This window comes from Triticum urartu, chromosome 4, assembly GCF_003073215.2.
Source record: "Triticum urartu cultivar G1812 chromosome 4, Tu2.1, whole genome shotgun sequence".
Classification (NCBI taxonomy): domain Eukaryota; kingdom Viridiplantae; phylum Streptophyta; class Magnoliopsida; order Poales; family Poaceae; genus Triticum; species Triticum urartu.
Window position 1 is genome coordinate 510,321,349 of NC_053025.1, and position 72,089 is coordinate 510,393,437.

The 72,089-nt window shown below is 47.0% G+C and overlaps 2 protein-coding genes across 2 annotated transcripts; both read left to right on the plus strand.

Annotated features, from left to right (window-relative positions):
• The first annotated feature begins 25,094 nt into the window (after nt 1–25,094).
• Nucleotides 25,095–27,205, plus strand: LOC125554016 (aldehyde oxidase GLOX-like). The gene has a single exon (XM_048717643.1). It carries the CDS (start codon nt 25,340–25,342, stop codon nt 27,077–27,079), a length of 1,740 nt encoding a protein of 579 aa, XP_048573600.1. The 5' UTR covers nt 25,095–25,339; the 3' UTR covers nt 27,080–27,205.
• An 8,771-nt stretch (nt 27,206–35,976) lies between these two features.
• Nucleotides 35,977–37,061, plus strand: LOC125554017 (chemocyanin-like). The gene is made up of 2 exons (XM_048717644.1): nt 35,977–36,254; nt 36,364–37,061. Exons 1-2 carry the CDS (start codon nt 36,080–36,082, stop codon nt 36,561–36,563), a joined length of 375 nt encoding a protein of 124 aa, XP_048573601.1. The 5' UTR covers nt 35,977–36,079; the 3' UTR covers nt 36,564–37,061.
• Nucleotides 37,062–72,089: the final 35,028 nt, after the last annotated feature.

The window sequence follows — 72,089 nt, forward strand, 5'->3', positions numbered from 1 at the left end:
AGCCTCAACGACCTCTTGACCAACCAAAAGGGAGTTGTGTCCAAGGAAGGGATTGGGTACGTATCCAAGTCCAAGAACGAGAAGAAGAATGACAAGGCCAAACGTCCTCCTCCTCTCAAGCAAACCTTTGTGAGGGAGGGTGAGGGTGCTACTAAGGAGAGGGAGAAAAACTCCATGAAGGGTAGTGATGCCAAGAAGGGAAACGCTCCCCTTCCCAACAAGGCCGGCGACTTTAACCCTTCTTATGTGTTGTGCCGCGCTAGAGATGGGCATGTTTATGCCAAATTTGTTGGTTCTCCTTATGAGTACATTGAATGGTCTATTTGGGTTCCTAAGACCCTTGTTACTAACATCAAAGGACCCATTACAAAATGGGTACATAAAACCAAGCACTGATCTCTTGTAGGTGTTTGCTTCCGATGGGGGATCATGGTTGCTCGATAGTGGAGCTACTAATCATATGACCGGAAGCAAGGACTTGGTGGTGGACGTGCAAAAGATTCCATCCATGCCCACCAATGTTGAGTGGGGTGATGCCTCGTCTTCTAAGGTATTGGGACTCGGCAAAGTTGTCATTTCTCATGATCTTACGATCGAGAAGGTCATGCTTGTTGAGTCCCTTGCATACAATTTACTTTCCGTTCGTCAACTAGCACTCATGGGCTTTGCCACTTTCTTTGATATTGATTCCGTGGCCCTCTTGTGGAGCAAGACTCTTAAATTAGCCTTTGTTGGGCATGTCGAGAACGGTCTCTATGTGATTAACTTTTCGAAGCGACCCACTAAGACCGCGACATGCCTAATGGCTAAAGTTGACGTGGGATGGCTTTGGCATCGCCGTTTAGCCCACGTCAATATGAGATCTTTGCAAAGTCTTCTCAAGGGGGACCATGTCCATGGACTAACAAATGTTAGTTTTGCCAAAGATCATGCTTGCAGTGCTTGCATCGAAGGAAAGCTACATGAGAAGGCTCACCCTCCCACGACTATCATCTACTCGAAGAGGCCTTTGGAGCTCCTTCACTTGGATCTCTTTGGACCTCCATCCTTTGATAGTCTTGGGGGTAGGAAGTATTGCTTGGTGATTGTGGATGACTATTCAAGATACACTTGGGTATATTTCTTCAAGAGGAAGGGCAAGACCCAACAAACCGCCATCGACTTTACAAATGAAGCTCAACGACAACACAATGCAAAGATTTTGACAATAAGAAGTGACAACAGCTCCGAGTTCAAGAACTACACCTTGGATGAGTTTTTGAGTGATGAGGGAATCAAGCATCAATATTCCGCACCTTATACCCCTCAACAAAATGGTGTAGCGGAAAGGAAGAACCGGACGTTGATGGACGCAGCAAGGACCATGATGGCGGAGTTCAAGTCTCCCTGCAACTTTTGGGCCGAAGCCATCAACACCGCGTGCCATGCATCTAATCGGCTCTACCTCCGCAAGGGCTTGAACAAGACTCCATATGAGATACTCACCGGTAAGAACCCAACCTCAAGTACTTCCGAGTGTTAGGGTGTAAGTGCTTCATTCTCAAGAAAGGTGTTCGTTTGTCTAAATTTGAGGTTAGAGCGTATGAGGGCATATTTGTTGGTTATGCTACAAACTCTCATGCTTACCGTGTTCTCAATAAGTCCACGGGACTTATTGAGGAAACGTGTAACATGGAGTTTGATGAGAATAATGGCTCCCAAGTGGATCAAAGTAGTACTTGTGATGTAGATGATGAAATTCCTCCCCAAGCCATAAGAAGAATGGGTGTTGGTCATATCCTACCCATTGAGGAACCCCTTGTGGCTGAAGGAGAAGGACAATGTTCTACTCAAGTGGAACCTTCACCAACCCAAGACCCACATGCTTCCGAAGAACAAAGTGAGGGCCCTCAACCTCAAGAACAAGACCAAGGGCAAGATCAATCTCAAGATGGTGTTGTAACATCAAGTGATGCCCAAGGTCAAGCTCCCTCCTCCGAGCAAGTTCAAGATCAAGTCCCATGAGATCAAGAACAAGCTCAAGATGACACTCAAGATGATCAAGTGATCACTCCTCGTCTCACCCCCGAGGAGGAATTGGAGCGTCGTGTGCTACGTCTTGAGCTTGCGTTGGTTTTCCCCGAAGAGGAAGGGATGATGCAGCAGAGTAGGGTAAGTATTTCCCTCAGTTTTTGAGAACCAAGGTATCAATCCAGTAGGAGGCCACGCTCAAGTCCCTCGTACCTACACAAAACGATAGCTACTCGCAACCAACGTGATTAGGGGTTGCCAATCCCTTCACGGTCACTTACGAGAGTGAGATCTGATAGATATAATATTTTTGGTATTTTTGGTATAGAGATGCAAAGTAAAAAGTAAAGGCAAAGTAAAAAAAGCAAAGCAAGATTAAAGTGATGGAGATTGATATGATGAGAATAGACCCGGGGGCCATAGGTTTCACTAGTGGCTTCTCTCAAGAGCATAAGTATTCTACGGTGGGTGAACAAATTACTATTGAGCAATTGACAGAATTGAGCATAGTTATGAGAATATCTAGGCATGATCATGTATATAGGCATCACGTCCGTGACAAGTAGACCGAAACGATTCTGCATCTACTACTATTACTCCACTCATCGACCACTATCCAGCATGCATCTAGAGTATTAAGTTAAAAACAGAGCAACGCCTTAAGCAAGATGACATGATGTAGAGAGATAAATTCATGCAATATGAAATAAACCCCATCTTGTTATCCTCGATGGCAATGATGCAATACGTGCCTTGCTGCCCCTTTTGTCACTGGGAAAGGACACCGCAAGATCGAACCCTAGCTAAGCACTTCTCCCATGGCAAGAACTACCAATCTAGTTGGCCAAACCAAACGGATAATTCGAAGAGACTTGCAAAGATAACCAATCATACATAAAAGAATTCAGAGAAGATTCAAATATTATTCATAGATAGACTTGATCATAAACCCACAATTCATCAGTCTCAACAAACACACCGCAAAAAGAAGATTACATCGAATAGATCTCCACAAGAGAGGGGGAGAACTTTGTATTGAGATCCAAAAAGAGAGAAGAAGCCATCTAGCTACTAACTATGGACCCGAAGGTCTGAGGTAAACTACTCACACTTCCTCGGAGAGGCTATGATGATGTAGAAGCCCTCCGTGATGACGGCCCTCTTCCGGCGGAGCTGCGGAACAGGCCCCAAGATGGGATCTCGTGGATACAGAAAGTTGCGGCGGTGGAATTAGGTTTTTGGCTCCGTATCTGGTCGTTTGGGGGTACGTATGTATATATAGGAGGAAGAAGCACGTCGGTGGAGCATCGAGGGGCCCAGGAGGTAGGGGGCGCGCCCTAGGGGGGCGCCCCCCACCCTCGTGACCGCCTCTCTGATGCCTTGGCGTAGGGTCCAAGTCTCCTGGATCACGTTCGGTGAGAAAATCACGTTCCCGAAGGTTTTATTCCGTTTGGACTCCATTTGATATTCCGTTTCTTCGGAACACTGAAATAGGCAAAAACAACAATTCTGGGTTGGGCCTCCGGTTAATAGGTTAGTCCCAAAAATAATATAAAAGTGGAAAATAAAGCCCAATATAGTCCAAAACAGTAGATAATATAGCATGGAGCAATCAAAAATTATAGATACGTTGGAGACGTATCATCGTGCCGCCAAGGTTGCTTCCAAGCTCTCCACCAAGGATCATCTCATGACGAATGTTCTTGGAAGCTTAAGAAAGGGGGTAAGAACTCATATACAATTAGCAAACTATTGTGAACATCACGCGTTTGTCTCTTGTGTCGAACCCCACAAGGTGTATGAGGCGCTCGAAGATCCGGATTGGCTCAATGCCATGCATGAAGAACTCAACAACTTCGAGCGCAACAAAGTGTGGAGATTGGTGCCAAGACCGACGGTGAACCACAATGTCATTGGAACCAAGTGGATATTTAAGAACAAGCAAGATGCTCATGGGATTATCATTCGCAACAAGGCTCGCTTGGTAGCACAAGGCTACTCCCAAGTCGAGGGTATCGACTACGGTGAAACCTTTGCTCCTGTTGCTCGTCTTGAATCCATTCGCATGTTGATTGCATATGCTTCTCATCATAACTTTAAGTTACAACAAATGGATGTGAAGAGTGCTTTTCTTAATGGTCCTATTAATGAATTAGTTTATGTCACGCAACCCCCGGATTCGAGGATCCCTACTTTCCCGATCATGTGTATCAACTCGATAAGGCACTCTATGGCCTTAAACAAGCCCCACGTGGGTGGTATGACCACCTTACCGAGTTGTTACAAGACCGTGGTTTTGAAGTTGGGCTAATCGACCCCACTCTTTTTACTAAGAAGGTCAAAGGGGAGTTGTTTGTGTGCCAATTATATGTTGATGATATTATCTTTGGTTCCTGTTGGGGATATTACTATTGGGCGTAAACCGGCCAGGACAGGCCGGGTTAACTTCATCAGTAGTTGAGTATGATAAAAGCCCATGAGGGCAGATGAGGGCTAAAGGCCCATAATCGGTTTAAGGCCTATAGCTATAAACCGGCGTCGGTATGTAACTTGTGTTATATGTTAGGAATAGTGGAGACCGAACCAGACGCATCTATGAACCGGTATCGGGACTCTGTAAACCGACGGGCGTCACCCATGTATATAAGGGGACGACCCGGCGGCGGTTCAACGACAGACAATGACTCAAGACATAGGCGAAGCTTATTCGCTCCCCAGTCATCGAAACACCCATCAATTCCATCACAACTAGAAGTAGGCTTTTACCTTCATTGAAGGGGCCGAACTAGTATAAACTCTCTTGCGTCCTTGTGTCCGCTTTAACCCCTTCAAGCTAACCCGTAGCGATGGCTCCACGACTAAGTCCTTTCTCTAGGACATCTGCCATGACAAAACCACGACAGTTGGCGCCCACCGTGGGGCTATCGCACGATGGTTTCCGGTTCTTGGAGGGCCGCTTTGAAGGACTCGAGGGCTATGCGGTAGGCCGGATGACTAAGAGTCGTCGCGGCAGGCTCTACATCGACGATGCAGGCTGGGGCCCCGAAGCCGGCTCAGTTGAGTACGGGTACCGGGTCCCCTTTGGTAGCATTCACGTTTTCATTGGGAAGATCAGTGAACCGGGCCCTGAGCCGGACATCTGCACCGACCTCGTCGAGACGGCTCAGCATGCGCAATCCGCCCGGGTTAAACCGGCCATGAAGCATGCCTTTGTGGGAGTCATCCATGGAGGAAGTCATGAGGACGGATCGGGATTTCGCGAGGCGACTGTCATTTGTTCCGGTGACGAATCTTCGACCGGAGAAACTGAATCTCTTTATCAGCTACAAGATGGCCGGATTGGGAGCTGTTCCGATGGTGACAGTATTCCGGACCCCTCTGATCTGCCCAACCGGGTTGGAGTATTCATGGCCGGAACACAAGCAGCGCTTCATTCTTCGACAGCTGCGGCAACGATTTCCGGTTCAGCAGCAGCAATGGCCGCCGGGGCAGGAGGCCCTGTGCGCCCGCCGGCTCAGGTTCTATCAGAGCTATTTGATGCGTTGGCTGTGCTTATGGCGGAAGTTAATCCGCCAGATCAGGACGTTCACAATACGGAGATTGCAAAGGTAAAGGAACAGATCACCCAGGCCAAGGCGGATCTGGCGGCTGAGGACACCAGGATGGCCACAGAGCGGGCTGCTTTAGACGCACAGGCCTACAGGCTTATGTTAGACCAGAGTGCATCACATGAAGTCATGAGGAGGAAGCACCGGTCCCGCTTACCTCCGGTTTTCGAGGCCAGAGACCTTTTCAACACTCCAGGGCCAAGAGCCGGCAATCCGCTGGAGGGGAACCGGGCAGAAGCCCCTGGGACCGGTGCACCGGTTCAGCCTCGTCAGATCGACCCGCCTCGTCAAAACACCGTTGTACCTCAGGCTGCTTTAACACCCCCGGGTCACTACTCCAGCCCAATGGACAATCTTGTTGCTGCTGCTGCACGGCTGGAGGCCATTCCAATTGAAGGTGACTCGCCACAGGCAGTAGAGACATGGCGGGTCAAGGAACTTCTGAGGACCGCTTTGGCCCAACAGGAAGCATACTCGTACAGCCGCGACCGGATCCACTCGACCCCTCATCCAAGCCGGAGCTATAGCAGACATATGGATGAACCGGCAGTGTCGAGTAATGAACGACATGGGGCACCCCGGGACAACAACCCGACGGGTGGTGCTGATGACGCTCAGGAAGTGGTGAACCGGGCCCGAGCGCGTAGGGAGGCCGAATTAGCCGCACAGCATCAGGCTCGGCAGCTCACGCCGGTTCGTCCAACCATTTCGACCGAACCTGGTGTTGCTTCTAGTTCTTTGGGGGTGCCTTGCCTCGTCCCCGCTTTACGCAACGTGCGCTTGCCCAAGGATTTCAAAGGCCCACGCAAGGTACCAAATTATACGGCGGATCAACCACCAGAGACATGGGTAGAGAGCTATGAGATGGCCATGGAGATGCTTGATGTGGATGACACGGCGTGTGCGAAATACTTCACCATGATGCTTGAAGGAACAGCCCGTACTTGGTTAAAAAGCTTGCCCGCTAATTCTATCAGTTCATGGGCCCAATTACAAGCCCGGTTTATCAATAATTTCAAGGATACCTGTAAACAGCCTATGTCGATAGTGGACTTAGCTGCATGCGTTCAGGAGGAAGGAGAGTCAACGACTCATTGGGTGCGTCGGGTTTCACAAGTGTTGCACTCCTCGGACCGCATCAACGCTGACACCGCAGTATTAACCCTAGAAGGCAACTGCCGGTTTGGGCCCCTGAAGTTGAAATTGGGACGGATGAAGCGTCATTGCGCCGACATGGGGACCCTCATGGCCGCTTTGGTAAAATATGCTGATTCTGATAGTACCAAGGATCCCGAATCTGATGATGACAAGACAGGGAAGGGGAAGAAGAACAACAGCTCCAAAGGTCAGCAGCATCACTGGGTAGGCAATGGCGGAGGAGGCAAGCGTAAAGCGGATGGCAACATGGATTTTGTGGCTAATACCAACGTATAGGACAATGGCCAGCGGCGCAAGGGTAGGCCAAAAACCGTAGTGGAGCACCCACCCCCAACCCAAACCGCTTGAACTATCTGCTAAGCCAGCCCTGTCCAAGACATGGGACGAAGGAGGAGCCAGCAAACCACCTTTGGAAGGATTGCTTTATTATGCAGGAGTTCAAGAATTCTAATAATTTCCGGTATGATCACGGATCTGGCGGTGGCTCAGGGTCTGGGCCGGGTTACGGTGGAGGAAGTTCCGGATCAGGATTTAATGGTAATCCAGGCGGACATAATGGTCAAAATAGTCAGAACAACCAGGGTGGTTACAACCAACAGCAGCAACAGTCAGGTTACCAAAGCAACCCAAAGCAGTTGAGTAATGGGCAGTACCATGTCTTTACCACTAGCCTGGACAAGCGAGACCGGAAGGTTCAGAGGCGGGCAGTCAACTCTGTTGAACCGGCCACACCCCGTTATCTACGTTGGTCTGAACAGCCAATCATATGGAGCAGAGAGGATCACCCACTCCAGGTCGATAATCCGGGTCAGTTGGCTCTGGTGGTGGCACCTCAGGTGGGAGGTTATAAGTTCACCAAGGTGCTCATGGATGGAGGGAGCAGTATTAACATCCTATACTATGAGACCTTCCGTCGTATGGGACTTACAGATAAGAATCTTAAACCGTCCAATACAGTATTCCACGGTGTAGTGCCTGGCAGATCAGCATATCCCGTTGGTAAGATAGCTCTTGAAGTGGCCTTTGGGGATGACCATGATTCCAGGTCGGAGACATTAACGTTTGAAGTGGTGAAAATCCAAAGTCCATATCATGCCCTGTTTGGGCGTCCGGCATACGCCAAGTTTATGGCTTGGCCCTGTTATGTGTATTTGCAGCTCAAGATGCCGGGTCATAAGGGGACAATAATGGTTCACGGAAGCTGCAAAATCGCTTTGGAATGCGAGGAAGGAGATGCGGCTTATGCAGAGTCGGTTTGTGCCACCGAGGAGTTGAAGTACTATAAAGGCAATGTTGATCCGGCGGACATGACTCTGTTGAAGAAGCCAACTACGGAGCATGATCCGGCCCTGAAGTTCAAATCGGCAGCAGAAACTAAGCTTGTTGACTTTGTACTTGGCGATTCGTCCAAGCAGTTCAGCATTAGTGCCAACTTGGATCCGAAATAGGAAAGCGCGCTCATCGAGTTCATCCGTGAGAATCGGGACATTTTTGCATGGAAGCCCTCTGACATGCCAGGTGTACCGAGGCAACTCGCTGAGCACACACTTAATGTGGATCCTAAATACAAACCGGTGAAACAGTTCCTCCGCCGGTTTAACGAAGAAAGACGCAAGGCGATTGGAGAAGAGGTAGCCAGGCTCTTAGCAGCTGGTTTTATTGTTGAAGTTTTTCACCCTGAGTGGCTTGCCAATCCGGTGCTAGTCCTTAAGAAAAACGGCACCTGGCGTATGTGTGTGGACTACACAGATCTTAATAAGGCTTGTCCAGCAGATCCTTTTGCCCTCCCCCGTATTGATCAAATCATTGATGCTACGGCGGGTTGTGAGCGTTTAAGTTTTTTGGATGCATATTCTGGCTATCATCAGATCAAAATGGCAGTTAAGGACCAGGAGAAGACGACATTCATAACTCCCTTTGGAGCCTTCTGCTATGTGTCTATGCCCTTTGGGCTCAAAAGTGCCCAGGCAATTTATCAACGGTGTGTACAAAATTGTCTTCACAAGCAGATTGGCCGTAATGTACATGCTTACGTGGATGATATCGTGGTTAAATCCAGGGAGAAGGAGACTCTGGTTGATGATTTGAAGGAAACCTTTGATAACCTAAGGACGTACAAGATGATGCTTAATCCGGACAAGTGCGTCTTTGGTGTACCGGCGGGCAAGTTATTGGGTTTTCTGGTGTCCAACAGGGGAATTGAGGCTAATCCGGAGAAGATCATAGCCATCACCTCCCTGGCTAAACCGAAGTGTATCAATGATGTTCAATGCCTGGCAGGCCGGATTGCCGCGTTAAGCCGGTTTATCAGCCGCCTTGGTGAGAAGGCGATCCCTTTGTATCAGATGTTGAAGAAGACGGATCAGTTCGTCTGGAGTTCTGCTGCTGATGAAGCGTTTGAGGACTTAAAGCGGCAATTGGCCAATCCTCCTGTGCTCGCCGCTCCCATTGACAAGGAGCCGTTACTGCTATATGTTGCTGCTAATGCTCGTGTGGTCAGCGTGGCTATTGTGGTGGAACGAAATGAGGCAGGTAAGGAGCATCCGGTTCAACGTCCGGTCTATTATATCAGCGAGGTACTCATTGAGTCCAAGCAAAGGTATCCGCACTGGCAGAAACTGGTGTACGGAGTTTTTATGGCAAGCCAGAAGCTTAAGCAATACTTCCAAGGGCACCCCATTATGGTGGTCAGTTCTGCTCCTTTGGGAGATATCATCCAGAATCGGGAAGCAACTGGCCGGATTGCAAAGTCGGCTATAGAGCTGGGGCCGTACGGTTTGAAATATGTGCCTCGGACAGCGATTAAGTCTCAAGCACTTGTTGATTTCATCAATGATTGGACGGAAATGCAAGCACCTGAAGAAAAGCCGGATCACACGTATTGGACCATCCATTTTGATGGATCCAGGCAGTTGGAAGGCTCGGGTGCTGGAGTCGCATTAACTTCCCCACGAGGTGATAAGTTTTGTTATGTTCTCCGTTTAATGTTCCCTTGTACTAACAATGCAGCTGAGTATGAAGCCTTGCTCCATGGTCTTCGGATGGCTAAGGAGATGAATCTAAGTCGAGTTAAGTGCTTCGGTGATTCGGACCTTGTGGCTCAGCAAGTGTCTGGCACTTGGGACTCCAAGGACCCACTCATGGCAGCATATCGTCGTGAGGTGGATATTGTTGCAGGTTATTTCAGAGGCTATCAGGTGGACCACGTGGACCGGCGGAAAAATGAAGCGGCGGACGCTTTAAGCCGGCTGGGCTCTCAGCGCAAACCGGTCCCACCCAATGTTTTTCTGGATGTGCTGCACAACCCGTCGGTGAAGATCCCTGGTGAAGAGGATTTGGCCATTCCTGATCCGGAGGCTCAATTGGTGGCAGTTCTTCATGTTATTCCGGATTGGACGCTTCCTTACCTGGCGTACAAGAACCAGGGCGAGTTGCCAGAAGATGAGATTCTGACCCGGCAGATAATCCGGCGATCCAAGTCCATGGCTGTCATCAACGGTGAGTTGCATCATTGCAGTGTATCAGGAGCTTTTCAATGTTGCGTGTCTCCTGAAGAAGGCCGTGAAATTTTGCGTGATATCCATGAAGGAGATTGTGGTCACCATGCCGGTTCAAAGTCTCTGGTGGCTAAAGCGTTTCGCCATGGTTTCTATTGGTTAACTGCTCATGCTGATGCGAAGGATCTGGTCAGACGATGTGATGGTTGCCAAAGGTTTTCAAGACGTGCTCATGTACCGGCTCAAGAATTGAGGATGATTCCAATTACTTGGCCATTTGCGACTTGGGGACTGGATATGGTTGGGCCTTTCAAAAGGTCCAAAGATAAGAAGACCCACCTCCTGGTGGCGGTGGACAAGTTTACAAAGTGGGTGGAGGCAGAACCTGTTAGCAAGTGTGATGTGGCCACGGCGGTTCAGTTCATCAAAAAGGTGATTTTCCGGTTTGGTTTTCCGCACAGTATTATCACAGATAATGGTACCAATTTGTCCAAAGGTGCTATGAAGGAGTTCTGCGAATGGGAGCACATCTGGCTCGACGTTTCATCAGTAGCACATCCACAGTCCAATGGTCAAGCAGAAAGAGCTAATCAAGAGATCTTGAGAGGCATCAAGCCCCGGCTCATGGTTCCTTTGCAGAGAACGCCGGGTTGTTGGGTAGAAGAATTACCATATGTGTTATGGAGCGTCAATACAACACCCAACAGATCAACATGATACACACCGTTCTTCATGGTTTATGGAGCGGAGGCGGTTCTCCCCAGCGATATCCGTCATGACTCACCTCGTGTCACGGCTTATGTTGAAGCGGACAACGAGACAACACGGCAAGATGCTTTGGACCGGTTGGATGAAGAGCGTGACATCGCAGCCGCCCGGTCGGTGATTTACCAGCAGGATCTTCGTCGTTATCACAGTCGCCGAGTCAGAACCAGAGCCTTCCAGGAAGGAGATTTGGTGCTTCGGCTCATCCAAGATCAGACTGATATGCATAAGCTATCCCCACCTTGGGAGGGGCCTTTCGTGGTCAGTAAGAATCTGCACAACGGGTCGTACTATCTGATCGATATTCGAGAGCATAAGGACTCACGTACATCAAAGGAGGAGACTAACAGGCCGTGGAATATAGCTCATCTTCGGCCTTACTATACCTGAGCCATTGGCTATACTTATGTACATACAATGTATATATTATGATTAAGTATAATAAACCAGAACATCAGCTAAAGCGGGGTATCTGTTCTTTTACATCATGTGAGGTTACACGGAGTTGCTCTAAAGCGGCCTCCGGTTTACCCCTTGAGTTCGCTTTGCTAAAAGCATCGTGTTATATCACTTGGAGGATTGGTCGTGTCCGAACCAATACCATGCCTCTTGATAGGCGAAAGCCACCAGATCACTTGGGGACTTGGTCATGTCTGAACCAGTCATGCCTCTTGATCGGCCTAAGGCCACAGAATCACTTGGGGGCTTGGTCAAACCCGAACCATGACCACGCCATTTGGTTGGCATAAAATGCCACAAGAATCACTTGGGGACCTGGCTAACTAGAACCATAGTTACACCTAACGGGAGCTTGGTCGTGTTTGGCCATGGTTACGCCATTTGATCAGCTTAAATAAGTCTTTTTTGGCAAACGTTTTTTTCATTGCTTTTGCTTCATACTTTTCTTTGAAGGGGGGTTTTTGCTTTTTATTGTGTTTCTTAAACCAACAATTTTTTTTTCAATTGACGGAACACAGTTCACGTCAATCCAGAGGCTATTTGACCGGTTTAATCTGCGTTGTTAACATCCTCTTATGGAGTAACACGGTATTTATCATAACCCGGCATGGTTTACATGGTAAGCCAGCGTCATATATATATATATATATACAGGAGCTGTTATCTCCTCCAACAGTATGGGTTTGCAAAACTACGCTTCAAGATTGGCCAAGCCAACTTCACGTCAATGACGGCAGGTATTATGTATCTCAAAATTTGGTCATACTTAAAATTTTGTTTTGATTTCATATATGCAGACATCATATTCCGCCTGACGGTACAACCGCGGTGGCACTTGACGAATTTTTCATTTCAGAAAGTGTTTTGGAAAGTTCATTGCCACAGGAAGAACAAATTATGCATGAAGGCATATCAACATCAAAGGTATAAGCTAGCCTATTACAAGGCAACATGGTGCCCATAATAATATAATTGTTTTTCGCGAAGAAGAGGCAGTTTTAAACCGGCGTCCGGTTCAAGCTTGGTCACCAGCCTGGCCTGATGGTTGTGGGTCGTCCTGCGCCGCTTCAGCCTCCGTATCCCTACCCAGTGGCTGGAAATCCACAGTTTTCCAGTCGATTCCCATTAATGCTTGAAAAACAGCTTCATCATGGATCAGCAAGGACGGATCAATATCGGGAGCGTAAGTATGCTTACGAATTGGAGGAATCAGATTTTCCGATTCATGGATTGGCGCAGCTATTCGCTTGTTCTGACTGTCATATTGCGCTTGATAACGAGACAAGTCTGCTTCCTCAGCCAACTGACAAGCTAGTGGACGCACCTCCCGGTTTATCGCTCGCAGATCCGCTTCACCGAATTCTGATCCGTCTTCCTTCAAGCTAGGATAGCCCTGAGCCGCTTCAACAGGATCAAAATCCGGCACCCAGGCTTTTGCCCGGATTAAAGCATTGATTGCGCCGGTTCGAGCAGCAGATTTCTTTAGCTCTTCAATCCGGACAGGAAGCACCGACAGTTTCATCAGCGTATCTTGAATCAAAGTAGGCACCGGTTTGTTATGAGAGGCGGTACAGATGATCCGCTGGGCACCAGTATACAATTGTTCAACCAATGTATAGGCGGCTTTTAGCTTCTTCCGTACATCTGACCCCAAGTGACCAATGCGTGTCCCTGAAATACCATAAAGGGTTAATAAGCCGGCGACTTTGTCAGAAGGCAGAGCCAATTCAGTAGGAAAACCGGCTTACCAAAGATAGCAGTAGTCATGGCATGCCCGTGCCGCTTTATGCTGGTCAGTTCATCTGCCACTGGTTTTAGTGCAGCCTCAGCATCCTCTGCTCGTTTGATCAAAGTGGATTTCTCAGTGGCCCAGTCCGCCCGTTTCTTTTTGAAGTTTTCCTTAAGTTGTTCCATGGCGCTTAAAGCACTGGCCAATTCCTCTTTTGCTTTGGAGGTTTCAGCTTGTTGGGTTTTCAGGGCTTCTTGAAGATCGATGACTTGGTTCTCTTTCGTCTTCAGCTCCGCCTGCATGCATACAGATATATGCTTCAGCAAACTGGTAGAAGGATTCAAGTACCAACCACATAACAAGTTATGCGCTTAGTACTTGGGGGCTAATGCATATTTGATCTAAAGCGGCCCCCGATTTACCCTTTCATCTTTTGATTGTTTACAAAGTCCCAAGATCAATACAAGTATTCAACTTGGCACTTGGGGGCTAATGGCTATTTGATCATATATATTCTGATACGGCAGTTTCAATTACTTAAAGTACCGGTTTAACTACGCTAAAGTTAAACCGGCCCTTGGGGGCTACATCAGCAAATTTCAAAGCAACAAGATTTATATTATTTAAGTCCCGGTTTGAAAGAATATTCCAAACCGGCCCTTGGGGGCTAGGAGAGTCAGGAATGGAAGCATACAAGCAAGAAGGAGCATATGGAAATTACCTCATATTTGTCTTTCATCATGTTGACCAGACCGGCTTCATAGTCACGGCCGGTATACAGCCAGTTCAGATAGCCGGAATGGATATCTTGGGCGTTCAGAGCAGCGTAAGTCGTCAGATCAGCGTTCCACTTGCCTTTACCAAAGGCAGCAAGTTCTTCCTTGGCAGAATGTTTGGATAAAGCGACAGGATTGCTTGGCTCAGTATGGACAGTGCCAGTAATGACAACTTCATCATCATTGGTACCGCCGGTTTGCACTGAGCTGTTGGCTTGTCAGTAGGTTTTGCGGGACCGGTGGAGCTTTCAACCCGGAGGGAACCTGTGGGCTGATGGATAGGATCTGAAGTATCAGTAGGTCTTTCCTCAGCAGTAAGATCATCATCTGGCTGCGGTGGATCATTGGGAATATCCTCAGGAATAGCCGCTTCAAGATTGGGTGTGGTGCCTGGTTCAAGAATGACATCTTCTTCGGCCGCTTTATCCAGGCAGGCCTTCTTGCTCGGCCTAGGTTTGGCCCTGAGAAGAATAACAAAATTAAATGCAGCATATGTTCTAAGGCAATATACTGCAAACATCACAATAAATATAGCTTACCCAAGCACCATTTTGAGCGGTGGGAGCTGAGTAGCCGACGACTCGCCAGAAGATGAGTGGGAAATAACCTGATAATCAGAGTCAGACGGATTAAGAGGTTGACGAAAGCAGCCCGCTTTAGGACAAGCACTGACAAGCGAATTAGAGACCTTGGAATGACGTTTCCGAACCGGACTGTTCGGTAAACCGGCGGAGGTAACTACCTGGCCGCTGTGCCGGGTGGTGCGGCGAGCTTCGTGTTGTTGAGTCTTCATAAGAAGTTTAGGATCCAAATAAGCAAGAGGATGAGAAAATTTAACTTTCCGGTTTGCCTGACAGATTTTTTGTGAAGGCAAAGTTTCTGAATCGGAAGAGAGAATAATTACCTCTGCAACATCCGCATGGCTGGCTTCGGCATCATCCTGACAAATATCATCATCAATAAGATGCATGAAAAATAAACCAAGTGAGTCAAGCTCTACCTCAAGGTTCGGATTATCCACCTCGTCATTAGGGGCCGGATTAGAAGATGCAGTGGTTCTTTTCCGGTGGGCAGTCTTCTTCACGGCTTTAGTTTTTTGCCGGTTTGCTCTTTCCGGTTTATCTGCTTTCTCTGGTTTCTCCTGCGGCAGCTTTTTGCTCCAAAACGGATCGTCGCCCTGATTATGCAGACACTGATATTAAAAACAATGACCAGACATATCAATAACAGATTCAGCAAAGAGAAAAATCAAAGTCTTACAGCTGGCGGTTTGTTGGTGGCACAGAAGGGAAGCAGGACGGTTCTAGCGCAGATGTGCTCCAGTTCATTCAGTATCTTACGCACAGCTTTTGTGATCTCTTCACCGGAGAGCTGGAGTCTTGAATGTCGCAGTGGGTCATCCACACTATCAGTATATTCGCACATCAAACCGGAGCGCTGACTAAGGGGCAGTATGCTCCATGATATCCAACAGCGAGCAAGGTCAACCCCTGTTAAACCGTTGGCCATAAAGGCTCTGAGCTTTGACAGCTGAGGAGCATATTTGCTTCTCTCCTGGGCACTCAATCGTTGAGGAAAAGGATGGGTATTGCTGAGCCGCTCTGGACGAAAACCAGGAAAGGGATTCTCGCCAGCAGGGGAGGTGTCTTTGCAGTAGAACCATGTCTGATTCCACTCCTTGGGGTGACTGTGCAGCTTGGCGTGAGGGTATGTGACCTCTTTCCTTTTTTGAATCGCTATGCCACCCAACTCCGTATTAGAGCCATCAGTAAACTCAGTACGGCGGTGTAGATGGAAAAGATCTCTGAATAATTCCACTGTGGGCTCCTCTTGAAAGAACACCTCACAGAGCACTTGGAAGTGGCACATATTTGTAACAGAGTTGGGGCCAGTGTCTTGCGGATGGAGTTGGAAATCAGCTAGAACATCCCGGTAGAATTTAGAACCGGGCGGTTTAAAACCCCGGGCTAAGTGGTCTACGAAAACAACAACCTCTCCTTCTCGAGGTGTGGGGGGGCATTCTTTGCCAGGAGCCCTCCAATGGACGGTGTCTTTGCTGCCCAAGGCGCCAATCAGGACTAAATCATCCAGTTGATCCTCTGTGACGCGAGAAGGGACCCAATTGCACTCATACACTTGCTTGGCGATGATGAAATCTACAAGGTACATTGTTATGTGCAATGTTAAACCGGAAGCAGATCTATCTAAACCGGAGTTTATGAAGCAACAGCATCACGGCGGTTCAACAAGGGGACTAATGATATATGATAAGATTGCTTTTTCAAAGGTGAACCGCCTATGTGGTAAAGAGGATACAGATCTAAGGCAAGAATGACTAAGGAAGGTAAAAACAGATTTCATAAGGTCGCAGTGAAATTTTGGATCTATCGTAAGACAGGAAAATAAAAGGATTTAGACCTAAAAGGTTGATCTCAAAGCACTTCACAAGGGACCAAATCAATGTTTTATGTGCATAAAGGTTTGCTTTGGTAGCAGAAGATAAGCCGTTACGGGGAATACATCAGGTTTGAAGTCTTATTCATGGGCTAAAGAAGAAACAAAGGAAGAACAACGCCAGAGTCTCGATGAACTTCGACGAACGAGGAAACCCTCGAACAGATCTACGGGGGAAAGGAAAAAAGATTTACCGGAGCCGAGGAAGAAGAGGAAGGTCGCGGCGATGCTCTGGTGTGCTCAGGTTGATGCAGCGGCCAAGGTTGATGCAGAGGTCGATGGTGGCGGCGGAGCTCCGAAGCTGGGCAACGCGAAGAAGATGAAGCAGAAGGGGTCGGAGGGAAAGAGAAAGGAAATGACCCTTCGGTCCTATTTATAAAGAAAGGGATATGTCAGGCGCGAGAATCAAGGAGCCGCGAGTTTGGAAACGAAGCTACGGCCTTAATTGCCGCAGGCTTGTTAACAGGATAAGGTTTTTTATAACCAGTGACGTCACACCGGTCTACCGCGAGCAGAGAAGATGACATCACGGCGGTTCAACAAAATACAAGATGTTGAAGATGAAGATTTTTGCTAAGGATTGACATGAACATGTTCAAATCAATTTGGGGCCTAATGTTGGGGATATTACTACTGGGCGTAAACCGGCCAGGACAGGCCGGGTTAACTTCATCAGTAGTTGAGTATGATAAAAGCCCATGAGGGCAGATGAGGGCTAAAGGCCCATAATCGGTTTAAGGCCTATAGCTATAAACCGGCGTCGGTATGTAACTTGTGTTATAAGTTAGGAATAGTGGAGACCGAACCGGACGCATCTATGAACCGGTATCGGGACTCTGTAAACCGATGGGCGTCACCCATGTATATAAGGGGACGACCCGGCGGCGGTTCAACGACAGACAACGACTCGAGACATAGGCGAAGCTTATTCGCTCCCCAGTCATCGAAACACCCATCAATTCCATCACAACTAGAAGTAGGCTTTTACCTTCATTGAAGGGGCCGAACTAGTATAAACTCTCTTGCGTCCTTGTGTCCGCTTTAACCCCTTCAAGCTAACCCGTAGCGATGGCTCCACGACTAAGTCCTTTCTCTAGGACATCTGCCGTGACAAAACCACGACAGTTCCCCTAACAAAGCTTTCAATGAGGAATTTGCCGCTCTCATGACCTCAAAGTTTGAGATGTCTTCCATGGGAGAGTTGAAGTTCTTTCTCGGGTCGAAGTGAAGCAAAGGAGAGAAGGAACTTTCATCAACCAAGCCAAATACACTCAAGACATGCTTAAGAGATTCAAGCTAAGTGATGTCAAGCCGGCGTCCACTCCCATGTCCACCAAGTGCCAACTTGACATTGATCCCAATGGTAAAGCGGTGGATCAAAAGGTATATCGCTCCATGATTGGCTCCTTGCTTTTACCTTTGTGCATCTAGACCGGATATCATGTTGAGTGTGGGAATTTGTGCATGGTTTCAAGCCGCACCTAAGGAAAGTCACTATGTGGCGGTCAAACGAATCTTTCGATATTTGGCTCATACCCCAAACTTTGGCTTATGGTATCCAAGAGGAGCAAATTTCAAGCTTGTAGGTTATTCAGACTCGGATTGGGCGGGAGACAAAGTGGATAGGAAGTCCACTTCCGGAGGGTGCCAGTTTCTTGGTTGCTCTTTGGTAAGTTGGTCTTCCAAGAAGCAAAGTTGTGTGTCTCTCTCGTCCACGGAAGCGGAGTATGTGGCTGCCGGTAGTTGTTGTGCACAACTTTTATGGAAGAGGCAAACTTTAAAGGATTACAGTGTCACTTGTGACAAAGTGCCTCTTTGGTGTGACAATGAAAGTGCCATCAAGATTTCCCTCAACCCGGTGCAACACTTCAAGACAAAGCATATTGAGATTAGGTATCACTTCATCCGGGATCACATTAGGCGAGGGGAGATCGAGCTCAACTATGTCAACACTCATGATAACCTTGCAGATATCTTCACGAAGCCTTTGGATGAAGCAAGATTTCGCGAGTTAAGGCATGAGCTAAATATCATTGATTCGAGCAATGTGACTTGAACCCCTGCACACCTCACCTCACTCAACTTGTTGTCTAGTTTAGGTGTAGGCATGGACATAGGGGGAGTGTTGTTCTCTCAATGAACTTTCCCTCCCCTCATAATGCATAAACTAACCAAACTCTTTCACTTTAGCCATTTCTTTATGGCACTTGTGCTTCAAAGATGAGTGTTGGTCATGGGCCCAAGGTTAAAATCTTCGCGGTGCCATACCTCTAAACTCAAACATAGGTGGCCTCGGCCACCGCCCTCTCTTAAAGAGGTGTGTCTTTCTCGTTCTCTTTGTTGCTTTTGTGTGTGTGTTTTGTTCCCCTTTTTCTTTTCGTTCTTTTTCGAGAGTTAAGCCCCCTTTTGCCTAGTCCTTTTTGCGGCTGAGCGGTACTACCGCTGCGATTGCGGTACTACCGCTTATGAGGGTTAAGCGGTACTACCTCCCTCACCAGCGGTACTGCCGCTGAGGGGCGGGCGATGGGGGTTATATCGGGGCGGGGGAGTTATTTTCTCCCCATACCCATTCGCCCCCACTCGCTCGTCTTCCTCATCGCTCCAGCGATGCCACACCGCGGGAGGGCATTGGCTGGCCGCCGTTTTCCGGCCGCTTCTCTCCATTTCCTCCGGTGGAGTCGTTCTCCATCTCGTCCTCCAGCCATGGATGTCGGTATTGCCTGTGTTCTCGGTTTCTCTTTGCCTAGATCTTGCATCTAGTTCTTAGGGGCAATAGGCATTGTTTTCTAGTTTTTTTGGCTATGAAGAGGCTTGTGGTGGATGGAGATTGCTTCTAGGCTCTTTGGATTGATGTTTGGTAGGATAAATTTTTGAATTTGGCATCCCGGTAGTGCCGAATCTGACCACGGCCGTAGATAACCGCCGTTCCCCATTCTGGGCGGTACTACCGCCCACCTTGAGCGGTACTGCCACTCACCTTGAGCGGTACTGCCGCACGAGCGGTACTGCCGCGGGTAGATTGCGGTACTACCATCGGATGCCTAGTTCCTATATTTTCTACCTCACCTTGATCCTTTTTGTTTCGTTTGGTGGCTTATGCTCTTTCTTTCGTGTTGTTTTTGTTGCGTGTGTGTTTGGTTCCAGGTGATGATCTTCCTGAGCAGAAAGCCCGCCGTATCAACCCCGGTCGTGCATCTTCAAAGCGCTACCGCACTTCTGAGTCAGCAATTGGTTCCTCTGGTGCTCCACCACCGCCTGCGGGTGCTTCCTCCAGTGCGCCTCCTCTGCCTCAACTCCAGAAGAAGCCTGCCAACAGGCCGAAGCCCAAGGGCAAGACTGTGACTGAGATGATTGCCAAGGAGTTCTAGGCAAAGCGTCGCCGTAACCCCTATGAGGAAGTCCAAGAACCCAATTTGGTCAACCGCCCGTTCTGGAACCGCTTTCAGTTTGCCATTTTCTTTGATGTGATCAAGGCCAAGAAGAATCTCTATGTTGATGTTCGCTCCATCAACACGGATGCCATGGAAAAGGATTCGGAGTACTTTGTGAAGCTCTTCAGATGTGTACCCAGCTGAACATTCTCAGGATCATGCAGTTCAACAAGGATTTTGATGCTGATTTGGTGGCTCAATTTTATGCCACCGTCCATCTTGGGACTGATGCAGAGAGGACTCTGACTTGGATGACCAATGGAAAGCTGCTTTCTATCAAGTGGAAGGCCTTCATGGAGTTACTTCATGTGGAAGATCAAGGGCTTAAGACTCTAGTTGGTTTCCGCCCTCACCGCAATGCAACCTCCACTCACAAGCAAGCTCTGTGACCCTACTTCACTGTTAAGGTCAACCCTGTGACTCAGAAGGAAACCTATGAGCTGCCTCCCTATCTCGACATCCTTCATCGTGTCTTTCGAGAGACTCTTTCCCCTCGCATCGGGAATCTGGATATGGCCCACTCCTATCTTGTGGACATGCTACTCTTCTGCCAACATGAGAAGGAAGCAACCACTGGCGAGTCCCTAGACATCTCTCATGTTATGTGGTCTGAGCTTATTTCTGCCATTTCTGAGCGCAAGTGCCCGATCTATGGTCCGTTCATCATGCTTCTCATTGAGAAGGCTTGGGCACATGTCTATCCCAAGGTTGGGTTGGAAACTGGAGATTTGGTGTCTCACGAGATCAAGCGTCTGAGGAAGAAGGACGATTCTGGCGCCCCCGCTCCCAAAGCTGGGGGTCCATCCACTGCAGCTGCCACAGACACCGAGGGCGAGGCTGAGGCTGATGATGACGATGAGGACTATGAGCCATCTGGGACAGAGCCCTCTTGGGCAAAGAAGCTCAAGCACAAGATGAGGAAGCTCTTCTGCATGGAGTCACATGGCCAGTACATGACTCATGTGGCGGAGAAGAAGGCCAGGGGGCGTCACAAGGAGCTCATGCGTCAGTTGGGTGCAACCATTGTCAGTGGTTCGGAGGATCAGATCACTGAGGAAGAAGAGTGGATCCAGCAGCATTGCCCATGGACCGATTCAGACGTCGAGCAGTTCCCGACTGATGAGGGCGGTGCAGACGATTCCGCAGGGATGTGATGCTCGTGATCCTCAGCTTGATATCACCTGGAGCCGTAGCTTCTCTCTTTGCCCTTTTGGTGTCTCGATGCCAAAGGGGGAGAGAGTTTTAGGGATTTGTGTCGCTGCCGTGTTTTGTGTGTCGTGTTTGTGTTCGCCCTCTGCTTTGCTTTGTTTGGTTTTTTGCCTTTGAGACCTAAGTTCTAGACATATGGTGTGAGACATATGCTACTCTATCGCTACCTTATTACTTATGTCTATTCAATACTGTAGTATCTTAAGAGTTGCATGCTTATCCTATTGGACTATAAAATATAGGGGGAGTGTTGATCCGAATGTGTGTGTCTTGCATTCCAAAGGCTTCACTAACTAGGTGCACACATTCAGGGGGAGCCCGTCTATATTTTTTAGTTCTAAGTATCCTTACTTTTATGTCTTTTCCTTGTGCAAATCCCTAGTTGTCATCAATCCACCAAAAAGGGGGAGATTGTTGAGGCATATCTCTCTCGATGTGGTTTTGGTGATTGATGACAATGTGTTTGCGGAATAATAGTGTGCTTTGAGCATTTCAGAGATTCATCCTTGGCACGAGACGATTTCTTCCCCTCGGAGTGTCATTCAAGACGGTGTAGATCTTTCGTTTCTTTTTCGGTGGACTAGTTGCGTAGAGGGCACCGTACTATCAAGAGGGGGTCCGCTTTGGTATTGCTTGGGTGGAATCAACACGTACACATCCGCTTCTCACCCTCCGAGCCCTTCCGCTTCTATGGAGAGATCTTCTCTCTTCTTGTGGGCTTTGTCTGGTACCCAGCGGTAGTACCGCGGTACCCAGTGGTAGTACTGCTTAGGGGTCACAAGCGGCAGTACCACTCCGCAGCGGTAGTACCGCCGGTGACTCCGCAGCAGTACTACCGCTGGCTTGCCAGGTCCCTACCGCGTCGATTCGAGGGGTCTTTTTCTGTGTCGGATTGTGCGGTACCTCGCTGCGGCAGTAGTGCGGCAGTACCGCCCATTAGCGGCAGTACCGCCCTTCCACCGCAGTAGTACCGCACGGTTCCCTCTTTCCCCTTACCCTTCTTTCTGCGCGCCAGTACCGCCGAAGGGAGCGGTAGTACCGCTTAACCAAGCGGTAGTACCGATGTCTCCCGTGGCAGTACCGCCCTCTGCGGGGCTGTTTAGTGGGGCAACGGTTGGATTGTCGCCCCCACTATAAAAGGGGGTCCCCTTCTTCCCCGTTGAACTACCTCTTCCCCCTCAAGCTCCATTAATGCTCCAAGCTCCATTTTCGCCCGATCTATCTCTCTAGCCAATCAAACTTGTTGATTTGCTCGGGAGTGGTTGAGAAGGCCCCGATCTACACTTCCACCAAGAGATTTTTGATTCCCCCACCTATCCCTAGCGGATCTTGTTACTCTTGGGTGTTTGAGCACCCTAGACGGTTGAGGTCACCACGGAGCCATAGTCCATTGTGGTGAAGCTTCGTGGTATTGTTGGGAGCCTCTGATTAAGTTGTGGAGATTGCCCCAACCTTGTTTGTAAAGGTCCGGTTGCCGCCTTCAAGGGCACCAATAGTGGAATCACGGCACCTCGCATTGTGTGAGGGCGTGAGGAATACGGTGGCCCTAGTGGCTTCTTGGGAAGCATTGTGCCTCCACACCGCTCTAACGGAGACGTACTTCCCTTCAAAAGGAAGGAACTTCGGTAACGCATCCTCGTCTTCACCGGATCCACTCTTGGTTATCTCTTACCTTTACTTGTGCAAGCTCATTAGTGTTTCTTCTCTTGCTTGCTTGTTTGTTTGTTGTTGTTGCATCATATAGGTTGCTCACCTAGTTGCATATCTAGACAACCTACTTTGATGCAAAGTTTAATTTGGTAAAGAAAAGTTAAAAATTGTTAGTTGCCTATTCACCCCCCCTCTAGTCAACCATATCGATCCTTTCAAGAAATAGAAAATGAAGCAAAAATACCCTTAAATAGGAAAGAAAATGATATAAAAAACTAAAACAAAATAATGACAAAATTTGCACACAATCTGCACATAAATTGCGCTTTGTTATAATATGCAAGAATAAACACATAACAATGATTTTCCGCAAAAAGAAAACTTTCAAAGAAAGAATGAATTGGTGGCATTGGTATTTGATCCATGGTGTCTGTACCTTTTCGGATCAAAATAATGAATAAGTGGTATCGGTATTATCGTTTAAGAAGAAAGAAAATTGAAAAAAATGAAAAAAAATTACACGCGGTTTGAATAGAAATTGCGTTTTTTATAATATGCAAGAATAAGCACAAATAATGAAATTTCAAAAAAAGAATCATGAGTAGGAATGAATTAGAGGTATTGGTATTACCCTTAAAGAATAAAAAAATGAAATAAAAATGTAAGAAAAATTAAAATAGTGAAGTTTTCTAAGAAACAATGAATTAGTGTCATTGGTTTCCGGTTAAGAAGAAAGAACTGAAAGTAATAATAAAATAATGCAATATTTTGCAAACAATATGCATAGAAGTTGCGCTTTTTATAACATGCGGGAATAAGAATATACTCCCTCTGTAACTAATATAAGAGCGTTTAGATCACTACTTTAGTATTCTAAACGCTCTTATATTAGTTTACGGAGGGAGTAATAGTGTAATTTTCATAAAAAGAAAGTTTCCTGGGAAGAAATGAATTTACGGTATTGGTATTATCATTAAAGAATGATGGAAATAAAGTAATACTAAAAAATAAAATACCAAAGTTTTCAAGAAAAATGAATTAGTGGCTTACGTATTACTCTTTAAGAAAAAATAAAGTAAAAACTAGAACACAATCAAAATACTGAGGTTTTCTAAGGATGAATGAATTATTAAGATTGGTATTACCCTTTCATATAAATAAAATAAAATAGAAACTAAAATCAAAATAATAAGGTTTTCTAAGATAGAATAAATTAGTGTCATTAGTATTACCCTTTAAGAAGGAACAAAAATAAATAAATAAATTACAATAAGGAGAATGAATTGGTAGCATTATTATTACCCATTAAAAAATAACAATGTTTTTCGCAAAACTTGCACACAACTTCGCTCTTAAATTATTTTTAGTACACAAACAATAATCATATAGTAGTGTAATTTTCACACATATTGCAAATTATTTATGTGTGTAAATTACACTCACCCAACATCACATAAATATCCACAAAATAAAAATAAAACCAACTAACTAAGAGAAACATAAAAAACAAAAGCAAAAGCATATAAAAACAAAAAATATTAAAAAACTAAGGGAGAGAGAGGAGGGCTGGATCGCTGCCGATGCGTTTGGTTGCAAGGGTGGCCATGGATGGGTTGGGATTGTTCAGAAAATAGACATGTTTGGTTATAAAGCATTTGAATGGTTCCACTAAAAAAAGAAGATAATATGCTTTGAAGATGCTGAACCATTCCACCCTAAGAAATCGGTCGAATCATATGGCCACCCATTGCATGCATGATCATGTGAGCATGACTGATGATCCCATCCCAAATAATTAGCTCATCTCTTATATACAAACAAACACATAAATCGAATGGTTCCATCCCAAAAAACTGGATGGTCCAAACCCATTCATATGGCACCTCCAACCAAACACATAGGGCTTCGGGCCAGAAGGAAATCTACTGACCCAAATAAAAGGCCAGTCAAAAAAAGAATGCTCACAGAACAAACAACACAGATAAAGGAAAAAAAATGCAGGACAAATCTCAAAGAAAAATCCAATGGCCACAAAATCAATTGACCCAAAAGTGAAATTCCAGCTGACTGAAAACGTAGGTAAATTGTACTTTCTCCGTTTCAAATTACTCGTCGTGGTCGAAGAGTTCGCATGAACCTATGGTTCTTCTATCCAGAGGATTTTGGTACGGGTCATGGGGGGAGAGACTGAGCAACACAATTAGCAGGTGGTAGCTGGTCAAATCATGAAAAGATGGTGATGACTGATTGACTGCACCGTTTATTATGCCCAACGGGCCGCCAAATCAAAACATCATAAAACAGCAAGTTAATACAGGCCCGAGCCCCAAAATCAACGCCAGAATCAAACCATCCTGCTGGCAGAAATAATGGCCGCGCGCGACTCCTCGCTGAACGAAATCCGGAGCCTTAAGACGCCATCACCAACGAAGATCGTCAATACTACTGTACCGTATCGTTGGTCCGTGCATTGCATATAAGGGCGGCCACCGTCACGAGCTCAGATCCATACAGCAGCCTTCGCTGCCCACGAGCCAAACATTCGGATACAGTCAACCACCATACGGACAAGGCCTGATCGTCACGGGCGACCATGAAGCCTCCTCCCGCATTGCTGACCCGCGGCCTCGCTCTTGTCCTGGCCCTCGCATGCGCCGGCATTGCACCGGCGAGCGGCGGCGGCGCCGGCGGCGGGCGGTGGGACGTGCTGCAGCGCAGCATCGGCGTGTCGGCGATGCACATGCAGCTCCTGCACAACGACCGCGTCATCATCTTCGACCGCACCGACTTCGGCCCGTCCAACCTCTCCCTCCCCGACGGCCGCTGCCGCCGCAACCCCAGGGAGCGCGTGCTCCCCGTCGACTGCACCGCGCACTCCGCCGAGTACGACGTCGCGTCCAACACCTTCCGCCCGCTCTCCGTCTTCACCGACACCTGGTGCTCCTCGGGCACCGTCGCGCCCGACGGCACCCTCGTCCAGACCGGCGGCTGGAACGACGGCTACCGCAACGTGCGCGCCATGCGCGCGTGCGACGGCGGAGACGACGACGACGGCGGCAGCTGCGACTGGAACGAGACGCAGGACGCGCTCGCCGCCAACCGGTGGTACGCCACCAACCAGGTCCTCCCCGACGGCCGCGCCTTCATCGTCGGCGGCCGCAGGCAGTTCAACTACGAGTTCTTCCCCAAGGCCGATGCTTCCGACGCCTCGGCCATCGCATTGTCGTTCCTGGTTCAAACCAGGGACCCCGAGGAGAACAATCTGTATCCTTTCGTCCACCTCAACATCGACGGCAACCTTTTCATCTTCGCCAAGAACCGCGCCGTCCTTCTCGACTACAGGAAGAACAAGATCGTCCGGACGTACCCCGAGCTGGCCGGCGGCGACCCCAGGAACTACCCCAGCTCGGGCTCGTCGGTGCTGCTGCCCCTGAAGCCTTCGCCCACCGAGGCCGAGGTGCTGGTCTGCGGCGGCGCGCCCGCGGGCTCCTACAACTCGACCAAGGAGAAGACCTTCTTCCCGGCGCTGGTGACGTGCGGGCGGATCAAGATCACGGACGCTTCGCCGGCGTGGGTGATCGAGAGAATGCCGTCGCCGCGGGTGATGGGGGACATGATCCTGCTGCCCAACGGCGCCGAGGTGGCGATCATCAACGGCGCCATGGACGGCACCGCCGGGTGGGAGGCCGCCAGCACCCCGGCGTACGCGCCCGTCATGTACCGGCCAGACCACGCGCCCGGGGACCGGTTCGAGGAGCAGAGCGCGACCGACATCGCGCGGCTGTACCACTCGTCGGCGATCCTCCTCCGCGACGGCCGGGTGCTGGTCGGCGGGAGCAACCCGCACATCTACTACAACTTCAGCAACGTGCGGTACCCGACAGAGCTCAGCCTGGAGGCCTTCTCCCCGGAGTACCTGGACAGCTCCAACGACGCCCTCCGCCCAAAGATCACCGACCCCTCGCCCGCCGGCCCGGCGGTGAGCGTGAAGTACGGACAGTCAATGACCCTCCAGTTCGAGGTGCCAGCGGTGGCGCCGAGAAGGAGACCGCGCGGCGGGGGCGAGGGCGGCGGCGGCGCTCTCGGCCTGGTGTCGGTGACGATGGTGGCGCCGTCGTTCACGACGCACTCGTTCGCGATGAACCAGAGGCTGCTGCTCCTGGACGTGGCGGGGACGACGGCGCTGCACAGCACCGCGGGCGCGGGCGCGGGCGCGTACGAGGCATCGGTGGCGATGCCGGCGACGGCCGTGCTGGCGCCGCCGGGGTACTACATGGTGTTCGTGGTGAACGGGCACATCCCCAGCGAGGGCGTGTGGGTCCACATAGAGTGACGCGACGCCGGCGACGGCGGCATGCATCGGCATGCATCATGTATAGCACGACCCGATTGTTTTGTTCTCTTGTCTTGTCTCGTGGTTTTTGTCGTCACCACGCACGAATGTGAGGTGATGCCGTGACTTGGTTCGTTGTTCAGTTGTACCGTGCGTGCGTGCGTGCTTGGCGACGCCCGATCGAGTCGGGCAGGACAGAGAGAGCGGAAGGCGAAGAATGTGTGTGAGAGTGAGGCTAGATTCACGTGAACCGGCCGGGTTGAGGGGCACACGTGACGCTCCCTAGACGCATCTGCTCCTGGCCCTGGCTGGCCTAGGTGCATTTGGTGGATACATCGAAGTGTCGCGATCCAGCCGGTTGTTGGCGGCGTTCCTTCCTTCCTTCTCTGGGAGAGACCGGCGGCTTCAGAGCTGAGAACGCGCGCCGTTGGCGTGCGCGCGCGGGGGTGACGGCCGGGATGGTTGCGGTTGCGGCCGGTGGCCTGGGGCGTCACGGGAATGATGTCGCGGCGGTTGGGAAGTGCGGACGTGCAGTCAGCTTGGTACTGCCGAGTAATGGCTGCGGTCTGCGGCGGCGACGCCCGAGGGAAAATCCTGGCGTGGCGAGGTGCCTTCCCGTTGTGTGGCCCGCTGAACGGGAGCCGTTGTTGGTCGGACCGAACCCCCAAAAATCAAGAATGTACTTATCGTACAAAAATGCTTCGTCTACGTAACTCTCTGCCCCCCTGAATTTGAATTTCAGGGGGGGTGGGCTCCTTCCACCCAAATCTCCAATCACCAGTTTCCACGTGGATCATTACGTAGGTGTAGGTATCGTACGGCTAGCAACATTCACTGACTCATTCACGAAACAAAACATGAGCCCAAGTTCACAGCCGGACAATACAAGGGGCTGAGTTCACCCTCTTACAAAGCAAATTTCAGAATAATCAGGCAACACAAATCGCACCAAAAAACACTAGAAACAAAAAAAATAAACAAACGAAATGACTAAGTTGCTGACAGTAAGCACATGACAGCCCGAAGACACCACCAAGACACACCCTAAGACACCTAACTCCAAGACAATACCTACAGGAGGGAACACAACGCTAAGCGTCCCCGCTGCTGCGTTCGAAACGGACAAAGTTTTTCAGCCAAAACCCTGGCACGGGGAGAAGAACCACAACGATGTCCAGTTGTAAATATTCTTCTTGATTTCTTGATTTTTATTCGCAGTGACTAAATTGAACCACAACGATGTCCAGCCAAAACCCTTCGCTACTTGCATTCTCCTCTCACTCCACCCACTCCCTGCTGTTCGCAACACTCTACAGTCCTTGAGAGGACAGGTATGCTGTTATTTTTCTATTCGCTTGCACACATGATCTATTTATTTTATAGAATATTTTCTTTATAAATGCCACTTTTATTAACTCATAAGGTTTATATTTAGATGATACACAATCATAATGATTTTGCATTCGATCTCTGTATAAGTAAGATTTGTTGGGGAACGTAGCAGAATTTTAAAATTTTCTACGCATCACCAAGATCAATCTATGGAATCATCTAACAACGAGGGAGAGAGGAGAGGCCAGGGGCTTGGGTGCGGCTGCCCTCCCTCCCCCCCCCCCCCCTATATATAGGGTGCCTAGGGGGGCGCCGGCCCTAGGAGATCCAATCTCCCAGGGGGGGGGCGGCCAAAGGGGGTGCCTTGCCCCCCAAGGCAAGGGTGGCGCCCCCCACCCCTAAGGGGGGCGCAATAGCCCACTAGGGGCTGGTTCCCCTCCCACTTCAGACCATGGGGACCTTCGGGATAGGTGGCCCCACCCGGTGGACCCCCGAAACCCTTCCGGTGGTCCCGGTACAATACCGATTACCCCGAAACTTTCCCGATGGCCGAAACTTGACTTCCTATATATAAATCTTCACCTCCGGACCATTCCGGAACTCCTCGTGACGTCCGGGATCTCATCCGGGACTCCGAACAACTTTCGGGTTACTGTATGCTAATATCTCTACAACCTTAGCGTCACCGAACCTTAAGTGTGTAGACCCTACAGGTTCGGGAGACATGCAGACATGACCGAGACGCTTCTCCGGTCAATAACCAACAACGGGATCTGGATACCCATGTTGGCTCCCACATGCTCTACGATGATCTCATCGGATGAACCACGATGTCGAGGATTCAATCAATCCGTATACAATTCTCTTTGTCAATCGGTATGTTACTTGCCCGAGACTCGATCGTCGGTATCCCAATACCTAGTTCAATCTCGTTATCGGCAAGTCACTTTACTCGTGACGTAATGCATGATCCCGTGATCAACCACTTGGTCACATTGAGCTCATTATGATGATGCATTACCGAGTGGGTCCAGAGATACCTCTCCGTCATACGGAGTGACAAATCCCAGTCTCGATTCGTGCCAACCCAACAGACACTTTCGGAGATACCTGTAATATACCTTTATAGTCACCCAGTTACGTTGTGACGTTTGGCACACCCAAGGCACTCCTACGGTATCCGAGAGTTGCACAATCTCATGGTCTAAGGAAATGATACTTGACATTCAGAAAAGCTACAGCAAACGAACTACACGATCTTTGAGCTAAGCTTAGGATTGGGTCTTGTCCATCACATCATTCTCCTAATGATGTGATCCCGTTATCAATGACATCCAATGTCCATAGTCAGGAAACCATGACTATCCTTTGATCAATGAGCTAGTCAACTAGAGGCTCACTAGGGACGTGTTGTGGTCTATGTATTCACACATGTATTACGATTTCCGGATAACACAATTATAGCATGAACAATAGACAATTATCATGAATAAAGAAATATAATAATAACCATTTTATTATTGCCTCTAGGGCATATTTCCAACAGTCTCCCACTTGCACTAGAGTCAATAGTCTAGTTACATTGTGATGAATCAAACACCCATGCAGTTCTGGTGTTGATCATGTTTTGCTCTAGGGAGAGGTTTAGTCAACGGATCTGCCATATTCAGGTCCGTATGTACTTTACAAATCTCTATGTCTCCATTTTGAACACTTTCACGAATGGAGTTGAAGCGACGCTTGATATGCCTGGTCTTCCTATGAAACCTGGGCTCCTTGGCAAGGGCAATAGCTCCAGTGTTGTCACAGAAGAGAGTCATCGGGCCCGACGCATTGGGTATGACTCCTAGGTCGGTAATGAACTCCTTCACCAAGACTGCTTCTTGTGCTGCCTCCGAGGCTGCCATGTACTCCGCTTCACATGTAGATCCCGCTACAACGCTTTGCTTGCAACTGCACCAGCTTACTGCCCACCATTCAAAATATACACGTATCCGGTTTGTGACTTAGAGTCATCCAGATCTGTGTCGAAGCTAGCATCGACGTAACCCTTTACGACGAGCTCTTCGTCACCTCCATACACGAGAAACATGTCCTTAGTCCTTTTCAGGTACTTCAGGATATTCTTGACCGTTGTCCAGTGTTCCATGCCGGGATTACTTTGGTACCTTCCTACCAAACTTACGGCAAGGTTTACATCAGGTCTGGTACACAGCATAGCATACATGATAGACCCTATGGCCGAGGCATAGGGGACGACACTCATCTTTTCTCTATCTTCTGCCGTGGTCGGGCATTGAGCCGTGCTCAATCTCGTACCTTGCAATACAGGCAAGAACCCCTTTTTTGACTGATCCATTTTGAAGTTCTTTAATATCTTGTCAAGGTACGTACTCTATGAAAGACCAATGAGGCGTCTCGATCTATCTCTATAGATCTTGATGCCTAATATATAAACAGCTTCTATTCGCTTGCACACATAATCTATTTATTTTATAGAATATTTTCTTTATAAATGCCATTTTTATTAACTCATAAGGTTATATTTAGATGATACACAATCATAATGATTTTGCATCCGATCTCTGTATAAGTAAGATTTCGGATCCCTTTGTTGTTTCCCTTTCCTCCCGAACCTTCTCCTCAAAACGATAAATAATCTGGTAGATGTTTAGCAACAACCGTCAGAAGTCATGTCGATGAAGAATGCGCCACCAATGGAGAAATGTAGAAAATGTAGCGGAGAAGAGTTTATATTATTAAAAACATATATAGCCAAATCGACCGAACTAAAGTTGCCGCTTCATGCCAGGTTGCCGTCCTCATATCTTTTGTCCTCTAACAGTTGGCTGATTTTCATTTAGAATCAGCCATAAATGAGGGGCGATTGCGATAATTTCCCCCTGAATACATGTGATGCTCTTTCAGGGTGATTTATGGTCCTGATAGACTGATATCATTGCTGGAACAAATTGGCTCAAGGCCTTCAATTCCATGCGCAAGCAACAATTGAAGGAGATCTGATCCTGGCAAGGAGTCAGCTAGCTCCTGTACCCATATTATTGCGTTGCTAATAAAAGACACTCATACAAAATCGATGGTTCTATGGTTGTTGGAGTAGGTGCCAAGAGTCATCAAGACAAAGCACATATATTGCGGCGATCTACCATTCTCTGCACGATAGCACTCCGTGGGCCACTTGTGCCTATGCTTCTGGTACTGTACATGTCACACTCTTTTTGTGTACTTTGAAGTAGCTGTACCAACCACCGGTCCAGTAACTGAACGTAGCAAGCAGTTCAAGCTCCGTGGGGCCTCTTCGATCAGTAGAAAATCTGGAGGAAAAACATTGTGAGTGGAAAGATTTCCTTTAGTGCTACTATTTATACATTTGACTCAAAAGAATGAAGCAAATGAAAATCAGTAAAAGAAAATCTGGTGGTGTGACTTCGAATTGACCAACTAAACCTCCAAGTCTAGTTTTTAATGAGTTCAATCGATTGTTTTGCACATGCATTCATTTTTTTTCTAATATACATCTTCATAATCTAATGAATCAAAGAAGCCCTAATACCCCGTATGGTGCAGAAGTTTTGCGCGTTGGTACCTACAACAAGAGTATAAGTACCCTCGCAAAACAAAACAAGAGTAAAGTACGCTGTAAAGGCATCACAATCATCTCCTCAAATGATTTTATTGTCAAATAATTAGAGACAACATTAGATATATAAGCACATTTTAAGAACCATGGTGTACTAAAGTAAGATTAATTTTGTGTTATTAAAGTAAAGATAAACAGAAAATATAATTAGCAAGACTATAAAAATAGGCAAAAGTTAATAAAAAAGATGGCAAGGCAAAAAAAAATCAATGCTACAAAAATTACTGTCTAACAAGTTACATATATGCAATAGAACTATCTTGGTGTTTATCCACTGATGCAGTTGTTGGAAGGCATGACTTTCCTTTTCAGACACACTAAAAAACTCTTGCTGTTTTGGTGAAGGATTTCTCCACTTTCCAAGGTTGTGCCAGTTCTAGCATGTGATTAGAAAGAAAAAACACAAGGAAATTGTGTGATATATGTGCATGTATATTACTCCTTCCATTTCTAAATATAAGACCTTTTAAAGATTCTAATATGGAAAATACACTTTGGTTCCTGGTTATATACACCCTCTATGGGGATTTTTTTAGAAATATTTAAATAAAAAGTCAAAACGGGTAAGAACTATCTTGACAAAAAACTTGACTTACTTTTGCACTAGTATATAAATTTTCATGGAAAAAAAAGTTGACTTCACAACAAAAAAGACAAAATTTATTTGCTATTATAGCCTTATAGGTCACTATTCACACTATTTTGGCTAAAAAATTGTTTTTTAAAAAAGAAGTCAAAGGGAGATTTTATTTTTGTGGATTTTTTTTCTCGCGAGTACAATAAAAGGTCAAGTTTATTTCAAAAATATTTTCAGCAATTTTTGGCTTTTTGATGAATTGTTATTTTTTTTTCATATAGGATGTAGATGTCCCCATAGACCAAAAATCTGCCTCCTTCCAATATGGACTACTTACGAAGCAAAATGAGTGAGCTTACACTTTAAAATATGTCTATATACATTCATATGTAATTCGTATTGAAATCTCTAAAAGGGCTTATATTTAAAAACAGAGGGAGCAGTATATGGTTGTCTGCCTGTAATAAAAAGTTCTTATAGCTATGTGTGTTGCTCAGCATCTCTCCCTGTAACTGCACTCTATCAAGGAATCAAGGAAGAATTTCTTGATCTATCAGGTTCGTCAGTATACCATCCTAGCACTGTCCAGTGTAGAATTTTTTTTCACGTGCGTGTAGTCATATACCCTCTCTACATTTTTTTTGAACACAATACATAAGCAAGTGCTCGTATACATGCGCATACACTCACCCCTATGAACGTATACGCACACTCTATCCCTATAAGCACCTTCGAAAGACCATCATATTATTGTCACGAATAGCGAAAAACTATCACTTTATGATTTGTGACATTTCACACCGAACCAAAAGTCTAAGACCCTGTTTGTTTAGACTTTTGCTTCCGCTTTTGTAGATTTTTCACTTTGACCAAAAAGTCATAAAATCTCCTAAATAAATGCTTTTGAAGCTTTTGTGACTTTTGATGAATCAATACAAAAATATTTGGCTCTGAAATTCATAAAAGCTTCAAAAACACTTATTTAGGAGCTTTTATGGTTTTTTGGTCAAAGTAAAAAAGTTGCAAAAGCAAAAGCAAAAGGCCAAACAAACAAGGCCTAACAGTGCCAAAAAAACACGGAGTAAGAAATGATATCGTTTTGACGTGGCCGATCCTGAGCCAGCGGGCTGCGGTGACAGTGCGGCGTTAACGCCGTCATTTTCTTTCAGCGTGTGGGACGAAGCTGCTGGGTTGGACCGGCGCGTTCGCTCGTTTCCGTTTACTGGGCTTGTTCGTCAATTGGGCCAGCGCGTTCGGTTTGCTTAATTCAAAACCCATCCAAGTCGTCGCTCGATTCTTCTAATAAAAAAAGAAAACCAAATGGTCGTTTGAGAAATTAACTGCCATTCATTCGGTTTCTCCTTCCAGAAAACTCCAGTTTCCACACTACATTCATTCACTCTCCCTTCGCACAGATAACCACCAGCCTCTCCATCCAACTTCCCTCTTCCACAGCAAACCTCCATCACCGCCATGCCCATGAGAGAGAGGAGAGCGAGGGAGTGGAGTGACGGGGGAAGTGTTCGGGTTGGGCCGGCCCAGTCGTTTCGGAATTCGGACAAAACCGTTAACAACCATTAACTGCACGCCGTCACCGTTGTCGGATCGCAAGGGACCAGGCACGTCAAAAAATTGCTTAGTGTTTTTTTGCCACTGTAAGAATTTCGCTTTGGTGTGAAATGTCACAAATCGTAAAGTGCTGGTTCTTCGGTAATCGTGACACAAGTGTGATGGTTCTGTGCATTTAACTCAGAAAAATCAGATGCTTATAGAAAGACTTACAAACAGATTAAAGAATTGCTTTGCGTACGATCTTTGCATATACGACGCACGATATAATCAGAAACGGCCCTCCCCCATTATACTGAGCTTATAAGCCATGGATCCTTCTCTGTTTCTCTGTTTACTCAATATAAGTTCAGTTGTCCATTTAATAAGAAACCTTCTCTGTTCCTGAGAAGACAGGGAAAAATAATAATGGAGCTTCACAGAAGAAAAACAACCTTACCCGAAGCACTCGTCACTTCAACGCAATGTTACACCAATACCGATCCAGGTTAGTTGTGCTTCTCTGGCTTCTTTTGGCGCCATAGCTAGCAGCAGAACTTAAGCGTGAGCTGCCCCTGTCTGTCACCATCGATACTAACCAAGCTCCAAGGACAGCAGTCTCTATTCTGAACCCAGGAAGCAACAAGATTGAGCAGCAAAAGGTGGCTAAAGAATCCAGCAGAGAAGGCGCATGTGCACCCTCCAAATAGATCAGAAACGAACAGCCTAAAAGCACATGAAATGGGGAGGCATCCGTTCTCTGGAACTTCACTAGGCGTCCATTGTCTGAAACTTGGGCATGTTCCAGTCAGGCAGTCACTGCATGAAGCACTCACGGGCTCTTGGTTCATCGTTCCGTTTGGGATGCAATAATGGCGGGCACAAGCCTGGATAAGTACACCTAAAGCCTTGTTTAGGGCAGGGGGCTTTGGTTTACATGCGTGCTCGTCTAGATGATGGGTGCTCGTGGGTCTAGTTGGTGGAATCTTGTGGCCGCTCTCCCCGCAAAAAGGAAAATATAAATACTGAACTTTGGTTGCATCAGTGAAGTTCCAAGGTCGAATCGAGCATATTTTATATGGAAATCTATTCCCCATTTTTGGTTATAAAGTTTGCCTTGTTGTTATCCCTATAGCCTACACACTTGAATTTGAAGTTAAATGTCACATTCCTCAAAAGAAAAAAAGTCAGATGCCCTGCAATAATGAAAAATTTGAACTTAAATGAGGTAATGGAACATTCCACAAAATTTAGTTCTTCATTTAGGGCGTTTCAATAGGGTTCATTGTGTTTTGAGCAGGAATAGGAGTCATTGGTGTGTGCATTGACAGAACAAATTGAGATTTTTCTATGATTTTTTTCACTCTCTTCGATTCATATTATTTTGTCGCTCAAATAAATGTATCTAGCTGTATTTCAGTGCTAGATATACATCGGTTAGAGTGACAAGTAACATGGATGGGAGGGAGCATCATTATCCCAAGAGAAGGAATTGACTAAGAAATGTAATCTTTCTTTATACTACTTGCAGTAGGACAAGATGCATGTCCAGAAAGTTACACCTAAGTTCAGTTAGCATTTCCCAGCTTTTGTGGATCCATGGACAGCGTGCGCTACCACCCACGCCATTCGGTACAACAACTACTACTACTCCATTTTGGTATAATAACTACAGTAGTGCGCTGCCGTCTATCAGTCTATGGACTTGTGATTGGATCCAGGTAGCCGGCTTTGCCCTTTCCGCCTCTATAAATGCCGCCCCACGCTCTCGTCCACAGCAAAACCCAACGGAACTACGTATAACTACAGTCACTCTGCTCTCTCACTCCACCGCACACACTCACAGAGGGACGCAGAGAAGCACCAGGGGAGTCCGGGAGTGATGGCAATGGCTCAGGGAAGAGGCAGTGCGGCGCAGGGCTTCGCCCTCGGCTTCCTCGTGCTGTGCCTCCTCCTCGGCGCCGACACCGCCGGCGCCGCCACCTACAACGTCGACTGGTCGTTCGCCGCCGGCAGCTGGCCCAGCGGCAAGACCTTCCGCGCAGGGGACGTCCTCGGTGAGTGACCAGGCCGTCAGAAAGATGGCACAGTCGATTACTCCTTCCCACCGTTGCTCCGTATCATCACCTCGTCTCATGTGATGCGTGTCTTTGATCTACTGCGCAGTGTTCAGCTACAACCCGGCCGTGCACAACGTGGTGGCGGTGGACGCCGGCGGCTACAACAGCTGCCGCGGCTCCGGCGCGACGCACACCTACACCTCGGGGAGCGACCGCGTGACCCTCGTCCCCGGGACGAACTACTTCATCTGCAGCCTCAGCGGCCACTGCGGGCTCGGGATGAAGATGGCCGTCACTGCAAACTGAAGCGAGTCTAGCTGCAGCTTCCGGTTTCAGAAAAGCTAGCTGCGGCTGCGATGCCATCCGTGCGCATGTGAAAACATCAATAAAGTGTTGTGGAACTCAGTGACTCCCCGCGTGTTGTATCCTGAGTTGTTAACATGATACAGAAGCCAGCAGTGTGCATCAATTGATGCAGAGACGGAGGTGGTATCCTTCTTTTCGGAAGGAAAGAAAAATACAGCAGCCAGTAGGCATGCGTTATGTGTGGATATGGAGGGTGGTAGGTAACGCATGATGTTTGTATGAACGATCGCCGGCATGGCAGTAAAGAACCTCGGACTGGTTTGTTTAATTTGTTTCCAACAGTACGCATAGGGAGCCATGGTCTGATCTAGGCGAAATTCCAATTAGCCAGCTCACAGTCAGCTTTGAACCACTCTCACTCATGGTCATATTTTTTTATTTTCTTTTAGAAAAGAAGGTTATACCCGGCATATGCATCAATCATGCATGAAGCCATTTTTATTAGTTATTCCACAAAAGTCTAACAGAAATATACATCAATCTATCCGAAGCCATCACTCACACCTACGAATTTGATAATGTGGAGTGATCTCACTCTCCATATCTAAAATCGATCCACATAAATTATCGGGATCAACAGCTGGTGTAGCAGACCTAAAGCGCATCCCATATGCACACGTTTTAGAAGCCGATATCATCATCGGAGCACTGACTCATCTTCAGGAGAGAGATCCAATCCTTGCCAGTCCGGACATCCGTCGACGCCACTACAGTGCCCAACGGCACCACCGCCCTGCGCTCGTTCGTCCAGATGCAAAGACTCTGAAAGATCTGTCGTGCGTAGCACCTGCCAACCAAGCATGACTCAGCGTAGCACTTGTCGGCCAGGCATGACTTGACAGCTCCATCGATGCTCCGTGCAAGACGAAGCCGCTCCACCTCCCGCCTCTGTCTTCCAGCGCTGCTCCACAAACGATGCTCCCAAGAGAAACGGCACCGCAGTGCTGCCATCGTCCGATCTGGAAGACCAGATCCTAGGGTTCCCCCGAAGCAGCATGAGTATGTCGACAACAGTTACACGGCGATGCCTTCATCAAGGTAATGGCGCAAAAACGCCGCCATCGCCCCCAACCGCTCGATTTTCACCGGCAACTATGTCTCCCCAACTCGCAACCGGCGCTAGATGACGGATCTTGAGATCTGACCACCCAATCTCAGGCCGACCACCTCCGACGAAGGAGGTGGCCACCACCGCCACGCCCAGGGCCGGATCCCCCGATGTCCTCGTGTCGCAGGTCGAGCCCAGTGGCAGCATTGCCATTGACGAAACAAGAATGGTACACGACAGCAGCTTGTGCGGCCCGCCTAAGCCCATCTAGGATCAGATCGGGCACCCAAGCCGTCGTAGTAGGACCCGTTGTCGTATGCCGCTGCCTGCATGCCGAAACTGGATGCCGCTGCCGTATGTCCGGCCGGCGTGGACCGCCGCCCCCCTGACTGGATCTGGCCGAGAAGAAGCGCCGCCGCCACCGCTACGCGCACAGGCTTTGCCTGCAAGCCCCTGGCGCCGGCGGCGATAGGGGAGATGGCGTTGGAGAGGACCAGAGGAAGGGGCGGGAGCGGTCCGGTGCGGCGTGGCGGCGCCACACATGAGCGGGGGCGGGGGTAGGATTAGGGAGCGGTGCGGTGTCCCTGGTGCTCTCCTACTGCCTCGACAGACCCTCTCTTTCCCTACTGGTCATATTTCTTTTGATCTTTCCATACAGAATTTTTCAATGCAGATGCCCATACGAGGGTTTAGTCAAGTCACGGTGACTCCAAGATGAGCTCGGAATGTAGGATGTGCCTTATCCTATCTTAATAAAAGTAAATTTACATTGTCAAAACCTCTTGAAAAAGATGAAGTTGCATATTATTGGAGTATTTTAGTTTCTTGCTGGTCCAAAGATGCATCCTTGTGCCATGTGGAAAAGGCACAACTTTGGTGCACAAACATGTGTTATTTAGCCACTCATTTTGTGTGTTTTTTTAAACGCAAACTACCATATTTTCTCACAAAATATTACTGATACATAATGTGATACCATATGTACATGAATGAATTGTCTTAGAACGTTTAAAACTTCTAACTACACATTCAAATGAACTGAACTGAAATGGTGCAAGCAAGCTTGGGAGCAAAGTCCACATTCGGTTTAATTGGGCCTTTATTATTGCTACACTTATCAAATCCTACTCGACAATGGCTGAATCAAGGGCTGGTACTCGTGTATCATAGAGTGTACCAATTGGTCTTTCACAATTTCTTCTTTTCTTATCACATTAAAAATATATTAACATAACTAAAATAGATTTGCCAATACAACATTTTGGTGGTTTAGAAAATATATTAGGTTCACCTCAATCATTATTTTTTGCCTCTATATGAATGAAAAATTCCTATTTGAGAGTGGGAGGGATGTCTGAGTCGACTGAAGTGATGGATTGGTAATTCATTGTTTATTCTTTCAAAAAAATTGCACCAAAGGGTATATCCAATAGCATCATGAATCGCATTCATTGTAAACAAAGGCATCAACCAATATGCATTCAGACATTAAATCTGAATGATTAAAGAGGCCTCTCGCTGATCCACTCTCTCTGACCGTATGTTCGCACGGCTTGTCTATACTTGACCGCCCAATGCAAATTACCTCACATATTGGGCCACATATTCCAAGGGGCCTTTCACCCATAGAAAACATGGTGGTTTGTGGTTGATTGGACCTTGCCACTGCATGAAGCCCGTGTGCCCATTTTTAGATGAGTGAAGTGCATCATAGGTCCTCGAACTATTTTAGAGGTGTCACGTAGGTCCTCGAACTATGAAAATCATTATCCAGGTCCTCAAAGTGCAATATAAGTGTCATCCTGGTCCTCAAACTATTTCAAATGTGTCATGTAGGTTCTTGAACTATTTCGGTGGTGTCACATATGTACCCATTTATTACACTTCAAGAATTTTAGAGGACGTAGATGACACTTTTCATAGTTTAAGGACCTACATGACACCTTCAAAATAGTTCGAGGACTTAGGATGCACTTCACTCTTTTTAGATTTAGCATGACAAGATCGACAACTAGCCCAATCAACAAGATGGTCACCAAGGAGTGATCCAATGATTTTTTTTCATTACTAAAATATTCATCTCTTCCACTCCTACCTAATTAGGGGCCAAAAAATCCACCCTGAGTTGGTTTACTTCATTAATATGGACTCTAAAAACAACATATGGTATAACATTTCAAAATTACACAGGCGTGGCTCAAAAGTAACGCCTCCTCTGGTCCATATGATATGAATATAATAGTAATATAAAATTCACAAAAAATGAGATGGCATGTATCTCGATTCATGTAGGTAAAGATATGTCATTTGGTTCATAAATATGATTTTTTTCCATTAGACCTGAGTTAATGCTTTTTCCCTTTGAAATGTGAAGGATATGAACCAATCCTACATAAGAATAGGAACCATTCCTACCAACCAAAGGGCTTAATAGAAGAATGTCCCATAGAAATCGTATTATATATGATCCCTACAAATTTCCTTTAAATCAAAGGAGGCCTAAGGTCACACAACACCTACTATGGATGAAATTATGAAATGCCATATTGCATATTTCTCCCTTATCTTCATATGTCATTATGGTGGTTTCAAAGCCATGAAATCATCACGTGAAGCTTCTTTGTTGTTCCTTTCACTCCCAGTTCCCTCCTGTCCATGCCAGGTATTTTATTTCCTAAGCAATACAAACATATCTAACTTAATTAGTAAACATCATATTCTCATGAACATTAAAAGTAGTTCTAGGAAATGAAGGTACCTAATAATTTAATTGGAATATACGAGCTCTAGTGACTAGCTCTTATTTTTCTGGAACTTGAATACGCATAGCCGCAGGGGTTGATGGTGTAATACTGGTAGAGATGTCCTCATCATCCTGATTAGGTCATAGTCAAAAGCTAAGCACAATTTCAAAGTGATTTTGTAGTTTGACTATGTGAAATTTAATTACCAACTTTACATTTACGAACAAATATATTAATATGACTACACATTTTTTAAATTTAAATGAACATGATGCAAAAGATTTATTGAACGAAAGGGGTTCCCCGCAGGTTCTACTTTTTAGTAAAATGAAGCCAAAACCAACATAAGCATTCGGGCCAAATCAGGATGGTAGGCCCAAGCAACCATCGGGCAACCAAACACATGTCTAAAAATAAAACCGGCTAAACAAGTTTTTATCTTACAGACACATGAAACAAAACACCGGAGAGAATAACACATCATCTACTAAAGCTCTGCACCATGAGTATGGATCATCTCCAAGCAATCATGAGGAATTTGCTCCGATGCCAATCCAGAAAAAAAGCATGCGTCGATGAAGCAATCCAGATTGAGTGTCATTGCGGAGCACCTTCCATTGATGAACAAGGATGCAGTGAATGTTTCTCCAAGTACGTCTTTGGAAACAAAAGTCATTCCTTAGTGTCCATATGCATGCTCCACAAGGAGGCAGCTAAGACTAAATTCAAAACATGCTTGTCTTATATAGATGCACCACAATGCAATAATATCAACAGAACTCCCAGGCAGTTTTATTTGGAAGAAATCAAATGCAAATGTGTCTTACTGATTCATCCCCACAAAGAAGATATGAAGGTTCATCTACATGCCTCCTCTTAGCCAAAATATCTCTGGTTAAAACCTTGTTGTAAACAATCGACCAAAGGTAGACATGAATCTTTTGAGGGCAGAGGATTTTCTAAAAATTATCTCCAATTATAGACACCACAGCTTCAAAGTTAATATAATTATAAAATGGTTTAACAAAGTATTTTTCTTTAGGTTCTAACACCCAGATAGGTGAATCTAGAAGGTCAGATAGGGGGAATCGTTCAATTAAATTCAGAAGATGATTCCAAAGGATCATGCCATTCTAGACCACACATCTTCTAAATGTGAGTTTGAGATAGAGCAATCATGTTTATTACAAATTATTAAAAGATCCCAAAATTGATTTTTTTGGGGACAATCCTCAACCTAAGTATCATGCCAAAAAACTGGCATTGTTTCCATTACAAACTTTTCACCTATAGAAAGTTTTAGAGGCATAAAGAGCCCAAGTCACACTCTCCCAGAAAGGTTTTTGACATGGAACATTAGGGGTTAGATTTATTATCAATCAAAGCTTCAAGCACTATCCACACTATCAAAGTATATTTTCCCCCAAGAAGCTAACAAAGCCATGTTAAAATCTCTAATACTGTGAACACGAGGGCCACCAAAGTTTTTCTTCCTTTAAAACAGACCTCCAATGGGCTACTCCCTCCGTCTCATAATGTAAGACGTTTTTTGACACTAAAAATGTCTTACATTATGGAACGGAGGGAGTAGATGATATTTATGTTGATCCCCCATACTTCCCTAAAGAAGTGAGACATCTAAGAATCGATGGATTAATAGTCCATTTGGGGAATTTAATCATGACCATGAGATAAGTAGGTATACTAACATTGCAAGAACAAAGTATATTAATAATAGGCTAGAGATCTCTCTATTGGGGAACGTAGTAATTTTAAAAAAAATCCTACGCACACGCAAGATCATGGTGATGCATAGCAACGAGAGGGAAGAGTGTTGTCCACGTACCCTCGTAGACCGAAAGCGGAAGCATTAGCACAACGCGGTTGATATAGTCGTACGTCTTCACGATCCGACCGATCAAGTACCGAACGCACGACACCTCCGAGTTCAGCACACGTTCAGCCCGATGACGTCCCTCGAACTCCGATCCAACCGAGTGTTGAGGGAGAGTTTCGTCAGCACGACGGCGTGGTGATGATGATGATGTTCTACCGACGCAGGGCTTCGCCTAAGCACCGCTACAGTATTATCGAGGTGGACTATGGTGGAGGGGGGCACCGCACACGGCTAAAAGATCAACTGATCAATTGTTGTGTCTCTAGGGTGCCCCCTGCCCCCGTATATAAAGGAGCAAGGGGGGGTGCGGCCGGCCAGGAGAGAGGGTGCGCCAGGAGGAGTCCTACTCCCACCCTTTCCTAGTTGCATTAGGACTTGGGAGGGGGAAAGAGGAGGGGGAGAGGAAGGAAGGGGGGGGGGGGCGCCGTCCCCCTCTCCTTGTCCTATTCGGACTAGGGGGGAGGGGCACGCGGCCCAGCCCTGGCCGCCTCTCCTCTTCTCCGTAAAGGCCCACTGAGGGAGTCCTGGATTAGGGGGTCTCCGGACAGCCGGACTATATCCTTTTGCCAGACTGTTAGACTATGATGACACAAGATTGAAGACTTCGTCTCGTGTCCGGATGGGACTCTACTTGGCGTGGAAGGCAATCTAGGCAGTACGGATATGGATATCTCCTCCTTTGTAACCGACCTTGTGTAACCCTAGCCCCCTCCGGTGTCTATATAAACCGGAGGGTTTTAGTTCGTAGGACAACATACAATCATACCATAGGCTAGCTTCTAGGGTTTAGCCTCTCCGATCTCGTGGTAGATCAACTCTTGTAATACTCATATCGTAAAGAATAAATCAAGCAGGACGTAGGGTTTTACCTCCATCAAGAGGGCCCGAACCTGGGTAAAACATCGTGTCCCCTGCCTCCTATTACCACCCGCCTTAGACGCACAGTTCGGGACCCCCTACCCGAGATCCGCCAGTTTTGACACTGACATTGGTGCTTTCATTGAGAGTTCCTCTGTGTCGTCATCATCAGGCTTGATGGCTCCTTCGATCATCGTTAGTGATGCAGTCCAGGGTGAGACTTTTCTCCCCGGACAGATTTTTGTATTCGGCGGCTTTGCACTACGGGCCAATTCACTTGGCCATCTGGAGCAGATTGAAAGCTACACCCCTGGCCATCAGGTCAAGTTTGGAAGCTTAAACTACACGGCCGATATCCGCGGAGACTTGATCTTCGACGGATTCGAGCCCCTGCCGAGTGCGCCACACTGTCACGATGGGCATGATTTAGCTCTGCCGCCGAACAGTGCCCTGGAGGCCGCACCCGCATCCGCTTCGACCTTTAATTCGGAGCCAACTGCGTCGATCGAGGACGGGTGGCTAGACCCCGCCGCGGAGGCTGTAGCCTCAACGGCGATCGAGCCAAACACCAACCTTATCCTTCGCGAGGCCCGTGACTCCACATTGCCGGACTCTCCTCTGAACTCTGAACCATCCGCGCCCCTGCCAATCGAATCCAATTGGGCGCCGATCATGGAGTTCACTGCCGCGGATATCTTTCAGCACTCGCCCTTCGGCGACATACTGGATTCACTAAGGTCTCTCTCTTTGTCAGGAGAGTCCTGGCCGGATTATGACCGGCAGGATTGGGATGCGGACGACGAAGAAATTCGACGCCCACCCACCACCCACTTCATAGCCACTGTCGACGACTTAACCGACATGCTCGACTTCGACTCCGAAGACATCGACGGTATGGAAGACGATGCGGGAGACGAAGAGGAACCACTGCCCACAGGGCACTGGATAGCCACCTCATCATACGATATATACATGGTGGACACACCCAAAGAAGGCAATGGCGACGAGACAGCGGAGGATGACCCCTCCAAGAAGCATCCCAAGTGCCGACGTCAGCGGCGCCGCTCTAAGTCCCGCCAAAGCAAAAGTGGTGATACCAGCACAGGAGATAATAACACTCCGGATAGTGCCAAAGATGGCAACAATCCCCTCCAGCAAGATTCAGCACAGGAGGATGGAGAAGCCAGCCCTCATGAGAGAGCGGCAGATAGAAAGGAAGAGGATGATAATTACATACCTCCCTCCGAAGACGAGGCAAGCCTCGGCGACGACGAATTTGTCGTGCCTGAGGACCCCATTAAGCAAGAGCGCTTCAAGCGCCGGCTTATAGCCATGACAAATGGCCTTAAGGAAAAGCAGCAGCAGCTTCAAGCTGATCAAGATCTGCTAGCTGATAGATGGACTGAAGTCCTCGCAACCGAGGAATATAAACTCGAACGCCCCTCCAAGAGTTACCCAAAATGCAGATTGCTACCCCGACTGGAGGAAGAAGCGTATGACGCAGCTGATCGGCCACCTCGTGGCCGCGATAGAAAGGCATTCCAGCCAAAAGCTCAGCCTGCACCCCGACGCCATTCAAATAAAAAGGCATGGGGAAAAACGCCAGACCTGCGAGACGTATTGGAGGACAAAGCAAAACATGCAAGATCGATCTACGGATCACGAGGGTGCGCCACTATGCAAGACGATAAACGTCACGCCAGATACAATAAAAGTAAATCCGGCCGAGCCGAACACCGGAGGACAGAAGAGGTTGCCCCCACAAGTGCGAATGGTGAACATGATATACGCAACCCACATCCCCAAGAGGGAGCAGAAGCGTGCGCTCAGGGACGTATATGCGTTGGAGCCAGTCGCCCCAAAGTTCAACCCATGGTCCTCCTGTCCGACCACCTTCGATCGCAGGGACCATCCCACTAGTATCCGTCATGGAGGATTCGGCGCACTGGTCCTAGACCCAATCATTGACGGATTTCACCTCACTCGAGTCCTTATGGATGGCAGCAGCAGCCTGAACCTGCTTTACCAGGACACAGCGCGCAAAATGGGTATAGACCCCTCAAGGATCAAACCCACAAAAACGACCTTTAAAGGCGTCATACCAAGTGTAGAGGCCCATTGCACAGGCTCAGTCACACTGGAAGTGGTCTTCGGATCCCCGGATAACTTCCGAAGCGAAGAGTTAATCTTCGAAATAGTCCCGTTCCGCAGTGGTTATCATGCACTACTCGGGCGAACCGCATTTGCGAGATTCAATGCGGTACCGCATTATGCATACCTCAAGCTCAAGCTGCCAGGACCTCAGGGGGTCATTACAGTTAATGGAAACACAGAGCGCTCTCTCCGAACGGAGGAGCACACTGCGGCCCTCGCAGTGGAAGCGCAAAGTAGCCTCTTAAGGCAATCCACTAGTTTGGCGTTTAAGGACCCGAACACCTTCAAGCGCACCCGGAGTAATCGGCAACAAGACCGCCCGGCACATTCCGAGCTCGCATAGCAATGCGGCCCCCACCCCGGCCCAAGCCAAACGGCGAAACTCGTGCCACGCGTACATAATTACGCATTAAAAATACCATGGGCACAGGTAGGGAGGGGGCACGATTACGGCACGCTCCAAGACGCGGCTTAAACCACACTAGGGGCTTCCCGCTTTGTTATTTTTCTCTCTTTCAGGACATTAATCTCTGGAAACCCTGTCCGGCAGCATGGTTGCCGAACACATGATGCAGCAACCAAGGAGGCAGAAAGCTACATCACACCACGGAACTCCCAGGTGGATTACGATAACGAGTGAAATACTTGCTTTAATATTATTCCTCAGCTTGCCCTTGGAGGGGACATAGTCCTACTTTTTGCTTATCGCACTACCTGCATCATTCTGCTCTAACGCACATTTTTTAATAAACAATGAATTGCATTAAGGCTTTTATTGCATTCTTATATATATATATATATATGTTCATTCGTGACACCCAGCACCCGTACACTCTGGTACAGCCAATACGCTAGGGGCTTAAGCATACCCCACAATACGGCGTGAGAAGTCCGAACACTTTCGACAGTGCGGCACCCTGAACTTATAGCATTATATGCATCAGCTCCGAATCATGTCTTGGGTCAATAGTTGGGTTTGCCCGGCTCCCATGTTTTGGTACCTTACGTTCCGCTATATCGGCTAAGGTAGCACTGGGAGAACTACTACGATTGTGCCCCGGTTCTGCTGGGCTAAGCACCTCAGTAGACAAAGCTAAAACTGACTATCATGATAAGGCAAGAGACTGGTCGCTGTTCGAGAGGTTTTCGAGTCCTTAAAGACTTATGCTGCTTAGAGCGAGGAGTCGGCCCTGTCCAGCTTAAGGCGTGTATCGCACCCTAGATTCGGCCTTCCGAATACTAGGGGCTTCGCCAAAATTTAAAATTATAGAATTCTATGGCTAAGTGAGAGTGATAACGCATTATAGTCCGATTGCCTTGTTCGTTGTGCTGAGCACCTCCCTCGAAGGACCCAAAAATGGGAACAAGAGTGATCAGGTTTATCCCGAACACCCCAGCACTCGTGGCATGGGGGCAGAAGCCGACGACTAGCCATCTCTCAGATTTGATAAACAGCCGAACAGAAGGTAATATTTTAAATTCAAACAAGCGTTGCATAGCGCATATGAACAAGTTTTCATGAATACAGGATTACACGAGCGGGTTTACTCAAATATTGTATATTTGGTACACTCGTCCGCTACGAGACGGGCACCCTTCAGGAAACCCTCATAGTACATCTCGGGGTGGCGATGCTCCTTGCGCTCCGGTGGCCCTTCCTTGATCAGCTTCACGGCGTCTAGCTTGGCCCATTGCACCTTCACACGGGCGAAAGCCCGGCGTGCACCTTCGATGCAGACGGACCGCTTGACGACTTCCAGCCGTGGGCAGTCATCCACAAGCCGCCTCACCAGGCCGAAGTAGCTGTTCGGAAGGGCGTCGCCAGGCCACAGCCGGACTATAAAGCCCTTCATGGCCTGTTCGACCGCCTTGTGTAGCTCGACCAGCTGCTTTAGCTGGTCGCTCATAGGCACCGGGTGTTCGGTCCCAGTATATTGGGCCCAGAACAACTTCTTTGTTGAGCTTCCCTCCTCGGCCTGGTAAAACATTGCGGCATCCTACACGCTGCGGGGCAAATCTACAAATGCTCCTGGAGAGCTCCGGATTCGGGTAAGTAACAAGTAATTTACTTTCACATGCTTGCTTTGCATATAGAATGCCTTACCCGCCTCTATCTTCTTCATCGCATCAATCTCCTGGAGGGCCTTTTGGGCTTCGGCCTTGGCATTCTTTGCACTCTCAAGGGCCATGGCAAGCTCGGACTCTCGCGTCTTCAAGTCAAGCTCCAGTGCCTCGTGTTTCGTCACGAGAGCGTGGAGCTCTTGCTGCACCTTGCCCACCCGTGCCTCATGCCTCTCCCGCTCGGTGCGCTCCTTGGCCGCTTTGTTTTCGGCCTCGGATAGCGCTTGCTTCAGGGTCGCCACCTCAGTCATGGCCCCTGGCAAATTTACGATAATCCTATCATTTTGCAATCGCTTTCCTTTTATATAGATCCATAGACTAGGTACTACTTACCTTTGTTCTCCTCGAGCTGCCTCTTGGCAAGGCTGAGCTCCTCCTTGGACCCTTTAAGGTCCTGCTTCAGTGCGGCGACCTCCGCAGTCAATGCGGCAGAGGCCAACAGCGAAGCCTGCATACGCATATAGACATACTTATATTAAACTCCTGCGATATTGTTTGATCCTCTGTTCGGCTTTTCTTTGTGAACACCGAACAGAGCATCAGGGGCTACTATCTATGCGGTAATATTTCTCCTATATTTCAAAAACTTACCTCAAAGCCTGTTAAAAGGCTAGCACAGGCCTTAGTCAGTCCGCTCTTGGCGGACTGAACCTTCTGGACCACCGCACTCATAATAGTGCGGTGCTCTTCGTCAATGGAAGCGCTGCGAAGCGCTCCCAGCAGATTGTACAGTGCCTCTGGATGGGCAGAGGGCACTGGCACAAGCGTCTTGCCCCTCTTGGAAGGAGGCCGCCTGCCCGAGTCCGGAACCACTGGAGGTTCCGGCGCGGTGTTCGGTTGAGGGCCGAACTTGGAGCCCTCGGGGGCTTTGCTCCCCCTGCTCCCGGAGTCCAGAAGGTCGCTTTGAGGCGCCTCCGGGACTGTCTCCCCTCGACCCAGTGCCTCTTGAGACAACACCTCGGCATTGTCCATAGGGCAAGGGGAGGTGGCGGTCGGAAGTGGATCGCTATCCATATCCGACGAGCCCAGGGAGCCGTCCGACGAGGATACGTCGATACGGGTTCGGGGCGGTCTGCACAATCATAATTCGGCGTTAGGAGAAGCAGTGCGACAAAGGAATGCTATGAGTTACTCTGGTATCCGAATACTTACGACTTCGCCAGGGGCTTGACCCTGAGCAGCCACTCGTCTTCGCCTTCGGCGGCGGTGGTGGAGTAGTCCGGAAGGAGAGTCCTTCCCTTCTTGGACCCTTCGCCCCCCAGTAGGGGCGGCCTTCCTTTTCTTGTCTCCCCTGACTGGAGGGGGAACATCTTCATCTTCCTCCTCGTCTTCGGGGGAGGAGTGCGTCGCGGAGTTATTGGACGATGAGTCCGATAACACCTGGCACCGGGAGCTCTTTTGGGTTCCCTTGGCCTTCTTGGTCTTCTCCAGCACCTTGTAAGGAGCCGGAGTCAGCATCTCCGTCAGGAGAGCATCCGCAGTGTCTTCGGGCAGAGGGGCCGGACAGTTAATCTGCCCCGACGTTTCCACCCAGTCCTGTCAAAGGCATGGAGATCAGACCCCGCACATGGTTAAGCTAGGGGAAATAGATATCCTACCAGATGTATGGAACTCACCGAATGCGCTCGGCGCTTCGCGCTTAACCCACGGTCCTCGATGAGAGAGGGAGGGACCTCTACGCCCTTGAACAACACCTTCCAGACGTCCTTGTGCATCGTATCGAAGAGCTCGCTCAGAGTCTGGTGCTGGGCCGGGTCGAACTCCCACAAGTTAAAATCCCGTTGTTGACACGGGAGGATCCGGCGGATGAGCATGACCTGGACTATGTTGACAAGCTTGAGCTTCTTGCTTGCCATACTCCGGATACATTTCTGGAGTCCATCTAGCTCCACCGATGAACCCTACGACAAGCCCTTCTCTTTCCAGGAAGTGAGCCGTGTAGGGAATCCGGATCGAAACTCGGGGGCCGCCGCCCATTTGGTGTCGCGCGGCTCGGTGATGTAGAACCAGGCCGATTGCCACCCCTTTATGGTCTCCACGAAGGAGCCCTCAAGCCATGTGACATTGGGCATCTTGCCCACCATGGCTCCGCCGCATTCTGCTTGTTGGCCTCCCACCACCTTCGGCTTGATGTTAAAGGTCTTCAGCCATAGGCCAAAGTGGGGCCGGACGCGGAGGAAAGCCTCACAGACGACGATGAACGCCGAAATGTTGAGGATGAAGTTCGGGGCCAGATCATGAAAGTCCAGCCCGTAGTAGAACATGAGACCACGGACGAATGGATGAAGGGGAAACCCCAGTCCACGGAGGAAGTGGTGGAGGAAAATTACCCTCTCATGAGGTTCCAGGGTAGGAACGATCTGCCCCGCAGCGGGCAGCCGATGCGCTATATTCGCGGCCAAGTATCCGGCTCCGCGCAACTTCTTGATGTGTCCCTCCGTAACGGAGGAAGCCATCCATTTGCCTCCCGCTCCGGACATGATTGGAGAAGGTTGAGGGGAAGGATTTGGGCTTGGGCGTTGGAGCTCGAGTGCGCAAGAGTGGATGAGCAAGGGGGAAGAAGGCGTGGGTAGAAAAAGGTTAAACCTTGTCCCTTTATAAGGGAGGCTGAAACTATGTGCCCCCATAGCCTGGTAAAAACTCGCTTATCCCCCAAGCGCCGTAATCGATGGCGCCGTTGGGTTACCCACGCTCGTATTGATGAGAATCCCGTAATAAGGGGAACACGATCTATGCTTTGACAAGACGTGTCAAGAAACTGCCTCGCGTTGTGTGCGGGACAAGTTAAAGGAAACGGTTCGAATAATTACCGGGCCATGGCATAATGTCATGTCGCCAAAACGTGTCAGCAGATTAGATTTGTGGGAATATTATTCTCTCTACGGTGGTATGTGGAACTTATTTTGCAGGGTCGGACACTATCCTTGTATTCAAATTCTTCCGTGATGTATTCGGAGGAGGAACCCGCCTTGCAATGCCGAAGACAATACTGCGCGCCGGACTCATCGTCATTGAAGCCTGGTTCAAGGGCTACTGAGGGAGTCCTGGATTAGGGGGTCTCCGGACAGCCGGACTATATCCTTTTGCCGGACTGTTAGACTATGAAGATACAAGATTGAAGACTTCGTCTCGTGTCTGGATGGGACTCTACTTGGCGTGGAAGGCAAGCTAGGCAGTACGGATATGAATATCTCCTCCTTTGTAACCGACCTTGTGTAACCCTAGCCCCCTCCGGTGTCTATATAAACTGGAGGGTTTTAGTCCGTAGGACAACATACAATCATACCATAGGCTAGCTTCTAGGGTTTAGCCTCTCCGATCTCGTGGTAGATCAACTCTTGTAATACTCATATCATCAAGAATAAATCAAGCAGGACATATGGTTTTACCTCCATCAAGAGGGCCCGAACGTGGGTAAAACATCGTGTCCCCTACCTCCTGTTACCATCCACCTTAGACGCACAGTTCGGGACCCCCTACCCGAGATCCGCCGGTTTTGACACCGACACCCACTAAGGCCCATTAACCTCCTGGGGGGTTCCGGTAACCTCCCGGTACTCCGGTAAAATCCTGATTTCACCCGGAACACTTCCGATATCCTAACATAGGCTTCCAATATATCAATCTTCATGTCTCGACCATTTCGAGACTCCTCGTCATGTCCGTGATCACATCCGGGACTCCGAACAACCTTCGGTACATCAAAACATATAAACTCATAATATAACTGTCATCGAAACGTTAAGCGTGCGGACCCTACGGGTTCGAGAACTATGTAGACATGACCGAGACATGTCTCCGGTCAATAACCAATAGCGGAACCTAGATGCTCATATTGGCTCCCATATATTCTACGAAGATCTTTATCGGTCAGACTGCATAACTACATACGTTGTTCCTTTTGTCATCGGTATGTTACTTGCCCGAGATTCGATCGTCGGTATCTCAATACCTAGTTCAATCTCGTTACCGGCAAGTCTCTTTACTCGTTCCGTAATACATCATTCCGCAACTAACTCATTAGTTGCAATGCTTGCAAGGCGTAAGTGATGTGCATTACCGAGAGGGCCCAGAGATACCTCTCCGACAATCAGAGTGACAAATCCTAATCTCGAAATACGCCAACCCACCAAGTACCTTCGGAGACACCTGTAGAGCACCTTTATAATCACCCAGTTACATTGTGACATTTGGTAGCACACAAAGTGTTCCTCCGGTAAACGGGAGTTGCATAATCTCATAGTCATAGGAACATGTATAAGTTATGAAGAAAGCAATAGCAACATACTAAACGATCGGGTGCTAAGCTAACGGAATGGGTCAAGTCAATCACATCATTCTCCTAATGATGTGATCCCGTTAATCAAATGACAACCCATGTCAATGGCTAGGAAACTTAACCATCTTTGATCAACGAGCTAGTCAAGTAGAGGCATACTAGTGACATACTGTTTGTCTATGCATTCACACATGTATTATGTTTCCGGTTAATACAATTCTAGCATGAATAATAAACATTTATCATGATATAAGGAAATAAATAATAACTTTATTATTGCCTCTAGGGCATATTTCCTTCACTCTCCCACTTGCACTAGAGTCAATAATCTAGATTACACAGTAATGATTCTAACACCCATGGAGCCTTGGTGCTGATCATGTTTTGCTCGTGGAAGAGGCTTAGTCAATGGGTCTGCAACATTCATATCCATATGTATCTTGCAAATTTCTATGTCTCCCACCTGGACTAAATCCCGGATGGAATTGAAGCGTCTCTTGATGTGCTTGGTTCTCTTGTGAAATCTGGATTCCTTCGCCAAGGCAATTGCACCAGTATTGTCACAAAAGATTTTCATTGGACCCGATGCACTAGGTATGACACCTAGATCGGATATGAACTCCTTCATCCAGACTCCTTCATTTGCTTCTTCCGAAGCAGCTATGTAATCTGCTTCACACGTAGATCCCGCCACGACGCTTTGTTTCGAACTACACCAACTGACAGCTCCACCGTTCAATGTAAACACGTATCCGGTTTGCGATTTAGAATCGTCCAGATCAGTGTCAAAGCTTGCATCAACGTAACCATTTACGATTAGCTCTTTGTCACCTCCATAAACGAGAAACATATCCTTAGTCCTTTTCAGGTATTTCAGGATGTTCTTGACCGCTGTCCAGTGATCCACTCCTGGATTACTTTGGTACCTCCCTGCTAGACTTATAGCAAGGCACACATCAGGTCTGGTACACAACATTGCATACATGATAGAGCCTATGGCTGAAGCATAGGGAACATCTTTCATTTTCTCTCTATCTTCTGCAGTGGTCAGGCATTGAGTCTTACTCAACTTCACACCTTGTAACACAGGCAAGAACCCTTTCTTTGCTTGATCCATTTTGAACTTCTTCAAAACTTTGTCAAGGTATGTGCTTTGTGAAAGTCCAATTAAGCGTCTTGATCTATCTCTATAGATCTTGATGCCCAATATATAAGCAGCTTCACCAAGGTCTTTCATTGAAAAACTCTTATTCAAGTATCCCTTTATGCTATCCAGAAATTCTATATCATTTCCAATCAACAATATGTCATCCGCATATAATATTAGAAATGCTACAGAGCTCCCACTCACTTTCTTGTAAATACATGCTTCTCCAAAAGTCTGTACAAAACCAAATGCTTTGATAACACTATCAAAGCGTTTATTCCAACTCCGAGAAGCTTGCACCAGTCCATAAATGGATCGCTGGAGCTTGCACACTTTGTTAGCTCCCTTTGGATCGACAAAACCTTCCAGTTGCATCATATACAACTCTTCTTCCAGAAATCCATTCAGGAATGCAGTTTTGACATCCATTTGCCAAATTTCATAATCATAAAATGCGGCAATTGCTAACATGATTCGGACAGACTTAAGCATCGCTACGGGTGAGAAGGTCTCATCGTAGTCAATCCCTTGAACTTGTAGAAAACCTTTCGCAACAAGTCGAGCTTTATAGATAGTAACATTACCGTCAGCGTCAGTCTTCTTCTTGAAGATCCATTTATTCTCAATTGCTTGTCGATCATCGGGCAAGTCAACCAAAGTCCACACTTTGTTCTCATACATGGATCCCATCTCAGATTTCATGGCCTCAAGCCATTTCGCGGAATTTGGGCTCACCATCGCTTCTTCATAGTTCGTAGGTTCGTCATGGTCTAGTAACATAACTTCCAGAACAGGATTACCGTACCACTCTGGTGCGGATCTTACTCTTATTGACCTACGAGGTTTAGCAACAACTTGATCTGAAGTTTCATGATCATCATCATTAACTTCCTCACTAATTGGTGTAGGTGTCACAGAAACCGGTTTCTGTGATGAACTACTTTCCAATAAGGGAGCAGGTACAGTTACCTCATCAAGTTCTACTTTCCTCCCACTCACTTCTTTTGAGAGAAACTCCTTCTCTAGAAAAACTCCGAATTTAGCAACAGAAGTCTTGCCTTCGGATCTGTGATAGAAGGTGTACCCAACAGTCTCCTTTGGGTATCCTATGAAGACACATTTCTCTGATTTGGGTTCGAGCTTATCAGGTTGAAGCTTTTTCACATAAGCATCGCAACCCCAAACTTTCAGAAACGACAACTTTGGTTTCTTGCCAAACCATAGTTCATAAGGCGTCGTCTCAACGGATTTCGATGGTGCCCTATTTAACGTGAATGCGGCCGTCTCTAAAGCATAACCCCAAAACGATAGCGGTAAATCAGTAAGAGACATCATAGATCGCACCATATCTAGTAAAGTACGATTACGATGTTCGGACACACCATTACGCTGTGGTGTTCCGGGTGGCATGAGTTGCGAAACTATTCCGCATTGTTTCAAATGAAGACCAAACTCATAACTCAAATATTCTCCTCCACGATCAGATGTAGAAACTTTATTTTCTTGTTACGATGATTTTCAACTTCACTTTGAAATTCTTTGAACTTTTCAAACATTTCAGACTTATGTTTCATTAAGTAGATATACCCATATCTGCTTAAATCATCTGTGAAGGTGAGAAACTAATGATATCCGCCACGAGCCTCAACATTCATCGGACCACATACATCTGTATGTATGATCTCCAACAAATCTGTTGCTCTCTCCATAGTACCAGAGAATGGCGTTTTAGTCATCTTGCCCATGAGGCACGGTTCGCAAATACCAAGTGATTCATAATCAAGTGGTTCCAAAAACCCATCAGTATGGAGTTTCTTCATGCGCTTTACACCGATATGACCAAAACGACAGTGCCACAAATAAGTTGCACTATCATTGTCAACTCCGCATCTTTTGGCCTCAATATTATGAATATGTGTATCACTACTATCGAGATTCAACAAAAATAGACCACCCTTCAAGGGTGCATGACCATAAAAGATATTACTCATATAAATAGAACAACCATTATTCTCTGATTTAAATGAATAACCGTCTCACATCAAACAAGATCCAGATATAATGTTCATGCTCAACGCTGGCACCAAATAACAATTATTTAGGTCTAATACTAATCCCGAAGGTAGATGTAGAGGTAGCGTGCTGACTGTGATCACATCGACTTTGGAATCATTTCCCACGCGCATCGTCACCTCGTCCTTAGCCAATCTTCGCTTAATCCGTAGCCCCTGTTTCGAGTTGCAAATATTAGCAAAAGAACCAGTATCAAATACCCAGGTGCTACTGCGAGCATTAGTAAGGTACACATCAATAACCTGTATATCACATATACCTTTGTTCACCTTGCCATCCTTCTTATCCGCAAAATACTTGGGGTAGTTCCGCTTCCAGTGACCAGTCTGCTTGCAGTAGAAGCACTCAGTCTCAGGCTTAGGTCCAGACTTGGGTTTCTTCTCCTGAGCAGCAACTTGCTTGCTGTTCTTCTTGAAGTTCCCCTTCTTCTTCCCTTTGCCCTTTTTCTTGAAACTAGTGGTCTTATTGACCATCAACACTTGATGCTCCTTCTTGATTTCTACCTCCACAGCCTTTAGCATTGCGAAGAGCTCGGGAATTGTCTTATCCATCCCTTGCATATTATAGTTCATCACGAAGCTCTTGTAGCTTGGTGGCAGTGATTGGAGAATTCTGTCAATGATGCTATCATCCGGAAGATTAACTCCCAGTTGAATCAAGTGATTGCAGTACCCAGACATCTTGAGTATATGCTCACTGACAGAACTATTCTCCTCCATCTTGCAGCTGTAGAACTTATTGGAGACTTCATATCTCTCAATCCGAGCATTCTTTTGAAATATCAACTTCAACTCTTGGAACATCTCATATGCTCCATGGCGTTCAAAACGTCGTTGAAGTCCCGGTTCTAAGCCGTAAAGCATGGCACACTGAACTATCGAGTAGTCATCAACACGTGACTGCCAGGCATTCACAATGTCTGCAGTTGCTAGTGCAGGTGGTACACCTAGCGGTGCTTCCAAGACGTAACTTTTCTGTGCAGCAATGAGGATAATCCTCAAGTTACGGACCCAGTCCGTGTAATTGCTACCATCATCTTTCAACTTTGCTTTCTCAAGGAACGCATTAAAATTCAACGGAACAACAGCACGGTCCATCTATCTACAATCAACATAGACAAGCAAGATACTATCAGGTACTAAGTTCATGATAAATTTAAGTTCAAGTAATCATATTACTTAAGAACTCCCACTTAGATAGACATCCCTCTAATCCTCTAAGTGATCACGTGATCCATATCAACTAAACCATGTCCGATCATCACGTGAGATGGAGTAGTTTCAACAGTGAACATCACTATGTTGATCATATCTACTATATGATTCACGCTCGACCTTTCGGTCTCCGTGTTCCGAGGCCATATCTGTTATATGCTAGGCTCATCAAGTTTAACCTGAGTATTCCACGTGTGCAACTGTTTTGCACCCGTTGTATTTGAACGTAGAGCCTATCACACCCGATCATCACATGGTGTCTCAGAACGAAGAACTTCCGCAACGGTCCATACTCAGGGAGAACACTTATACTTTGATAATTTAGTGAGGGATCATCTTATAATGCTACCGTCAATCAAAGCAAGATAAGATGCATAAAAGATAAACATCACATGCAATCAATATAAGTGATATGATATGGCCATCATCATCTTATGCTTGTGATCTCCATCTCTGAAGCACCGTCATGATCACCATCGTCACCGGCGCGACACCTTGATCTCCATCGTAGCATCGTTGTCGTCTCGCCAATCTTATGCTTCTACGACTATCGCTACCGCTTAGTGATAAAGTAAAGCATTACAAGGCGATTGCATTGCATACAATAAAGCGACAACCATATGGCTCCTACCAGTTGCCGATAACTCGGTTACAAAACATGATCATCTCATACAATGAAATTTAGCATCATGTCTTGACCATATCACATCATAACATGCCCTGCAAAAACAAGTTAGACGTCCTCTACTTTGTTGTTGCAAATTTTACGTGGCTGCTACGGGCTTAGCAAAAACCGTTCTTACCTACGCATCAAAACCACAACGATAGTTTGTCAAGTTGGTGCTGTTTTAACCTTCGCAAGGACGGGGCGTAGCCACACTCGGTTCAACTAAAGTTGGAGAAACTGACACCCGCCAGCCACCTGTGTGCAAAGCACGCCGGTAGAACTAGTCTCGCGTAAGCGTACGCGTAATGTCGGTCCGGGCCGCTTCATCCAACAATACCGCCGAACCAAGGTATGACATGCTGGTAAGCAGTATGACTTATATCGCCCACAACTCACTTGTGTTCTACTCGTGCATATGACATCTACGCATAAAACCAGGCTCGGATGCCACTGTTGGGGAACATAGTAATTTCAAAAAAAAATCCTACGCACACGCAAGATCATGGTGATGCATAGCAACGTGAGGGGAGAGTGTTGTCCACGTACCCTCGTAGACCGAAAGCGGAAGCGTTAGCACAACGCGGTTGATGTAGTCGCACGTCTTCACGATCCGACCGATCAAGTACCGAACGCACGGCACCTCCGAGTTTAGCACATGTTCAGCCTGATGACGTCCCTCGAACTCCGATCCAGCCGAGTGTTGAGGGAGAGTTTCGTCAGCACGACGGCGTGGTGACGATGATGATGTTCTCTCGACGCAGGGCTTCGCCTAAGCACCGCTACAGTATTATCGAGGTGGACTATGGTGGAGGGGGGCACCGCACACGGCTAAAAGATCAACTGATCAATTGTTGTGTCTCTAGGGTGCCCCCTGCCCCCGTATATAAAGGAGCAAGGGTGGGTGCGGCCGACCGGGAGAGAGGGCGCGCCAGGAGGAGTCCTACTCCCACCGGGAGTAGGACTCCCCCCCTTTCCTAGTTGGATTAGGACTTGGGAGGGGGAAAGAGGAGGGAGAGAGGAAGGAAGGGGGGGCGCCGCCCCCTCTCCTTGTCCTATTCGGACTAGGGGGAGGGGCGCGCGAGCCAACCCTGGCCGCCTCTCCTCTTCTCCGTAAAGGCCCACTAAGGACCATTAACCTCCCGAGGGGTTCCGGTAACCTCCCGGTACTCCGGTAAAATCCCAATTTCACCCGGAACACTTCTGATATCCAAACATAGGCTTCCAATATATCAATCTTCATGTCTCGACCATTTCGAGACTCCTCTTCATGTCCGTCATCACACCCGGGACTCCGAACAACCTTTGGTACATCAAAACATATAAACTCATAATATAACTGTCATCAAAGTGTTAAGCGTGCGGACCCTACGGGTTCGAGAACTATGTAGACATGACCGAGACACGTCTCCGGTCAATAACCAATAGCGGAACCTGGATGCTCATATTGGCTCCCACATATTCTACGAAGATCTTTATCGGTCAGACCGCATAACTACATACGTTGTTCCTTTTGTCATCGGTATGTTACTTGCCCGAGATTCGATCGTCGGTATCTCAATACCTAGTTCAATCTCGTTACCGGAAAGTCTCTTTACTCGTTCCGTAATACATCATTCCGCAACTAACTCATTAGTTGCAATTCTTGCAAGGCTTAAGTGATGTGCATTACCAAGAGGGCCAAGAGATACCTCTCCGACAATCGGAGTGACAAATCCTAATCTCGAAATACGCCAACCCACCAAGTACCTTCGGAGACACCTGTAGAGCACCTTTATAATCACCCAGCTACGTTGTGATGTTTGGTAGCACACAAAGTGTTCCTCCGGTAAACGGGAGTTGCAGAATCTCATAGTCATAGGAACATGTATAAGTTATGAAGAAAGCAATAGCAACATATTAAACGATCGGGTGCTAAGCTAACGGAATGGGTCAAATCAATCACATCATTCTCCTAATGATGTGATCCCATTAATCAAATGACAACCCATGTCAATGGCTAGGAAACTTAACCATCTTTGATCAACGAGCTAGTCAAGTAGAGGCATACTAGTGACATACTGTTTGTCTATGCATTCACACATGTATTATGTTTCCGGTTAATACAATTCTAGCATGAATAATAAACATTTATCATGATATAAGGAAATAAATAATAACTTTATTATTGCCTCTAGGGCATATTTCCTTCACTCTCTCCTCAACTTGCCATAGTGCAAGGCGGGCATCTCCAAGGCGGACCCATAAACCTCCCGCAACCGTCTAGATCGTGATGTCCATATCGCCTAAGCCATCCAACATGGTCATGTATAGGTCCGTAGGGCGGTCCGGACATGATTTCTCCCGCAAAACAGAGACAAGAGTGGGGGAGCTTTGCGGGAGTCCGGACAGGCAAAACATACAAATCCGACACCCCTAACCCACCCGAAACCCAAAACCCTTCCCCTGCCCCGCGACTCCATCCTCCCCATTTTCTCTCCTTCCTTATTTCTCTCTTGCCACCGTCGTCGCTCCACCACCCCGGGCACCACGCCACACACTTGCTGGAAATCTGCGTCTTCGTCACCTCCAGCGCTCCAGCAAGGCTCCTCACTGCTTCTCCTCTGTCTCCGTTCAACCCCCTGTCCTCCAACCGCCCCGCCAGGTACCATCCTCTACTGTACCTGGCAATTGTTCGATGAATCGCCGGAGCTGAAAACAGTTGTCCCTTCTTATTTTTAGCAATGGATTCCGATTTGGAGTACATATACGAGCAATATGTTGAGTCGTTCGATGGCTCGTGGGATGAGGAAGAGCACTCCGATGAGACTATGATGATGCATGTGGTCCTTGAAGACGCGGAACGTGCGAAGGACCATGTTGTGTGATCATGCACAACATGGCCGTCGAGATGAGGGTGATGATGCTACCGCAGCTCTAGAATTTGAGAACATGGGTGAACCTATCCAACTTCTGGACCAGAATCTAGCCACATTTGAGGAGTTTATTCAAATGCATCAACAAATTTGGCATCGCAGACTAAGGCATAGCCTGAAGGAAATATGTGCTAGAGGCAATAACAAAGTTGTTATTTTATATTTCCTTATTCATGATAAATGTTTATTATTCATGCTAGAATTGTATTGATCGGAAACCTTAATACATGTGTGAATACATAGACAAACACTGTGTCCCTAGTGAGCCTCTACTTGACTAGCTCGTTGATTAAAGATAGTTAAGGTTTCCTGACCATGGACATGAGTTGTCATTTGATAACGGGATCACATCATTAGGAGAATGATGTGATGGACACGACCCATCCGTTAGCTTAGCATATTGATCGTTCAGTTTTATTGCTATTGTTTTCTTCATGTCATATACATATTCCTTTGACTATGAGATTATGCAACTCCCGGATACCGGAGGAATACCTTGTGTGCTATAAACATCACAACATAACTGGGTGATTATAAAGATGCTCTACAGGTATCTCCAAAGGTGTTTGTTGGGTTGGCATAGATCGAGATTAGGATTTGTCACTCCGAGTATCGGAGAGGTATCTATGGGCCCTCTCGGTAATACACATCATAAGAAGCCTTGCAAGCAAAGTGACTAATGAGTTAGTTGCGGGATGATGTATTACGAATGAGTAAAGAGACTTGTCGGTAATGATATTGAACTAGGTATATGAACATACCGACGATCGAATCTCGGGCAAATAACACACCAATGATGAAGGGGATAACGTATGTTGTCATTATGGTTCGACCCATAAAGATCTTCGTAGAATATGTAGGAGCCAATATGAGCATCCAGGTTCCGCTATTGGTTATTGACCGGAGAGGTGTCTCGGTAATGTCTACATAGTTCTCGAACCCGTAGGTTCCGCACGCTTACTATTCGATGACGATTTAGTATTATATGAGTTATGTGATTTGGTGATCGAATGTTGTTCAAAGTCCCAGATGAGATCACGGACATGACGAGGAGTCTCGAAATGGTCGAGAGGCAAAGATTGATATATAGGATGATAGTATTCGGACACCAGAAGTGTTTCGGATAGTATCCGGTATTTATCGAAGTACCAAGGGGGTTACCGGAACCCCCGGTGGGAATAATGGGCCTTATGGGCCATAAGAGGGGAGCACACCAACCCACAAGGGGTGGCGCGCCCTCCTTTAGGCAGGAGGCCGAATTGGAGAAGGAAGAGGGGGTTCGTCCCTCCCTTTCCTTCCTCCCTTCCCTCTTCCCTTTTCTTCTCGAGTGAAATAAGGAAGGGGGGGGGGGCGAATTGGGATAGGACCCCAAGTAGGATTCCTCCTACTTGGGCTGCCCCATGGCTGCTCCCCTCCCCTCCCACCTATATATACGTGCGGAGGGGGTGCCTAGAACACACAACAACAATCATTTGTTGTGTGCGGCGCCCCCCTCCACAGTTTACGCCTCCGGTCATATCTTCATAGTGCTTAGGCGAAGCCCTACACGGATCACTTCACCATCACCATCACCACGCCGTTGTGCTGACGGAACTCATCTTCTTCCTCAACACCTTTGCTGGATCAAGAGGACAAGGGACGTCATCAAGCTGAACGTGCGTAGAACTCGGAGGAGCCGTATGTTCGATGCTTGATCGGTCGGATCTAGAAGAAGTTCGACTACATCAACCGCGTTGTCAAATGCTTCTGCTTTCGGTCTACGAGGGTACGTGGACACACTCTCCCCCTCTCGTTTCTATGCATCTCCTAGATAGATCTTGCGTGAGTGTAGGAATTTTTTTGAAATTGCATGCTACGTTCCCCAACAGTGGCATCCGAGCCAAGTCTATGCGTAGATGATATGCACGAGTAGAACACAAAGAATTGTGGGCGGTGATCGTCATACTGCTTACCACCAATGTCTTATTTTGATTCAACGGTATTGTTGGATGAAGCGGTCCGGACCAACCTTACGTGACCACGTTCATGAGACCGGTTCCACCGACAGACATGCAACTAGTTTTGCATAAAGGTGGTTGGCGGGTGTCTGTTTCTCCTACTTTAGTTGAATCGAATTTGACTGCGGCCAGTCCTTGTGGTTTTGATGCGTAGGTAAGAACGGTTCTTGCTAGAAGCCACGTAAAACTTGCAACAACAAAGTAGAGGACTGATAACCCACAAGTATAGGGGATCACAACAGTTTTAGAGGGTAGAGTATTCAACCCAAATTTATAGATTCGGCACAAGGGGAGCCAAAGAATATTTGAAGGTATTAGCAACTGAGTTGTCAATTCAACCACACCTGGAGATTAATTATCTGCAGCAAAGTGATCAATAGCAAAGTAGTATGATAGTTTTGAAAGTAGTGACAGCAGCAATAGCAACGGTAACAGTGATAGCAGTAATTTTGTAGCAAGTGTAACAGTGATGATAGCAGTAGTAACTTAGCAAGAACAATATAAGATAAATTCGTAGGCATTGGATCGGTGTCTTGTTAGATGATATTCATCATGAGACAGTTATAACCTAGGGCGATACGGCACTAGCTCCAGTTCGTCAATATAATGTAGGCATGTATTCCGTAAATAGGCATACGTGCTTATGGAAAGAACTTGCATGACATCTTTTGTCCTACCCTCCCATGGCAGCAGGGTCCTATTGGAAACTAAGGGATATTAAGGCCTCCTTTTAACAGAGAACTGAAACAAAGCATTAACACACGGTGAATACATGAACTCCTCAAACTACGGTCATCACCGGGAGTGGTCCCGACTATTGTCACTCTGAGGTTGCCGGATCATAACACGTAGTAGGTGACTATAACTTGCAAGATCGGATCTACAATATGGATATAATGGTGATAACATAAACATTTCAGATCTGAAATCATGGCATCCAGGCCAAAGTGACAAGCATTAAGCATGGCAAAGTCATAGCAACATCAATCTTAGAACATAGTGGATACTAGGGATCAAGCCCTAACAAAACTAACTCGATTACATGATGAATCTCATCCAACTCCTCACTGTCGACACGCTACCTCTACATCTACCTTCGGGATTAGTTTCAGACCTGAATAATTGTTATTTGGTGCCAGCGTTGAGCATGAACATTATATCTGGATCTTGTTTAGTGCGAGCCGGTTATTCATTTAAATTAGAGAATAATGGTTGTTCTATTTATATGAGTAATATCTTTTATGGTCATGCACCCTTGAAGAGTGGTCTATTTTTGTTGAATCTCGATTGTGGTGATACACATTGATGCCAAAAGATGCAAAGTTGATAATGATAGTACAACATATTTGTGGCACTACCGTTTAGGTCATATTGGTGTAAAACGCGTGAAGAAACTCCATGTAGATGGGCTTTTGGAATCACTTGATTATGAATCATTTGATACTTGCGAACCGTGCCACATGGGTAAGATGACTAAAACTCCGTTCTCCGGAACAATGGAGCGAGCTAATGACTTATTGGAAATAATACATACCGATGTATGCGGTCCGATGAGTGTTGAATCTCGCGGCAGGTATAGTTATTTTCTGACCTTCACAGATGATTTGAGCAGATATGGGTATATCTACTTGACGAAACACAAGTCTGAAACATTTGAAAAGTTCAAAGAATTTCAGAGTGAAGTGGAGAATCATCGTAATAAGAAAATAAAGTTTCTACGATCTGATCGCGGAGGCGAATATTTGAGTTACGAGTTTTGCCTTCATTTAAAACAATGTGGAATAGTTTCACAACTCATGCCACATGGAACACCACAACATAATGGTCTGCCCGAACGTTGTAACCGTACTTTATTAGATATGGTGCAATCTATGATGTCTCTTACCGATTTACCACTATCGTTTTGGGGTTATGCATTAGAGACATCTGCATTCATGTTAAATATGGCACCATCTAAATCCATTGAGACTACACCATATGAACTGTGGTTTGGCAAGAAACCTAAGCTGTCTTTCTTAAAGTTTGGGGTTGCGACACTTATGTCAAAAGGCTTCAGCCTGATAAGCTCGAACCCAAATCGGAGAAGTGCGTCTTCATAGGATATCCTAAGGAAACAATTGGGTACACCTTCTACCACAAATCCAAAGTCAAGATCTTTGTTGCCAAGAATGGAAACTTTCTGGAGAAGGAGTTTATCTCGAAAGAAGTGAGTGGGAGGAAAGTAGAACTTGATGAGGTAATTGTACCTTCTCTAGATTTGGAAAGTAGCTCATCACATAAAACCGTTCACGTGATGCCTACACCAACTAAAGATGAAGCTAATGATAATGATCATGAAACTTCAGATCAAGTTATTACCAAACCTCGTAGGTCAACCAGAGCACGTTCCGCACCAGAGTGGTACGATAATCCTGTTTTGGAAGTCATGTTACTAGACCATGACGAACCTACGAACTATGAAGAAGCGATGATGAGCCCAGATTCCAATAAATGGCTTGAGGCCATGAAATCTGAGATAGGATTCATGTATGAGAACAAAGTGTGGACTTTGGTTGACTTGCCCAATGATCGGCGATCCATATAGAATAAATGGATTTTCAAGAAGAAGACTGATGCTGATGGTAATGTTACTGTCTACAAAGCTCAACTTGTCACGAAAGGTTTTCGACAAGTTCAAGGAGTTGACTACGATGATACTTTCTCAACCGTAGTGATGCTTAAGTCTGTCCGAATTATGTTAGCAATTGTCGCATTTTATGATTATGAAATCTGGCAAATGGACGTCAAAATTGCATTCCTTAATGGATTTCTTAAAGAAGAGTTGTATATGACGCAACCAAAAGGTTTTGTCGATCCTAAAGGTCCTAACAAAGTGTGCAAGCTCCAGCGATGCATCTATGGACTGGTGCAAGCATCTCAAAATTGGAATATACGCTTTGATGAGGTGATTAAAGCATATGGTTTTATATAGACTTTGGGAGAAGCCTGTATTTACAAGAAAGTGAGTGGGAGCTCTGTAGCATTTCTAATATTATATGTGGATGACATATTGTTGATTGGAAATGATGTAGAATTTCTGCATAGCATAAAAGGATGCTTGAATAAAAGTTTTTCAATGAAAGACCTCGGTGAAGCTGCTTATATATTGGGCATGAAGATCTATAGAGATAGATCAAGATGCTTAATAGGACTTTCACAAAGCACATACCTTGATAAAGTTTAGAAGAAGTTCAAAATGGATCAGTCAAAGAAATGGTTCTTGTCTGTGTTACAAGGTGTGAAGTTGAGTCAGACTCAATGCTCGACCACTGCAGAAGATAGAGAAAAAATGAAAGTCATTCCCTATGCCTCAGCCATAGGATCTATCATGTATGCTATGTTGTGTAGCAGACCTGACTTGTGCCTTGCTATTAGTTTAGCAGGGAGGTACCAAAGTAATCCAGGAGTGGATCACTGGACAGCGGTCAAGAACATCCTGAAGTACCTGAAAAGGACTAAGGATATGTTTCTCGTTTAAGGAGGTGACAAAGAGCTCGTCGTAAATGGTTACGTCGATGCTAGCTTTGACACTAATCTGGATGACTCTAAGTCACAAACCGGATGCGTATTTATATTGAATGGTGGAGCTGCCAGTTGGTGCAGTTCCAAGCGGAGCGTAGTGGAAGGATCTACGTGTGAAGAAGAGTACATGCTGCTTCAGAAGCAGCAAATGAAGGAGTCTGGATGAAGGAGTTCATATCCGATCTAGGTGTAATACCTAGTGTATCGGGTCCAATGAAAATCTTTTGTGATAATACTGGGGCAATTGCCTTGGCGAAGGAATCCAGATTTCACAAAAGAACCAAACACATCAAGAGACGCTTCAACTCCACCCGTGATCAAGTCAAGGAGGGAGTGATGTCTACTACACAACGTTCTTCTTGAAGATGTTGTTGGGCCTCCAAGTGCAGAGGTTTGTAGGACAGTAGCAAATTTCCCTCAATTGGATGACCTAAGGTTTCAATTCATGGGAGGCGTAGGATGAATATGGTCTCTCTCAAACAAGCCTGAAACCAAATAACAAAGAGTCTCTTGTGTCCCCAACACACCCAATACAATGGTAAATTGTAGAGGTGCACTAGTTCAGCGAAGAGATGGTGATACAAATGCAATATGGATGGTATATATAGGTTTTTGTAATCTGAAAATATAAAAACAGCAAGGTAACTAATGATAAAAGTGAGCACAAACGGTATTGCAATGCTTGGAAACAAGCCCCAGGGTTCATACTTTCACTAGTGCAATTTCTCTCAACAATAATAACATAATTGGATCATATAACTATCCCTCAACATGCAACAAAGAGTCACTCCAAAGTCACTAATAGCGGAGAAAAAAACGAAGAGATTATTGTAGGGTACGAAACCACCTCAAAGTTATTCTTTCCGATCGATCTATTCAAGAGTCCATAGTAAGATAACACGAAGCTATTCTTTCCGTTCAATCTATCCTAGAGTTCATACTAGAATAACACCTTAAGACACAAATCAACCAAAACCCTAATGTCACCTAGATACTCCAATGTCACCTCAAGTATCCGTGGGTATGATTATATGATATGCATCACACAATCTCAGATTCATCTATTCAACCAAAACAAAGAACTTCAAAGAGTGCCCCAAAGTTTCTACCGGAGAGTCAAGACGAAAACGTGTGCCAACCCCTATGCATAAGTTCACGAGGTCAGGGAATTCGCAAGTTGATCACCAAAACATACATCAAGTGGATCATGTGAATATCCCATTGTCACCACAGATAAGCACATGCAAGACATACATCAAGTGTTCTCAAATCCTTAAAGACTTTGATACGTCTCCAACATATCTACTTTTCCAAACACTTTTGACCTTGTTTTGGACTCTAACTTGCATGATTTGAATGGAACTAACCTGGACTGATGCTGTTTTCAGCAGAATTGCCATGGTGTTACTTTTGTGCAGAAATAAAAGTTCTCAGAATGACCTGAAAATCAACGAAGACACGTGTTGGAATAAATAAAAAATACTAGCGAAAGAATCAACACCAGGGACCCCACACCCTGTCCATGAGGGTGTAGGGCGCGCCCCAGCCTACCTCGTGGGCCCCCTGTGGCTCCACCGACATCAATTCCAACTCTATATATTTACGTTCGAGGAGAAAAAATCAGGGAGAAGGATTCATCGTGTTTTACGATACAGAGCCGCTGCCAAGCCCAAATCTCTCTCGAGAGGGCTGATCTGGAGTCCGTTCAGGGCTCCGGAGAGGGGAATCCGTCGCCATCGTCATCATCAACCTTCCTCCATCACCAATTTCATGATGCTCACCGCCGTGCGTGAGTATTCCATCATAGGCTTGCTGGACGGTGATGGGTTGGATGAGATTTATCATGTAATCGAGTTAGTTTTGTTAGGGTTTGATCCCTAGTATCCATTATGTTCTAAGATTGATGTTGCTATGACTTTTCTATGCTTAATGCTTGTCACTAGGGCCCGAGTGCCATGATTTCAGATCTGAACCTATTATGTTTTCATGAATATGTAACGCCCCGAGACCGATGTGCCAGGTGTCTTCCGGTTATTCGCTGTTGTTGCCTTGTCATTTGCTTGCGTGTCATGTTTTTCATATCATGTCATCATGTGCATTGCATCATCATGTTTTCAAAACTTGCATCCGTCTCGGTCTCCTCGTTCCGTCCGTTGTCCGTCCTGAGCCCAGACACCCTTGCACGCGCCCGCGGCATGTCCGAAATATTATTTTATAAGTGGCCGGAAAATGTTCTCGGATTGGGTTGAAAGTTGGCGTGTGATCTTATTATAGTGTAGATAGACCGCCCGTCAAGTTTCATCGCATTCGGAGTTCGTTTGATAGCCCAACCGTTAAACTATAGCGGCAATAGTAGCCGGTCTATCGTCGGACGTTTTCGGTCTCCGGAAACAGTCGCCGGGTCTCTCTCTTCTCTTTTCTCAGCCTGAGGCCTTCTTCACAGTCCACTACCACCGCCAGGCCCAACCTAACCTCTCTCGTCAGCCTGCGGCCCTCCTCGCGCGTGCGTCCGAAAGCTGTCCCGGACCCGACCCGGACAGTTGTCACCGTTGGACTCAGATCATCCCCAAACATCTACGAAACATCTCCGTTTTCTTAATTGGGATCCCTAACCCATTTATTCGCATCCACTCGATTTCGATCGGAGGGACCGAATACCCCTACCCAAAAACCCACTTACTATATATATACGGACCCAACCCTAGAAACTAGGGACTTGTCCCTGCCGCCGCCGCCGCACTTAACTCCCAAATCCCAATCGGGATCCACCCCGATCCACCTGCCCAACCAGCGCCGTCTCCTTCCCTTCCTCGATTTCGCCACCAAACCAACCAGCCTATGCTTCCCCTTGATCCACCCAAGCCCATCGATCCTCTCCCTCCTCGCTCTCCTTGTCGACCCGGGGAGACGAGCTCCTCCCGAGCGCCCGAATCAGCTAGCAGATGAGTCGCCGCCCGTCTCCTTTTCTCCCCCTATTTCTTCTTGTTGCCCCTGCCTCTCCCTGTGGCCTGACCTCTTGCCGTTGACAGGAACTGCCATGGCCGTCCCGACCCCCTGCTGCCTCGAGCGCCCCCGCAGGACCTCGCTGGACCACCAAGCGGCAACCTCCCGAGGTTCCCCGTGACCGGTGCCTTCCCTTTCTTCTCCTTCTTCCTCCGGCAGTTATTCCTCCCCGTCTCTCTCTCTGAACCCTCTCTCTTTATTCAGCAGGAGATTCTGTCACAGCTGCGGTACGCCCGCGACCCCGCCAACTCCCTCTGTCACCAAATCCTGCAACCCTGGAGCGCCGCCGCCCGTTCCCGGCCTCCGTCGACCTCTCGTCGTTGCGCTGCCGGCGCCTCCTGCATCGCTCCCAAGTCCCATGGTGCCGCCTCGCCTCTGCCTCCTGTTCCTCTGCATCGAGCAATGTGGGTTCGTCCCTGTCGACCTGCTCCCATCCCCTGCCTCAAGCGTGTTGACCGCGCCCCTCCTCGTCGCCATGGATCCGCGCCAAGCTCCGCCTCCCCACGCCCGGTTCCGCCCGGTTCCCGCCGACCCCGTCGCCAGGACCCATGTCGTCGTCTTCTACATCGCCTGATGTTGCTTCTGTTCTTCAGAAACGAGAGCAGCAGCGTCTCTCCCGTTGACCGTGCCCCCTCCACCCTGTTCGGTCCAGCCAAGGCCCAGCGCGCCAGCACCCCTCTGCGGCCTGCCTTGGCCTCTCCAGCGAACCGGGCCGAAGCCCAATGGGTGAGCTGCTCCCCAGCACCTCTCTGTTCGCCCAAGAACAGATTCGGCCTGATATATATTTTTTCTGCTATGAACGAATTTTGCTATTTACAGAAAAACTACACATTTACAGATTACCCCTTGCTGTTCATGCATTTAATAACTAATTAACCGTGCATCCAATTAAAACATGTCATATATGTAACTTGACTAGAATTTCATCTAGTTTAATAATTTGCAACTTTCATCTATGTTTAAAATGCTTAAAATGTTGTTTGTTTAAACTTTGCTCCTATGCCATGCTAAAATGATTTAATTCATAACTAAATAACCGTAGCTCCAAACCTAACAAACTTTATATGTAAATGGGGTAGAAAATGCATAGTTTTACTTGGTGGCTTTACTTTGCATGTTTAATAACTCTAAAATTGTGTTTAGGGCAGAACAGTACCAAACCTAAAATATGCACATGAGGAGTTTTCGGAATTGGCGTTTGTTATTACCGGCCTCATTTAAACTTGCCTAGATAGGTAGTTTTGTTGTGTTTCACCCCTTGTCTTGTTAATCAACATTTAATATTGTTGGGTACATAAACGAGAGGAACTAAATACTTGACGTGGTGTTTCGTCAATATGCAACAGAGTTGCATGTTGAGCCCCACTTAATTTGTAGGATTGTTTGTGCATTTTGTCATGCCATGCCTCATTAAACCGGACATGCGTCATACTTGTTTGCGCATCGTGCCATGCTTATGTGATGGTTGTTTACTATGTTGTTTGCTTCTTTCTAGTGTTGCTTCTTCTCGGTAATCCGGTAATGTCGCGTTTGTGAGGATCCGTTCATCTACGTCCGTTTGTCTTCTTCATGGACTCGTTCTTCTTCCTTGCGGGATTTCAGGCTAGATGACCATACCCTCGAAATCACTTCTATCTTCGCTTGCTAGATGCTCGCTCTTTTTCTATGCCTATGCTGCGATACCTACCACTAGCTATATCATGCCTCCCATAATGTTAAGCCAAGCCTCTAACCACCTTGTCCTAGCAAACTGTTGTTTGGCTATGTTACCGCTTTGCTCAGCCCCTCTTATAGCGTTGTTAGTTGCAGGTGAAGATTGGAGTTTGTTCCATGTTTGGAACATGATTATTGTTGGGATATCACAATATCTCTTATTTTAATTAATGCATCTATATACTTGGTAAAGCGTGGAATGCTCGGCCTTATGCCTGGTGTTTTATTCCACTCTTTCCGCCCTAGTTTCCGTCATATCGGTGTTATGTTCCCGGATTTTGCGTTCCTTACACGGTTGGGTTATAATGGGAACCCCTTGACAGTTCGCCTTGAATAAAACTCCTCCAGCAAGGCCCAACATTGGTTTTACCATTTGCCACCTAACCTTTTCTTTCCCTTGGGTAGGCCTGCCCAAGGGTCATCTTTATTAAACCCCCGGGCCAGTGCTTCTCTAAGTGTTGGTCCAACCGAGAGCACCGTGCGAGGCCGTCCCTTGGCAACTTGGGTTACGTTGGGTCCCGTATGCTTAGCTTATCCGGTGTGCCCTGAGAACGAGATATGTGCAGCTCCTATCGGGATTTGTCGGCACAGCAGGTGGTCTTGCTGGTTTAGTTTTACCATTGTCGAGATGTCTTGTAACCGGGATTCCGAGTCTGATCGGGTTGTCTTGGGAGAAGGAATATCCTCCGTTGACCGTGAGAGCTTGTGATGGGCTAAGTTGGGACACCCCTGCAGGGTTTTGAACTTTCTAAAGCCGTGCCCATGGTTATGGGCAGATGGGAATTTGTTAATGTCCGGTTGTAGAAAACCTAAAACCTTAACTTATTTAAAATGCATCAACCGCGTGTGTTACCATGATGGTCTCTTTCCGGCGGTGTCCGGGAAGTGAACACGGTGTTGGCGTTATGCTTGACGTAGGTTGTTCTAGGATCACTTCTTGATCATAGATTTCTCGAACGTGCTTTGCCCTCTCTTCTCGCTCTCATTTGCGTATGTTAGCCACCAAATATGCTAGTCGCTTGCTGCAGCTCCACCTCATACCTTTTACCCTACCTATAAGCTTAAATAGTCTTGATCGCGAGGGTGTGAGATTGCTGAGTCCCCGTGACTCACAAATACTTCCAAAACCAGTTTGCAGGTGCCAATGATACCGTGCAGGTGACGCAACCGAGCTCAAGGAGGAGCTAGTTGAAGATCGTGTTCGTTATGTTGTTCCGTTTCCAGTTGATCAGTAGTGGAGCCCAGTTGGGATGATCGGGGATCTGTGTAGCTTTTGGGGTAGTCTTCTTTTGTTTTGGGTTCCGTAGTCGGACCTTGATTGTTTCTGGATGATGTAATGTTATATTCATGTATTGTGTGAAGTGGCGATTGTAAGCCAGCTATGTATCTCTTTCCCTTATGTATTACATGGGTTGTGTGAAGATTACCTCACTTGCGGCATTGCTTTCAATGCGGTTATGCCTCTAAGTCGTGCTTCGACACGTGGGAGATATAGCCGCATCGAGGGCGTTTCAGAATATATGTGAGTTCCTGATCCTATCTTGCAAGTCAATAGTCACCTACTATGTGTTATGATCTGGTAACCCCGAATTGACAATAATCGGGACCACTCCCGGTGATGACCATAGTTTGAGGAGTTCATGTATTCACTAAGTGTTAAAGCTTTGTTCTGGTACTCTATTAAAAGGAGGCCTTAATATCCCTTAGTTTCCAATAGGACCCCGCTGCCACGGGAGGGTAGGACACAATATGCCATGCAAGTTCTTTTCCATAAGCACGGATGACTATATTAGGAATACATGCCTACATTACATTGATGAACTGGAGCTAGTTCTGTGTCACCCAATGTTATAACTGTTGCATGAGGAATCACATTTGACATAATTATCCATCACTGATCCATTGTCTGCGAGCTTTTCACATATTGATCTTTTCTTAGTTACTTTTCCATTGCCACTGTTACAATCACTACAAAACCAATACTATTACTTTTGCCACCATTACCGCTGCTTCCATATTACTTTGCTACTAAATACTTTGCTGCAGATATTAAGTCTTTCAGGTGCAGTTGAATTGAC

What these genes read in the sequence shown, in the direction of transcription:
- LOC125554017 (XM_048717644.1), top strand. Translation starts at nt 36,080, where the DNA reads ATGGCAATGGCTCAGGGAAGAGGCAGTGCGGCGCAGGGCTTCGCCCTC. An exon ending in CCGCGCAGGGGACGTCCTCG is followed by an intron (nt 36,255 to 36,363) that starts GTGAGTGACCAG and finishes TCTACTGCGCAG; the next exon opens with TGTTCAGCTACAACCCGGCC.
- LOC125554016 (XM_048717643.1), top strand. Translation starts at nt 25,340, where the DNA reads ATGAAGCCTCCTCCCGCATTGCTGACCCGCGGCCTCGCTCTTGTCCTG.